Source organism: Lissotriton helveticus, chromosome 4_1, assembly GCF_964261635.1.
Source record: "Lissotriton helveticus chromosome 4_1, aLisHel1.1, whole genome shotgun sequence".
In the NCBI taxonomy this organism is placed as follows: domain Eukaryota; kingdom Metazoa; phylum Chordata; class Amphibia; order Caudata; family Salamandridae; genus Lissotriton; species Lissotriton helveticus.
The window spans coordinates 334,794,802-334,866,890 of record NC_136063.1 but is presented as its reverse complement, the minus strand read 5'-3'; positions in this window follow the sequence as shown (position 1 = coordinate 334,866,890).

Below are 72,089 nucleotides of genomic sequence, written 5' to 3'. Positions count from 1 at the left end.
CAACAATCCAAACCTGCCCGACTTTTTTAAAGACCCATTATTCAAATAGTGGCAAAATAAGGGCCTGTTCAAACTGGGGGATTTATACTCTCTCTCGGATATCGCTTCTTTTGAGAGTCTTACAGAAAGATATAAACTAGATTGGAATGATTTTTATAAATACCTACAAGTACGTGATTTTTTAAGGAGAAAGTGCGGCGGTCCAGCAGGATTTATTAACTATCCCATTATTGATCATCTAAGATTGAATCATCCGTCTATTGGAACTGTGTACAACTCTCTTAATGTATTAATGGTGGATGAGTCAACAAAGCGAGCTAGGAAGTGGGAAGAGGAAATACATATCTCAGAAGATTTATTTTTCCACTCAGTTGAGCTAGCACAAAACGTGCTCATTCCGGCACGGCTTCAAGCTCAGTATTATAAATACTGCTATTCGTTTCGTGCCAACCACGGGGGTGGGAGGGCTGGGAAGAGGTTTAAAATATTCAGAAATGTGTGCATGATGAACAATTATTGATTAAATGTTAACATTATTTTCATCAACGATAAGTAACTAATTTAGAGATATATGCAACCTACCCACGGTGATTACAATACATGTATGTTTTTTTTTTGGTTTTATAAGTTGTTTGCAAAGCGATTGGAAAAATGAAGTCTAATCTGTATCATTGTAATCTCGCACCAAATAAAAACATATAAATATATATATATATATATATGGAACGCAAAGCAGCACAAATCGCTATGTTGCGTTAATCTGCCCTAGGAAGGCATTCCATGGGCATTGCATGGATGTTCCCATGCAACTCCCATGGTTTTTGATATACTCCCAGATTTACAAGAACTTGTAAACCTGGGAGTGAGCCAAAATCATACACCTTCCCAAGGGGGCATAACAAGGATAAATATATCTATTTCTCCTTGTTTCTTCCTCTTTCTTCCTCTTCTTGTAGACCGCATAGAAAGAGGGATTTGCCTCCCAGTATGCAACTCAGGCTCCCTTCCACCATGGTTCAAAGGTTCCTGCATTGGCGCTAGGCAGTCAAAAGAGCATGAGTGCAGGGGAAAGGACAAGAATGAGTCGTATTACCTTAAATATGGTGCATTCATTCCCTTTTCCTGTCACACAGTTCGGCGCCGCTAGAATACTTGCTGCGTCGCGCTACATGGCGTAATCGTCTCATAAATGAGCCCCTTAGTATCTTGGCAACTTTCTTTATTAATATAGACTCCAACTGATATCGATTTGATCACCAAAGCATCATTAACATAAATGATTTTACCAATATAGATTCATCAATAAAAAATTTAGAACAAGTTCAAAAAGCTTCTTGTATTCTATTTTAAGAACAACAGACATAAATAAATACACTCTACAAAGAGAATTTAGAGTTGTATAAACGAAAAATGCATGGCGAAAGTCCTGCACACAACATAAAAGAAAAGGGATACATATGCAAGATATAAGAAACCCCTGCATGTCACCCAGTTAGCAGCCTGAAGCCGAGATTTTCCCATCTCAATAAGTATAATTGTCTAATAATCTTATCACGCATTACAGGCTTGATGCATCTGGACATGGTCTGTATTTGTGCTTTAAGTTGTACATTAGGTGTGTTAATTTAGTGTGAGTGCATTAGAATGTGAGTTGTGCTTTATTTCGAGCAAGCTGGCTGAGTGTATTGGGCGGGAAAAATTGTGATATGTTGTCTCATCTACACTGTTCCACTTGAAGGGGAGTTTTTCATTTTTCCTGCTGGATGTTAGCAGTGCCTGAAACTGCAAGATAAAGGTTTTTTTTGCAAGATGACCTTGCAACAGCCTTGAGCTTCTGAACCAATGCGGTTCAAATAGCAAAAACTAATAACACGGAGCCTGTAAATGCTTGAAATGAAAGCAATGACTGTAGCTCGATTTTTTTAACATCGGGTCCCAGCAAAAAGTAGACGAATTGCTAATACTAATAAGACAATAGCACATAAACCCTCCCCATTTAGTGAGTGGGATACAGAGAAACCGAAAACTGGGAGGCATGCTGGGCCTCATTTTTGAGGCCCAGCTCTTTTGCATACTTTTTTGACATTCCGGTGGCGCAATGTGCCACAGAATATTTATAAGGCCCAGTGGCGGCTCCTCCGATTTTAAGCAGTGTGAAGAAGAAGCATAAAATGATAATAACTTTGAGTTATTATCATTTTATGCTTCCTGCTGCTTTGCAGGTGGGCTGGGCTGCTCTGGTCTCAGAGCAGGACAGGGGCAGAGTGGTTTGCTCACAGCCTAAGAGATCTCTCGGGCCGCCCAAACCAGTCTTGCTCATTTTCCTCATTCTCCATGCAGGCAGCATTATAGCCTGCATGGAGAACAAGCCCAGGCTCCCATTCCCTGGTTGAGCGACCAATCAGGATGCTCAAAATGAATCACAACATTTTTGGGTGCCTACCAATCACAAAGTTGCATTGCAGCATTGTGATTGGTCAGTGGGGCCTGGCTGTACTTCAGCTGAGATGAAGAAGAGCAGGAGCGAAGACGCGGGACCCGTGGCAACAGTAAGTTTATTTATTTTCTTATTCAAATATGCGCGACCCCACCCACGCAACCGACCACCCGCCCGTCCCGCCATCCGCGAGCCATGCTGGCCGCTGCTGATAAGGCCACGTAAAGCAACTTTAAGTGGCTTTTCACGGCCTTATAAATATGTGCCCCTTTCATGCAGAAAACTGCATGAAAGCGGCATGCAGTGGGTGTTGCTGGGGCGTTCCCAGCAACATCAATGGCTTTTTGACCCTGCCTCAGATTTACGAGAAACTGTAATTGTGAGGCAGGGCCAAAAACGGATGCCTCCCCAAGGGAAGGGAAAAGGCAGGGACGCGAGGAGAAATATTTTTATTTCTCCCCGTTTTTCCTTTTTCTATTGGGCTGCATTCGGCAGCACACATAGAAAGAGGGAAAATACCTCTTGTGATTGTTTTTGTGCAGGAAGGTGTCCTTTCCTGCACAAACATAATCATCCCCCTAATGCCGGCACCCTTACACCATAGCGCAAAAGTGCCTACGTTGGCACATGGCAGCCCACTGTGTGCAGGCACAGTAGAAAAGGACAGGAATGAACCGTATCTGGTAGATCCCGCACATTCCTGCCCTTTTCTTTTGCCATAGGGCAGCACAGAAGGGACAGCTAATCGCGGACCTTCTGCTGTACAGCAGCCTTGAGTAGGGTGGAATACATCAGTTGGCAACAAACAGCATGGACTATTGAACAAGATATGTGTGAGATTTTGCTCACTTTGACCAAAACAGAAAAGTCCCATTTGCCTTTGAAAATGAAAGCCACCCGCATTGTTTTCCCTATCTGCGAACTTCATCTTCTTTAACGTATTGCTGTCTCTAAATGTGCTTCACCATAAGTTTTCTCACACAATTCAGCAAATGGGTTAAGGACAGAATTCCGTGATTCCATGAAACAAGAGATCGTTTCTATCTCAACCATTGTGTCTTGGTTTCAGGAACTTTTCTACAATCACCATGCGAGCTAATTTCCAATATTAGCCCTTATTTATTTATCAATTAAATTATCATATAATTTATAAAGCACATTTGTACCTAAGGACGCATTATAGAGCTGAGGCGCCTGCACAATGACCAAAGACAGCACCCTACTAACAAACAGTGGTGGAGCCAGTCAGAATTTTAACAAAATAGACACTGTTTAGCCGTCTAAAAGCAACATATTTATACATTTATCTCAGCCTTAAAGGTAGTTGTTCCAAAGCAGTGGGGCCTTCCATGCAAATCCCTCTGCCAGACAGCAAGAGGTATTTGATGTCTCGGGGGACCTCAGTCTCCAGGTGCCACCCCAGCGGCATCGGTGGGCAGTGAGCCAGTACCCCGAAGGCATCAGGGCTACTCTCCCATGAGCATGGACCTATCTCAATTCGCACTCATGGCAACCAACAGCAAAATTGGCCTTGTGGTTGGCTCTAGTTCCTGGTAGCCAGTGGGACGCAGCAGCATCTGGGCTTCTCATGTTCAACAGCACCTCTGTCTCTTGCAGATCGGAGGGGAGGCCAGGAAATTAGGTGATCTGTAAGGGGGTGGGTGGACATGGACCCACCAGGAAGCCACCACTCCCGGGGGTGATGGGAGGGCTTGTGAATGGCCAATGAAGATATGGTCAGGCGGGGCAACAGGCAAGGGTAATGAGGTAGGTTCCAGCCACTTACTGCACAGGGCCTAGGGTAGTGCTGTCTCCAGGGGGTGAGTGAGGCCTGTGTAGTGTCCAATACAGGTGGGCCCCGGAATCCAGTCGATGATGTCCACCGTACCCTGGCAGGGTCAGAGACACATGGCTGTATCTTCAGGCCTCCACGCGTAAGGAGCTGAAGACACTGGATAATATTGCAAACAGTGGCATCGCAGGTGGAGCTTAGACGGAGGCTGGGACATCCATTAGTGGCAGCAAGTTTGCATATGCCACTGTAGTTATGGTCAGGCCATGGGCACAAGTCATGACCTCCCAGTATGGGGTATCCAGTGTCTTAATAGAGCCGTTGGTGCCAGATGGGAAGCATGGCTGGAGGGGCCACTGAGTTCTGGGTGGTGCTGAAAATATCAGCAGGTTGCTGGTGAGGTCAGGCAAGCCGGCAGAGTGTACTTCGGGTAATGGCCTCCTATATTCCCAGTTGGTACCGGCACTGAGCCCCACAGATCTCATCTATTCTTGCAGCGAGGTTGACTAGGAGTGACATGGCACCCTCAACGGTGGTGAGAGCTGGATTGCCCCCAAGGTTCAAATCAGAGGGCATCAGGAGGCTACGCCAGGCTGGAGGTTGGCAAATAGCTCAGTCTCCCTGGCTCCCTGTTCTTTAGTAGAGGTTGTCTTTGCCTTAATAATATGTGCACTTGAATTGATTAACACAAATCTCAGAACAATTTTTCAGTACCGTTGTGGAAGTTTTTGGGGGAAAATTAAAGAGCCATTATTGCAAGGCCTAGCTTTCTTCCCAACAGGAAATGTATTCATTGCTGCCACGTGGATGACTGTTCCATTCAACAATCCCTTAGAAACACAGGTATTTAATGGGTTACTTTTTATCCCTTACCCTGACTGAATTCATTAACACCATCGTACAAAACCTATTCATGTCAACAGTTAGCCATGTTAAAACAACCCTCTCGTAATAACATTAATGTACTAGTTAACATGTGTTTTTAATATTGCTTTACATGACATAATAGATATCTAAGGGAAGCTTGTCAATGTGCTTTTTACTAACAATAATCCGCTTGCACTAAAATGGCTGCTGCTACACAGGATTTTCTACTGCGCATGCTTGGAGGGAAAACTTCTGCTTCTGCGCAATAGAACTAAGATGGCCGTTATGTATCCTAACGTGCAGGAAGCTTGCACTGCTGCCTTGTTAAGCTGTCTGTTTCGCATAATCACTAACGCAATAGTATAAAATAAAATAATGGGAATAGAGTAGAAAGAAATGGTATACAGTGTATTCATTTATTCTGTGTCTCTAAAACTGTTCTTTTCTATTTTTACAAGATAAACTGAATGGGCCTAAACGCTTTGCTGAACTCCATCTTTGGAGAGACTGCGCCTGTGCGACAAATGTCCTCAAGCCACAGAAGCTGTAGCCTTGAATCATGGCCAAGACGGACATGGAAGGCGGAGAAGAATGAATTTCATGCCTTGACACAGGAAGCTGAATTGATAAAATTGTTTATTAAAATAAAAACATTTGATATATTTCACTACCGGGAGGAATAAAAAGAGCATGGGTTGATAAAGTTATGGGAGGGGATGTCATGAATACATGATTGACAAGTTGCCTCTTGAAACATATTGTGTGATGGCTACTCCTCGTTCTTGTCCAATAAAAATTGTGGGATTTACACATTTGCAACATTTGGGGGTGGTACACTGACCTGAAAAATAGTATAACTAGGGTAGGTTTAGCTAGCTAGATTGTCCGACTTATCCGAATAGCTGACCTGTCTCTGACCCAATGCACTCAATAGATGGTCGGGAGCAGAGTATCTGGCGGAGCACTCTGTCCGAAGATTCGATAATCCAATCGGGGTTATTGGGAAGGGGATCGATGACCCAATCGGGGTTCGACTGTTAGCTGCAGAGAGGGTTTTCAACGCTGGCATTTTAAACTTTAACTTTGGTGCGAGTCTTAGCCTGTGGTGGTCCTGTCCTGATCCAATTTGGTCCATATCCTGTCCTGGTTCTGATTTCTGGCTTGCACCTGTTCTTTCCTGCTGGCAGCTGTACTTTGGGATTCTATATCTTTAACTCAGCTTATGACCAGGGTTGGTCATCACACCGGAATAGGAAACTATTAAGTGTAGGCTTGTCATTGTGCTGTTTTCCTTTTCTCTTACCCACCCTCTGTTCAAATGCTTAACGACAATTCTCTTCAAGTTATTTACAAATGTTTGTTTTTAAATCTGCATTAGTCTAAAACATAAGAAGAAATTAATTTGAGTTTTCATGTTTATAAATCTAAAAAGATTTTACTCAGATAAAGATTTTAAAGCCTTTTCCGAGTTGTGGTTACTTATGAAATGCTAAGTGTTATTATTTCTATCTATTTCTCTCTAACTCCCTTGATCCTTTAGGACTTTAGGTATCGGTGACTTGGATTGGTAAGATAAATGGTATAAAATCTAAATGATAAAAACCCCAATAGATTAGAGTGTGTAGGTTTACCTGTTTAATATATAGATATATGGGCCCAGGTGAGTATGTTGAGCAGGTCTCTATCACTGGTATTGTGTACTCATTGTCATTTCACTTAGTCTAACCTTTATGTCTTTAATTACGTAATAAGTCCAAAATGGACAAGTAATGGTCCGAAAGCAAGAATGAACAAAGTCACTTTGCTCTGATCTGCACAAAGTCATGATCCTATAATTTACAAATTTGCAAGCCCTTCAGGTGCTGTACAGCAACTGTCAGGGCATCAAAAAACAAAAGCAAACCCACATGATGTCATTACCTTCCACAGAAATTAACAGGACACTTTATCAATGGATTTAAGCATCTACTTTGTAGGCCCATCTGACATTCAACCAACAACCTGACAAGGACCTCTAGTGAGTTTCCAGTAAGTCTGAAATTGTCAAGAATCAGCAAGGTATCTGAGGTTTGAGGATGATCACAAGAAGACCTGTGGTGTGTGCTTTGTTGAAGGCTGTGGTGGACCGTCCTTTGGTGGCAGTAGCAGGTCAGCCTGGGTCAAGGGTGGGACTTCTTTGTCATGTAGGCAGCTTCAAAATGTACACATCATGAAGGTATTAGGAACCTCAAATACATAAAAGGTGATAAAGGAATGATGGCAATTTGTATATCCACTGGCAATCGCTCAGATAGTATTCCAACCCATTGCTCTTTTGCCCACCATGCCACCAGAGTTTGGACTCAGTCATATGCAAATGAGTTTGGATGCTGCTCCAATAGGAACAGTCCAGCCCAAACTGCCAGTCCAGGTCCTCCCTGAACCAGAACACAATTAACCTAAGACTGGTTTCACCCTGATTGGCACTCATCAATGCCATAGTGAGCATGAGCCCCACATCTGGGCATGTACCGCCCTAACTGGCAAGGGCTAAGAGGCTAAGAGATGTTAATCAAATTGGTCAAGTGGGGGCAAGAAAAGAGCTGATATCTTTTAGGGGGATCTAGGGGGTAAAGTTCACTCTGTGGAAGTACAGTGGGTGGTGAAACATTCTTTGCCATGCAGTCTTTACCAGACAGTGTTTTTATGTCAGCTTTCAAACCTTTCCGTTTGCAATCTTGAGGAGGCATAGTGAGTTCATTGAGCTAAATTCCCAGATCCACCCCTGGATTAATTGGTCCCAACACCTAGAGGTACCTTGGGAATCAGTCAACCCACTGGGGCAAAGGGGAATGGGATTTGAGAGGAGATATGAAGACTTCCTCTGCGATGTCTCTTGCTGGTCTGTTCGTGTCTTGTGTGAACGTTCTCTGCTTCAGAAGAGGCTCCTGGTCATGGAGTGTCAAGTTATCGGGTGAACTGTATGAAATTAGACAACATTTTGGAATGTACATGTGATTCAGTTCCTAACTCTACTCACGGCCACACTGGTAATTAGGCAATAACTGAGCTTACCACTCCATTTCCTCTTTCCTGTTAACCAGTATGTTGAATGCTGGTAACTAAGTGGGTATCCCTGGGAAGGAGCGAGAAACAAGGACTATCTGGTGACACTTAGATTTGCCTACCCCTCACTAATCACCACCCACTTTCCCATTCCAAATACTTGGGGTGCGTATTGTAACTTCAGAGAGTTCAGGTTCAGTAATCAGGAATTCTGGACATTCATTGAAACCTCAAAGGTCTTTGAGTCACTGGGTTGCAAGTCTTCAAAACAACTAAGAGTAGCCTTTCATGGCTACTTCACCAAACTTTGTAGTCACTGTATGCACTGTTCCTGCACAAGGCACTGTAAATAGAATGAAATCCCTAAAAATTACTCATGTCTACTTTTAAGTACGATACAGCCCCGAAGAATGAAATCATCAGGCCTTTTGAAGGCATGTGTACTAAGGTACAAATGACTCACCAAGCACTGCTAATTATACAACTTATTACATCTCATGACATCTTCCATGACATCATTGATAATATCAAAATTCAAAATGAAATTATTGTAGAGAAACCTGTGCATGGCGAGGGAGAGGGTTATAGTTGCCTTAGGGCATGAGTTATATTTATTTGAGATAACTGTAACTGGTGAATTTCTGTGGTTTTTAAAACTTAAAAAGCTACATTGTTACTGAACATTTAACCTTACTATAACTTCACTCTAACCTTTGTTTTTTTCACTGAAAATACATATATAAAATAGTGTTTTTGGTGGGTAGTGTTATAAGTTGATAAGGGTATTAGTATGGTTTAAGGGTGTGTAAGGGTATAGACTGGTATACATAGTTTTATGACTTATGGGCGGGTAGGGGTATAGGGTCGAAAATATATTTTTTAAGGTTTAGCTGTGGTTATGGGTATTAAGTGTATTTTTAGGGTTTATGGGTTGGTAAGGGTACAGAGTGATAGGGGTATTTTTAGGCTTTAGGTGTTGGTGAGGGTATAGGGTGGTAAGGGTATTTTTAGGGTTTATGGTAAATAAGGGTATAGGGTGGTAAGAGTATTGTGAGGGTTTCAGAGTGGGTAGGGGTATGGGTTATACTAGTATTCTAGGGTTTAGGGGTGGGTAAGGGTAGAGTCTGTAGGAGTATTTTTAGGGTTCAGGGATGGTTAAGAGTATTGGGCATTAAGGGTATTTTTAGGGGGTTTAGGAGTGGGTAAGGATAAAGTTTGGTAAGGGTATTATTATCAGGTTTAGGGGTGGGTAAGCGTAATTTTTGTGTATGAGGTATGAGTATAGGGTGGTAAGGGTATTTTTAGGGTTTGGGGTGGGTAGGAATATAGGGTTGCAAAGTTAATATAAAAAAGGGGGTTTGGGGGTTTATCCCAATTTAATAAAAAATAAATATATAATGATTTATAAAAGGTGTGGGGGATTGGGGGCCACATCAAAATAGAAAAAATGTAATAAATTCCTTGCTTGATAAAGGCCTGCATGGTAAATGCAAATGTGTGGTAAATGCATATGCATGGTAAAAGCATATGCATAGAAAAGGCATGCATGGTAAACGCTTATGTTTTAAAGTCCTGCATCCCAGTTTGAGACTTCTGTTCAATTGAGGTGATTTCTCTAAATGTATGTACTTTTTCTATTCTAAAGATTTGCCCACATTTTTCACTTATGCTTTTCAGAGTAAGGGGTTTCTCCATCTGACAATTTAACATAATTTTATGGAACGATTTAACACACTCGCATTTTCTTCTGAAAAAGGATGGCTTGGCTTTGAATATGCTTGTTTGTATTTTTTATGATCAATATGTAATGACTTAAAGCTTGCCTGAACTGGGTTTTGTCATTAAATGCCATCAGATTTGTTTTCTTATTCGGATCATTCGAAAGTTATTTGTTAATTATACTAATTTGTTTTTTGTCTCTTTACTTTAGGTATTACCAATTCATCAATTATCGAAGACATTGCTTCATTTTAAGGGCTCACTAGCATGGTAATTTCAAGTTCAGCTGAAACCTATTGTAATATTAAAAGGCAGGAGTCACAAGGATGTGCTGATACTTTTGAAGTTCTGATACATTGTTTTGGTCATTTTCATTTATGAATGTTTACTGTTCTGACGAGGAGGAGAGGGAAAAGAAATGAGTGGTGATCCAACTAATCCACAGGTATAGATGTCCCAGTTCTCAAGATGTCATCCTGGGTGATTATTGGGCAGTCTTCAAATGAGTGGGTGAGGAGCACTGTTAAAGGAGATAGATCAATGTTTAATAAAAAGGGAGATAGTTGTGGGAATGGTTTGGACTTTCCTATGTAGATTGAATTCCCATAGGAAGATGTTTTTGAAGTAGATTCTAAGGGGCATATGTACAAGCCCCTAACACCACCACAACATAACTTTTATCCACGTTCAGGAGGCAACAGGGGCTTAGCCTTATTTACAAGGCAACGTTAACCACTTAACGTGGCTTAACGCTGCCTTGTAAATAAGGCCCCCGTTCACGCTATAGTTAGTGTGAAATAGGTGGGCAGTGAATGTTGAGGTGGGTGTTTCACCGCAACACCCATTGATTGATGCTGTCCCCTATATACGAGGGCAGCGTACATAGGAGGCAGCATCAAAATTAAGTCCAGGGATAAACCTGGTCTTAAGTTGGCAAAACGAGGAGAAATGTATTATTTCTCCTCGTTTTTGCTTTTTCCATGTGTGCTGCCTTGTGCATCACACTTGGAAAAACTTGGAAAAAGCAAAATGCCATGGATTGCTTATGTATAGAAAGGTCTCCCCCATTAAGCAGCACACATGAAAGTGACAAAATGCATTTCAGGATTGTTTATGTGCAGGAAGGGACACCGCCCTACACATAAACAATCGGTGACCGTCCTGACTTCGTCAGAAGCGGTCGCTCACCTCGCTCCCTGGCTCCAGCTGGTATCGTAGCGCTTCATTTCAAACATTGTCTTGTACTTTAATATTGACTGCGCTCTGTCTTGATCATCTTAAAGCGCTGCATTGCCTAATTATAGCGTAACGCTAATTTACACAGCCCACATCGAATTAATCAGATTGTGTTTGCATATTGCATATTGTAGCGCTTGTGTGCCATCGTAGCGCTTTTACAGGCTCGCATTGTCTTTTGTTTTGCTGCCATCTTGTTGTTGTTGTGACTTCCAGCCCGCCCCTCCACCCGGCTCCCGCCTCCCAGCTGACCCTCCCTCCCACAGGAAAGGTTAGGACGATCTCGTTGTCCACAGCGCTGTGACAGTCCTGACTTCGTCAGAAGCGGTCGCTCACCTCGCTCCCCTCGCTCCCTGGCTCCAGCTGGTATCGTAGCGCTTCATTTCAAACATTGTCTTGTACTTTAATTTTGACTGCGCTCCGTCTTGATTATCTTAAAGCGCCGCATTGCCTAATTATAGCGTAACGCTAATTTACACAGCCCACATCGAGTTAATCAGATTGTGTTTGCATATTGCATATTGTAGCGCTTGTGTGCCATCGTAGCGCTTTTACAGGCTCGCATTGTGTTTCTCTGTCTTATCTGTGCCTGATTGTGCCTGCGCCTCTGCCCACCCCAATCTCGTCCTCTTTCCTTTCGTTTTGCTGCCATCTTGTTGTTGTTGTGACTTCCAGCTCGCCCCTCCACCCGGCTCCCACCTCCCAGCTGACCCTCCCTCCCACAGGAAAGGTTAGGACGATCTCGTTGCCCACAGCGCTGTGACCGTCCTGACTTCATCAGAAGCGGTCGCTCACCTCGCTCTCCTCGCTCCCTGGCTCCAGCTGGTATCGTAGCGCTTCATTTCAAACATTGTCTTGTACTTTAATTTTGACTGCGCTCCGTCTTGATCATCTTAAAGCGCCGCATTGCCTAATTATAGCGTAACGCTAATTTACACAGCCCACATCGAGTTAATCAGATTGTGTTTGCATATTACATATTGTAGCGCTTGTGTGCCATCGTAGCGCTTTTACAGGCTCGCATTGTGTTTCTCTGTCTTATCTGTGCCTGATTGTGCCTGCCCCTCTGCCCACCCCAATCTCGTCCTCTTTCCTTTTGTTTTGCTGCCATCTTGTTGTTGTTGTGACTTCCAGCCCGCCCCTCCACCCGGCTCCCGCCTCCCAGCTGACCCTCCCTCTCCCCTCCCCCTCCACTATCCACTTATGTCAGATGCTTTTGCGCGCAGCGGTCGCGCCCCATGCGCGCCGAAGGCGCGCCAAAGGTAAGCCCGTCTACGCCCGTCCGCGCCTGGACCGCGCCCAGCGCCATACCCCCTGGTCCTCTCAGTACCCATTCCACCCGCATTACGTATGACGCCGCTACCCTCTTTGCCCTCAACCCCGAATGCACACCACAATGCTGCGAAGCTGCCCCAGGACACACCCATGGACCATTCGCCTGCCACTCCTGCAAGTTCGCCTACATCAGGACCCCCACCAAATCCACTACCTCCAAACACAGCTCCGACTCTAACCACCTGAAGTGCAGTCTGCTGAACACCCGCTCGATCCACAGACACGCCACTGAACTCTGGGACTTACTCGACACTACATCGCCGGACGTCGCCTTCCTTACAGAAACCTGGATGAACGCCTCATCAGCGCCCGACATCGCCATAGCCATCCCGGATGCTTACAAGATCATCCGATAAGACCGCACCAACCAAACAGGAGGAGGCATCGCCATCGTCCACAAGAACACCATCCGAATCACGACCAGCTCCGACGACAACCTCGCGACCGCCGAACACCTTCACTTCCAGATCCACACCGACCCCAGGACCACACTTAGAGGCACCCTCATCTACAGACCACCAGGAACCCGTACACAATTCTGCGAAATCATCACTGACTTCATCAGCCCACACACCCTCCCCTCCGAGGACTACATTCTACTGGGAGACCTCAACTTCCACCTGGAAAAGAGAAACGACAACAACACCACCACCCTTCTGGACAACCTGGACAACCTCGGACTCAAACAACTCATTGACACCCCCACCCACCTTGCCGGACACACGCTCGACCCTATCTTCACCTCCAGCAAACACATCTCCTTCGATCACACCACAGCTCTCCATTGGACGGACCACAGATGCGTTCACTTCAGCTACAAAAAGACCACAACCCACAACCCCCCACAACCCATTCCTCGAAGAAACTGGAACAAAATCACTACCGACCAACTCTTCACATCGCTTAACCAATACCCTCCTGCCATATCATCGGACCCAAACCAAGCTGCCACCAAACTTACACAATGGATCACCCACAGCGCTGACGAATTAGCACCCTTGAAAAACCATCTAATCAAGCAAGGTAGCAAAAAGGCCCCCTGGTTCAACGATAACCTTAAGAAATCCAAGAAGTCATGTCGTACCCTCGAGAAAACCTGGAGAAAAAACCCAACCACTGACAACCAGATCGCCTTCAAGGACGCCACCCGCAAACATCACCAATTGATCCGATCCACCAAGAAATTAGCATTCAAGGATCGACTCGACAACAACGCCCACAACAGCAAGGAACTATTCAACATCGTCAAAGAGTTCACCACCCCCACCAACGACATCACTCCACCCCAAAACCTCTGCGACTCTTTATCATCCTTCTTCCACAACAAAATCGCAGACATACACAACAGCTTTGAAAACCAGTCCGAAGAACAGTCCACTCCACCCACCTCCGAACCAAAACAACACTCTAACAACCTTTACGCCTGGAACCCAATCACCACTGAAGACACCATCCGCCTGATGAACTCCATCCACTCAGGATCACCAACCGACCCATGCCCCCACCACATCTTCAACAAAGCAGACTCCATCATCGCACCCCATCTCCGCGATGTCATCAACTGTTCCTTCAACTCCGCTACCTTCCCGGAAAGCTGGAAACATGCCGAACTCAGCGCCCTTCTGAAGAAACCCACAGCAGACCCCTCTGAACTTAAGAACTACCGCCCCATCTCACTCCTCCCTTTCCCTGCCAAAGTCTTTGAGAAAGCCGTCAATAGTCAACTCACCGCCTTCCTTGAATCCAACAATTCCCTCGACCCCTCACAGTCCGGCTTCCGAGCCAAACACAGCACCGAAACCGCCCTCATCGCTGCTACAGATGACATCCGAACGCTACTGGACAACGGAGAAACAGTTGCCCTCATCCTACTTGACCTCTCCGCCGCCTTCGACACAGTCTGTCATAGCACCCTCATACAACGCCTCAGCAACGTCGGAATACAAGGAAAAGCTTTGGACTGGATCATCTCATTCCTCGCCGGAAGAACCCAAAGAGTCCGCCTCCCCCCATTCAAATCTGAGGCCACCGAAGTCATCTGCGGCGTACCACAAGGATCATCACTCAGTCCCACCCTCTTCAACGTTTACATGAGTCTCCTCGCATCCATCGCGCGACAACACAACCTCAACATCATCTCCTACGCAGACGACACCCAGCTGATCCTCTCCCTCACCAATGACCCAAACACCGCCAAAACCAATCTACACGAAGGAATGAAAGAAGTAGCCGAATGGATGAAGAACAGCCGCTTAAAACTTAACTCGGACAAAACGGATGTCCTCATCTTAGGATCATCCCCCTCTGCCTGGGGCGACTCATGGTGGCCACCGGCCCTGGGTACAGCACCCATACCGACAGATCACGCTCGTAACCTGGGCTTCATCCTAGACTCCTCCCTCTCGATGACCAGACAAGTCAACGCCGTCTCATCTTCATGCTTCAACATCCTACGCATGCTCAAAAAAATCTTCCATTGGATCCCCACCGAAACAAGAAAGACAGTCACCCACGCACTGGTCACTAGCCGACTGGATTATGGAAATACACAGCCAAACTACAGAAAAGACTCCAACGCATCCAGAACGCCTCAGCCAGACTCATACTGGACATCCCTCGTCAAGCTCATATTTCCGGTCACCTGAAAGATCTCCACTGGCTCCCCGTCAACAAGAGAATTACGTTCCGTCTCCTCACCCACGCACACAAGGCCCTCCAGGACTTAGGACCCGAATGCCTCAGCACACGACTGTCCTGCTACACACCCACCCGCCAACTACGATCATCCAATCAAGCCCTCGCCGCAATTCCGCGCATCCAGAGATCCACCATAGGAGGAAGATCCTTCTCCTACTTAGCGGCCAAGACCTGGAACTCTCTCCCCACTCACCTCCGCCTTACACAGAACCACCTCTCCTTCAGAAAGCAACTAAAAACCTGGCTATTCGATAAGTAATGCACCCTCCCTCCCTCAAGCGCCTTGAGACCCTCTGGGTGAGTAGTGCGCTATACAAATTCCTGAACTTGAACTTGAACTTGAACTCCCCTGCATGTAGACACCCTTGCACTAAGGTGCAAGGTTGCCTGCATTGGTGCTACACTGCTAAGTGTAGCGTCATCGCAGGGGGGACACGCAAGGAAAATACCATATCGTTGTAAATATAGTGCAGCCTTGAGTTTCTGAAGTGGCTGAGTGAGACCTTAAGCCATGACGACCAACGCCTCACTCCGCCATTTCTATTGCGCATATCCCCCTAATTGTTGTTATGAATTTTATCAGTTGTTTTACAAAAAAATTTTGTTTAATGGGAAGTCATGCATGGTGTAGAATTTGTTGTGTTTCATATCTGCAGGTGTCATTTCAGGAGACTGATAATCAAAGGTGGAGAATTGTTCACATTTTGACCACTTGCAATGTATTGAATTCTGTAAGTGTGTGCCACCCTAGCCTCCTGATTTTTTATTTTTTACGCATGACATAATATTACGAAGACTTGGAAACAAAAGGTCTATTTTCGTCCATGGAGAAGGGGAATGGGAGCACACTGCCTCACCTCCCAGCACAGTTCGACCCTTAGCATTGTGGTAAATGCAGTTCACAGTGATTTCTTACTTGAATTTAAGCTGTAGTGGTTCACCAAAGTTGGTGCAGGTGAGTGCTGTAAATCTCTAGACACATTTGTTTCTGGATATTATCCTTCATCAGTAGCGATAAAAAAACGAAAATTCCTTCTGGGGTTGCTGGAAAGGCTGCCACAGTCTCTAAGGTCTCAGTACCTCTCTGTGGTGCACAGGTGCATCTCTAAAAGCTCATCAGCTCAGCAGCTCAAGGGAGCCTTTTCAAACAGAAGGGGGATGGGAGCACACTGCCTCACCTCCCAGCACAGTTCGCCCCTTAGAATTGTGGTAAATGCAGTTCACAGTGATTTCTTATTTGAATTTTAGCTATAGTGGTTCACCAAAGGTGGTGCAGGTTAGTGCTGTAAATCTCTAGACACATGTGTTTCTGGATATTATCCTTCATCAGTAGAGATAAAAAACGAAAATTCCTTCTGGGGTTGCTGAAAAGGCTGCCCCAGTCTCTCAGGTCTCAGTGCCTCTCTCTGGCGCACAGGTACATCTCCAAAAGCTCGTCAGCTCAGAGGCTCAAGGGAGCCTTTTCAAACAGAAAGGGGATGGGAGCACACTGCCTCACCTCCCAGCACAGTTCGCCCCTTAGCATTGTGGTAAATACAGTTCACAGTGATTTATTACTTGAATTTTAGCTGTAGTGGTTCACCACCAAAGTTGGTGCAGGTTAGTGCTGTAAATCTCTAGACACATATGTTTCTGGATATTATCCTTCATCAGTAGAGATAAAAAACGAAAATTCAGCACTATCTGCGCCAACCTTGGCGAAATACTCAAAAATAACGGAGCGAGCTACAAGAGACTGCATTTACCAGAATGCCAGTGGCGAACCTTGACTGAGAGGTCAGCGGTGTGCTCCACACATCCTTTTGTCTATTTTTATCCATGAAGAATAATTGGTCCATGTTTCAGTTTGTTTAAATACGGGGTTAGATTATTGAGACTCAAGCCTGCAGGTTCTATGTGGTGTTTTGCAGCTGTAGTGGGAAAAGCTGGTATTTAAGGTTAGTCTGGGAGATAATCATAAGTGAAGATAAGTATAGCAAATATATATGCAGTGCTTAATTTGTGTCGGTGTTTTCGGTGCTTAGCACCAGCACTTATTTATCAGGGCCGGATCTACACCAGGCATCTGCACATCATATGGTATTGTGGCATATTTAAATATAATTGCATCACTGATGAAGCGCATACAGTGTTGTTCCTCTCCTGTGTCCTGGAGTGTTGTGGCTGTGAAAGACAATATTTAAAAGATTCATGATTATTCATTATCAGTCCAGATCGTCCAACCTTAATTTATTCAATATCAATAAATTCGATCCGACCTTGATGCGCATTGCAAATTTGCCTTAGGCCCTTTGTTCAATGTTCCCGGTGGGCCAGACACTGATTGGGCTGGGTTTTGTAGGGGCTGTGCGGCAGGCAACGTGCGTAGATTTTTTGAAAATGCCACGCCTGCACCCCCAAGTCATCAGGCACAGTTCAGGTCAGTCCCAGGATGTTGAGGGCGGGCAGCAGCAGGCCTATCAGTTAAAAAAGGCAGTGCCCGGCAGCCCACCACCAGTAACCGTAAGTACTAACTAAGCAGACATTGCCAAACAACGCCGCTTTTTTTTTCTTGAGGGTGATGGTGACGCATGGCGGTCACCGTGGTATCTCCAGCTCCACAATCTGAAGAATTGGTGTTGACCAGGACCCTGATCTAGCCGTACAAAATAGATTGTATTACGATTGGGCCGGGGTTAAGTTAAAGGCCTTGCCCTTCCCGGCCCCTGCCCTTCCAGTCTTTCAGTCCTGGCCCGAGGGCTAAAGAAGACCACGCGCCACCTGACCGTTTTGATTAAACAGGCGGCGGCCCCGTGGACTCTTCGTGCCACTGCCTGTCTTGAGTGACTCTACGGAAATACCTGGGGCTTAATGAAGTTTGGCAAAAGTTTTGGAAAACGCACCAAGTTTACAAGCTTACTGTAGGCTCGGCGCTCGACCATACTCTCCTTTCTGTTCAAAAGACTTTTATTCACCGCAAGAGACCCCTTAGAGTTTCTCTCTCCCCCCCCAGCTGCTAACAACCTGAATCTGGCACACATCCCTCACGTGGCCCTCAGAAGTTGAAAATAGCCTCTTAAATGGAGCCAAATGTTTCATTGCATGTAAGTCCAGCATTAAAGAGAAGATTTTAAAGTTTCAATGTATATAAATTCAGGACACAAGTCCTAAAAAAAGAAGTGGGGGGACGCTGTCACCGGAAGTGACGTCACAACAGGAAGTGATGTCACGAAAGGTGACTTGTACCATCGAGCTCATTGCCTCCCCTCGCTCACCCCTTAGATGCGATTGCATCGGAGAAGTCAGCCCGTGAGCAGTGTGCTGTGAGCTCCAAGCTCCTCGTCGCAGAGAGGCTAAAGAGTGAAGTCCAGATGTTTGGCAGGGGGGACAACGTCCACCCGGTAAAATAAGTGGGGGGACGCCGTCCACCTGCGTGGTACCCCGACTCGAGCCCTGTATAAATTCAAACATTTTGCGGATTGGTACACCAGACCCCACAGAAGAAGGGTGGGTACAGACCCCGGGGGATAGAGAGGAACGAGATGATAGGCATAGACGACACGGGGATAGGACTGGGACTCGAGCAACAATGTCCAGTGGCGCCGACACTGCCTCCTTTTCTTTATCTCTGGACACGCACCTATTTTTGCATCCTCTTCTTCAAAACACCGAATTTGGCTCATAAACTCAGTTTAACTTTGGCTGTGAACACACGAGGAAGAAATCAAGTGACAGTAACAGAGCTGGGGGGTCCGGGGATACCTACAAAGTGTGGGTGGTACAACTTTCTAGCTCTAGGGAGAGGTGTGGCGCCACGGCCAGGGCAACTGACGCTGGAATCTGGGGATTACGGTTCGATCCCCGGCTCTGGCGACAGGTTAGCCCAGCACCATGTGACTCTGGGCAATTATTATTATTAGGGATATTTGTAAAGCGCATGGTTACGCAGAAAGCGTGTCCCCGCGCTGGAACTGGGGCTTAGAGACAGAAGGGGGGGAAGCCTAGTTAACTTTGAAAGAGGTGCGTTTTAAGTTTCTTACGGAAACTTGATTCTGAGGGGTCCAAGCGAATGTAGAGAGGTAGGTCATTCCAACTTTTTGCCACCAAGTAGCGGAAGGACCTCCCTCCCATGGGAGTCCTGCTGACCCTGGGGACTTTTAACAGGCCTCCGTGAGAGGAGCGCAAGGCCCGTGATGGTGCATACCTGGTGATAAGGTCATGGAGTGGGGCTGGCGCCTTTCCAGCAAGAATGCGATGGCAAGTGCATAGGGCCTTGAATGCAATTCTGCTTTTTACTGGCAGCCAGTAGAGGGACTGAAGGGCAGCTTTGGAGTTGGATCTTTTGGGGAGATTAAGGATAAGGCGGCTGCCGCATTCTGTAACACCTGAAGGCGGTTTGTTGCCTTACAGGTTGCTCCCAGATACAGTAGGTTTCCGTAGTCCAACCATGATGTGACGAGTGCATGCACCAGCGCTCTACGGGCGGACGTAGGCAGGAGAACAAGGACCTTCCGCAGGCTTTTCAGAACGCTGAAGCAGACACCCGCCACCCGGTCTATCTGGGGTCCAAAGGAAAGGTCCGCGTCAAGCCAGATTCCTAGGTTTTTGACTTCCTGTCGGGGCGTTGGAGCTTCTCCTAGGCATGGTGGCCACCACGCCGATGACCAAGCAGACGGATTCTTCCCTACCACGAGCAACTCGGTCTTGCTGCCGTTAAGTTTGAGGCAATTGGTGGACATCCAGGTTGCTAGTTCTTGCATGCAGATTCTGAAGCTGTCCATAGCAAGGGCGGGTGCACGCGAGAGGGAGATCACCAGCTGCGTGTCGTCGGCGTAGGACACAATTTGCAGCCCATGCCCTACAGCAATGGAGGCCACTGGGGAGACATAGAGATTAAAAAGAGTAGGGCTCAGGGACGATCCCTGGGGAACTCCCTGGCCCAAATCTATGTCCCTAGAATAGTGGTCGCCCTGGCAGACCTGAAAGCTCCTCCCAGTCAGGTAGGATTGGATCCATTGGAGTGCAGCTCCTGATATTCCTCCATTATTCAGACACTGTAGCAGGGTGGTGTGGGCTACAGTGTTGAATGCTGCACTCAGATCCAATAGGATGAGGGCCATAGTATGACCCTCATTCGCCCCCTGGCGTAGGGACTCCACCGCTGTCAGGAGCGCGGATTCTGTGGAGTGACGGGACGGAAGCCAAATTTGGTGTCATGAAGTAAGGCAGCCTTATCCACGAAATCCATTAGTTGCTGATTGACCGTTTGTTCTGCCACTTTGGCCAGGTAGGGTAGAAGGGAAATAGGTCTGAGATTATCTAGTTTGTCAAAACTGACGTTCGGTTTCTTTCTAAGGGGTAAGACCACCGCCTTTTTCCAGTCGTCGGGCACGGTCTTGGTGCTGAAAGATATGTCTAGTAGGTGTCTTATGTAGGGTTCCAGTACCACTAAACTATCTGTTAGGCGTTTGGGTGTAGTGGGGTCGCGTGGAGAACCCGCCTTCACAGATCTGCAGATTTTTAGAAGTTCATCTGAGGGCGGGGTGATAAAGTTGGTCAGTCTTTGTCTATCCCCCCATGTCGTGGGGCTTTCAACAAATTCTAGCCCGTTAATGGGTTGAGTTGGGAAAGCCGAATACATTTTTGGTATTTTTTCAGAGAAGAAATCTGCGATCTGATCGCAGGATTCAGGCGAGCAGTCAGATGGGGTAATTGCAGATTTTCCGCTTGAGAGAGTTTTGTAGATCAGAAAAAGCTCCTTCATAGAGTTACCAGCTTCGCTGATTCTCGCTGATAGTAGGTTGACTTGGACTTTCTGATTAGACCATGGTAGAGGCGCCTCACACTCAGGTAGGTGTCCCTGGTTTCTTTAGAGGGTGCCCCCCGCCAGTGTCTTTCTGCTCTTTTCAGTGCAGCTTTCCTGACTCGCAGTTCGTCTTTGAACCAGGGGGCTGTTTTTTTAACACGGCTGCCTGTTTTGGCTTTTGAGAGGGGAGCGGTGGAGTCAAGAGCCTCATTAATGCGCTTGCAAAGATTGGTGTTAGCCGTGTTAGCATCATTCCCTCCGGGATTTCCCCCTTTAGTTAGTACCTCGCAAAATTTGGATTGGGAGAATGTGGAAAAGTAAATTTTGCCATGTTCTGTGTCCCTACGTGTTCCCCATCCTATGTTGTATGTGCATGATTAATATGCATATGTATTCCCCATGATCGATTAAAGACGCAATTACAGTTGTGTCCATCTCTAGTATGCCAGTTCCCAGTTCTCGTGAAAGCTACGAATATCAGGCCTACGTAAAGCTACGTTGCCACGTTTCTCAGTGTGCACGTTATTACATTGTAAAGTCTCCGTTTCTAGGCCTAAAAAGGGCCCGGACTCAGATTCAGCTCCTGTCTTCTGAACCCTCGCTGAGGAGCGATACAGCCCCCACCTGTATCCCTGACCCTTCACTTACTTCCTGTCTCACAGTGCCCGGCTCGTCCTGGCTCTGCCTGCCAGTCTGCCAAGAGTATGTTATGATTCCAGTTATCAGTCCAGCTCTCCTTCTCTGCATTCCTAAGCTACTGAATCGCATCAATAGTTTCAGTCATCGTCTAGCCTTTACGTCTCCATGTAAGAGAAATACTGTATTTATGGTCATTTAATATTCCTCAACACACACTACATGTAGAATAATTCATGCACCAGTCTTAGAATCTGTTAGCCTTTGCCCTGATAACTTTTGGATTCTATCAACATGTTCTCTAAACATCAGATACTAGATAGTGTTTAGGTACATGTCGCTCTGACTCTCCAGACTTTCGTCTCTCCTTCTAGCTCAGAAGTCATAGCCCCCAGCTTCTCCCTAGTAACACGTCATCATCAGTTTGCGCGCACCACTAGGTTAGAGGTCCCGGCTCCTTCGGTAGCCCCCTCCATGTTTCCGCCCCATTTATGACATATTCTGTTACGTCTACATCACATGTCTATGTATACGCCTCCTGTTACACCCACTTTCATCCTTATCTTTCGCGACTGTTGCTAACTCCACCCACTGTCACACCTACTGTATGTACTGTAATGCAATTGTTTTAGTATATATACTTGTGTATTGTTATTAAAAGCCAGCGCGCTCATTCCAGCTCCTGCCCGACAGCTGTCGGGGCCCCCTGTTGGCTAGCCATCCCAGATCTTCCCCGTGCAGGTTGTCCTGTTCCTGTCCTTTATGCTGTATTAAACCTGCAAACTCCTACTACCTCGAATCTTGACTCTTATTTATTGAGCTATCTGTTATTGTTATGTCCAGTCAAAAAAAGAGGTATTATTTATTTATTTACCACATAATGGCGCCCGAACAGGGACTTGCCCTTTCCCCACGCGCCGGAGAAGCCACGCAAGCCCCCTGATCCTCTGCAGTCGTGACGGAACCATCCTGCGCAGTGGCAGATATTTCTGCTTCAAGTATCCCTCAGGCCCACGGAGGAGACGGAGGTTGCGGTCCAGCATCCAGACGAGGCGGTGGAGGAACGCGGCGAGTCCCGACCAGAGCCCAAGCCGAGAGTCCAAGGTCCGAGGTATCCGGAGGCCCACCCGTAACTGAAGTCCGAAGTTCGTCCGTCCGGCGTCGTAGCAGTCCAGTCCAGTCCGAGGCCTTCCGTTCTTGCTGCCCGGTGAGTACCGTTGCTGGGGTAGTATCTAGACAGGGTCAATTGTATTGTCTCTGGTCCGTGGGTTTGGGGTACACAGATCCAACACGAAGTGTCCACTTAGGTGGATGCGGGTCCTGACGTGTCTCTTTATGAGACCGGTAAGTTTCGTACTGTTTTAGCAGTGCATCTAGTTTCTGTTCTAGTCTGTTCTGTTCTCGAGAAATTCTGTATTCTGTCCTCAGTATTCCAGGTAGTATTTTGTCCGAACTGTTATTTTAAATGTCATTCATGTATTTCAATGTCGTGGTATGAAAGTGGTGTAATTATTGTGTTTATTGTGTATTGTATTGTGTCTAGGCTCCAGCCCAGTCATGCCTTTGTTTTCCAAATTACGTCAGTTAAGAACTAGGAAAGGTCTGTTAGAAGAAGCAGTTCCTGTCCCGCCTAGGGACAGTCCAGGTCATTTTATGTATCAGAAGCATGGCATAAGCGCCATATTATATCTAGATTTATGGGTGGAGTACACCAAGAACTTAGAGGAAAAGTATAGATGGCCCGTATCAGGTACGTGGGATGCCGAGTGCATCATGCGAGTAGAAGAAGTATTATGGAAAAAGAAAGCCAGACAGTCACAGAAAGATGCCATCGAGTTATGGCGCAAAGAATCTCATAAAAGAACCGAAAAAGAAATCAGAAAGTCAGAATTAAGTAGAGAATCCTCAGAAAGAGCCCAAGAAAGGGAACTAATCGAGATAGGTGAACGAGTTAAAACCGAACAGTCAGACAGACAGAGAAATGCCCTTATTAAGGGTATGTACCCTCTTCTTGCCGAGGGCTTGCCAAAAGCAACCCCGGAAGCATCCAGTAATCTTCCGCCATCTTTAGTCCCGACCAAGCTACGTCACAAACCGACCGCAGCTGATATTTTTCTCTCGTCCTATTTGGACGACACAGTCCCAGAATATGCAAATCCTGTTCCACCAGCTCCTGTGAATAATGTAATTCCTGCTCCTCCAGTCACCGGGGCACCTCTTGCAGTACCTGCTACGGTACCCCCGGTCCAGCCCGTAGTACAAATTCCCGCCACATCAGTCACTCTGCCAGCTCGAAGAGTATCAGTCGACGATTCCAGTTTAGGGGCCGCGGGAGGAGGTCCTCCTGGTACCCCGCCGCCAAGTAGACGTCTAGGGGCAGTCGAGTTACATGAACGTGCGTTACAGCGTACGCCCAAATATAAGTCTATTGCAGAGATCAGACGAGCTCTTACTGAATGCGGTTATGATCCAGTTCCAGGCGAGGATAGTATGGTTCTATATTCCATACGTATACGGCAGGTGTCCGAGTATTTGGTCACCCTACCGAATATGAAAGAAGATCTAGACAGAATGTATCGTTTCATTCGTACAGGACAAGATCCAGAAAGTATTGGTGAAGTCATGTCTCTCAGAAAAGCTGAGATCCAGTTGATGTTATTAAAGTTTCTGATCAATTGTTTAATACGGGAACAAGATTCCCCGACTAAAGATCCGGTCGAAATGAAAGTCCTGACAAGGTGGAGTGATAATATAGCCGAGGGTAAGCACAAGACCCTCAATAGTATAGAGAGTATGTACAAGAAAATACGTAAAGAAATAATAAGGTTACACGAACAACGCAGAGAAGCACAAGTAAGCGAGAAAGAAAATGACTCTTCTACTGAAGAGGTAGACGACGAGAATACCGCCAGAATAGCGTATGTAGGTAAATCTAGATTTCCAGACCGACATTTACGCCTAGAACACAAGAAAGTCTTCCATCTCCCAGCACCGGAACAAGGCTCTCTAGAACAAGTATTTCAAGCTACCGATCAAATTCTGAAATCACGAATCGGTTATAGTGAATTAAGTACCATGCATGAACAAGAACTAGCCCGATCAGCAGTCCGATGGATTACTGATTCTACCACTTTTCCAGACGAAATAGTGGCACAAATGTTTCTGAAACTGCCCCCAGCCGAGCAGCGACTGGTGGGTATGTATATGATCCAACACCTCATTACACTGTATGAGGGTCAACATTCTGATCCAGGTCCGTTACATGATATCCTGAACGAGTTACTCCAGTATAGATGGAAAGGTTTAGGTACCGATTTAATTAGTGTCATTCTAGAACAGCGCCATCAATATAGAACGTTCCTAAATCCGCATTTTGTTCATGTCTCACCTCCAGAAAGTAAACCGTGTTACATAGACAGACAGAATCCGTTACGAGAAGTACACCCAGTTAGGACAGCGGGTGGTGAAATGCAACGAGTATTTGTTTACACCCCAGTTACCAAGATGGAACTCTTAGAAATGAAGAAATTAATTCCCTGTCACGACAAAGATCCAGCAGGGTTCCACCGAGAATTAAAAGACATGCTCCGTATGGGAGAATACACGTATCCAGATATTATTAAAATGCTAAAAGTTCTGTTGCCTGCGGGCATATACGAAAAACTCAAGGAAAAAGATTGGGAGGTGGGAGAGAAAAAGATAGATTGGACAGCTCTAGAAGCTGAAGAAAATACACGTGTACCAGGTACCGGTCTAGGAGGTAAATGTAAAGAATTACCTGAACTATTAATACAAGTTTTGCCAAGATTATTAGCCACTAAAAAGGAAGACTGGGATGCAATCTCAGCCTGTAAACAGAAACAAGACGAAGACACTAGTGATTTTTATTCTAGATTTGAGAAATGCTTTATAATAAACAGTGGTCTCAAGACGAGTAGTGAGTCATACCCTCATCTTTTTGTTACTAAATTAGTCGAGAATTCAAGTCCACAAGTTAAAAATCGAGTTTTGAAAGTCGAAAGTACCTGGCAAGCTAGTACCCCGTCCCAAATGCTCCAGATGCTCCAGTATCACCAGAATAGAATCAGAGAAGAGCAAGAACACGAGAGAAGACGTATGAAGGACACGAAAATGAAAGTACTAGTTGCACAATCTGTTCCTCAAGACAGTCAGAAGAGGGGTCCGAATCAAGCCAGTCATCATGCAGCTCCCGTTAAAGGGACATGCAATTATTGTAAACAGCCAGGTCATTTTATAAACGAGTGTGCAGTTCTGAAACATAACACAACATAGCCACTGGTAAAACTAAAGAAAGACCACGTCCGCCTAGACAAGAACAAGTTTCACAGACTTCTCAGCCACAGAATGCACAACAGACAGTTCCAGCACCACAGCCTATCGCTGCAACACAGCATGTTACACAGCAGATGTACCAGTATGCACAAACAGAGTATCCAGAGTACCAGCAGTATTCATGAAACAGCCTAGAGAGGGAGGTAGGCTTGCCTCTCATCGAGATACCTGTAGATCAAGAGGGTCCCTATGTTCATAGTCAAGTATTAGGGAAAGACAGAAAGTTTCTGATCGATACAGGGGCAAGTAGGACGACTATAAGTCACGACGAGGTTCCAGGGGCTCCGCTCTCAGGCTCAAGAAATGTTTCCCTTGGATTTTCAGGAAAGCCTATTGTAAACGAGATATCAAAACCAGTTACTCTAGAAGTAGGTCCATTGTCCCGAACTACTGATCTGTTACTTACTAAGTCATGTCCAGAAAATTTGTTAGGCATTAAGACACTGAAAGAATTAGGTGCAGTTATTTGCTGCTCCCCAGAGGGAATACGTTTGTTTTTACGTGACTTCAAGGGTCACTATGTTTTACGAGATTTTGATCCGAGATTGTCTAATGTTCCGCAGCATCTATGGGCGCAAGGTCCAACTGATGTTGGCTTCATGCAAATCACACCCCATCGTGTGACTCTCAAGCAAGGTATAGTCTTGCCACGAATCAGACAGTACAGATTGTCACCTGAGGCTGTAGCAGCCTTATCCAAAATTATTGATGAGCTCATGGCTCAAGGAGTAGTTGTAGAAACTGACTCCAATGTATGTAATTCTCCGATCATTCCAGTCATGAAACGTACTGATCCAAATGCACCCCCGGTATATCGATTAGTGATTGACCTTCGAGAACTCAATAAATGTATCATTCCCCAGTACCCAGTTGTTCCAGATATTTCTTCCCTATTGACAGCCATTGATTCTGAAGCCACATTTTTTACAGTCATAGACCTCAAGAACGCATTTTTCAGTGTCCCCATTCATCCAGATAGCCAGTACCTTTTCGGTTTTTGTTTAAATGGAAGGAGCTATAAATTCACACGAGCTCCTCAAGGTTTCACAGAAAGTCCTAGTATTTACAGTCAAGCACTTAAAAGACAACTAGACAATATTCACATGCCAGCTGACACTGCCCTGCTCCAGTATGTCGATGATCTACTGATCACAGCCCGTTCTGAACGTGCTTGCGAGCGAGCATCACTTACAGTCCTGTATTTCCTAGCCGAGATGGGGCACAAGGTGTCTCCTTCGAAGCTTCAATTCTGTGTCCAGCAAGTGATCTACTTAGGCCACTTACTGTCCAAGTGGGGTAGGCAGTTGACACCTGACCGTATCCAGTTAATAGCGAGTCTTCCACAGCCTAAGACACAGAAGGAGGTACGTGCTTTTATCGGCCTTACTTCTTATTGCAGACAATGGATTCCTCAGTATGCATTTCTAGCCAAGCCACTGATACAGTTAACGACACAGGAGGCAGCCGTATCGACTGTCCTCCCTTGGACATCTGAACATACACTTAGTTTTAATGAGCTAAAGAAAGCTTTATGCCAAGCACCTGTTCTAGCTACACCGAACTACAGTAAGCCTTTTACACTTTTTGTCACAGAACGTAATGGTACAGCATTATCTGTTCTTACACAAGATCAAGCAGGACAATACAAGCCCTGTGCTTATTTTTCGAGCACACTAGATCCAGTAGCCCAGGCTCTGCCTGCGTGCCTCAAGTCAGTTGCAGCCACAGCACTAGCTATCAGACAAAGTGATTCCATAGTATTAGGACATTCCTTGACAGTACAAGTTCCACACTCCGTGGAAGTTCTTTTAAACCGAACACAGACTCAACACTTGACAATTGCACGTTTAACAGGTTATGAATTGACACTGTTCCAACCACACATAGAAATCCGACGCTGCAATGTTCTAAATCCTGCTACACTGTTACCGTCAGTTACTTCAAGTCCTGCCACACATGACTGTGTGGAAGTAGTTAACACCATGACCAAGCCAAGACAAGACCTGACAGATATTCCATTACCAGATCCCGACCTGACACTTTATGTGGATGGTTCATGTATGAGAACAAGTACAGGAGAACTAGTAGCCGCGTATGCAGTGACCACTGACACTAAAGTTATTGAAACACACCGTATTGACACCCTGTCCGCTCAAGCAGCAGAGCTAGTTGCTCTGACACAAGCCTGCATACACGCCAAGAACCTGAAAGTTAATATTTACACAGATTCACGCTACGCATTCGGAGTTGTACACGACTTCGGAGTGCTCTGGCAGGAGAGAGGTTTTATGACTTCTCATGGAACCAAGATTCAGCATGGTCTCCTTATTCAGGCTCTATTAGATGCAATACATTTACCGACATCTATCGCTATCATGAAGTGCAAAGCACATACGAAAGTCACTGACATTATTTCCCAAGGTAATGATCTAGCGGATCGAACAGCCAAGCTTACAGCACAGACACCAGACATACCAGTTAACAAGACACCGACATCCACTCTAGAACGGACTACATGTATGACAGTTAAGGACCCTACTCAAGATGTCATAGATATCCAGTCACATGCTACTCCCGATGAAATCGAGAAATGGTCCGAACAAGGAGGGGTCCAGACAGATCAAGGATGGTTGACGAAGGGAAAAGCCACATGGTTTCTCCCCGACTCAATGGTTCAAGTCATTATCAATACCGCACATAGTCCTGCACATTTAGGAGAAAAAGCCATGTTAGACAGTATCCAGAACATTTGGTTTAACAAGCATTTACGAGCTGCAGCCAAGCAGAAAGTCCGTACCTGTATGATATGTTGTCAATTTAATCCAGGTAAAAGTGTCCCGGTGGAACAAGGTGGATTCCAGCCCCCTGACCACCCTTTTGAAGTCCTCCAGATGGATTATATTCAGATGGAGCGATGTCGAGGTTTCAAGTATGTCCTTGTAGTTGTATGTGCCTTGTCCAGGTGGACAGAAGCATATCCAGTTCCAGATTATACAGCCGCGACCACTGCCAAGCAGTTGGTTCGTGAATTCTTCCCCCGTTATGGACTCCCTAGGGTCGTGTATTCTGATAACGGCCAGCCATTCTCATCCGAACTTATGAAGCACGTTTCCCTTTTGTTAGGGTACCAGTGGAAGTTTCATTGTGTACGCCATCCTGAAGCAGCCGGTCTCGTAGAGAGACATAATCAAACCTTGAAAATACGTATTGCTAAAATCTGTCAAGAGAAAGGTGTGGACTGGCTAGTAGCTCTGCCAGTCGCCCTATTTTATATGCGCATGGTCGCACATTCCAGATCAGGTCTGTCCCCGTATGAGGTCGTATTCGGCCGCCCCCCAAATATGTGGGGTACACCCAGACCCCGAAGTATTACCGATGTTTCCAGTAATATGCTGACAGATTACCTAGCTTCCTTGATGTCTGCCCTCCACTCTTGTCGTTCACAGGTTGCCGCCGCATTCCCAGACAATACCGAGGTGAAACCGCATGAAATCGTTCCAGGAAGCTTGGTTCTCGTCCGCAACTTTGATCGTTCGAGTCCGCTGGAGCCTCGCTGGAAGGAACCGAAGCAAGTCCTTCTGACCACCCGTACGGCCGTGAAGTTGGAGGGCCGTAAGGGGTGGGTCCATCTGTCTCACGTCAAGGAATTTCATGGACTAAAACCTAAAACTTTTGCCAAGGATTGCATTTTACCTAAAGACTGCCAAGATATTATTCTTAAGGACTGTCCCGCAAATGACATTGATACCAAGCCTCCCCTGTTAGAGGAAACTCCGCAGCAGGAGTATAAAAAGATGCTTCGGTCTAGTAAAATAAGTCAGCCAGTTTAATTGTCTAAGTCCTCCCCTAGGTGAAACGGTTAGACAGGTATCTGACATGTATGAAATAGACCCCCATAGTGAGAGAGTTAGTCAAAACTCAATCCGATGTATCGTTTTTCTAAGTTTTATATTGTTTCTCAGCCTGATGGTTACCTGCACGAGTTATGCATTTCATTTATGTTTTCCAATTTCTCATGTAAATAAGTCTTCTAATGCTACAGTAGAGCACACGTTTAGTGATCTACCTCCTCACGAACTATCCTATCGTCTTGCTATGCGCAACAATTCATTTATCCGTATGTTACATTATTCACACCAGACCAGCAATGCCACTAATTGTTGGGTGTGTGGTCGACTCCCCCCTTTCCAGACACCGAAGGGAGTTCTGCCACTGTTTCCTTATCCGTTTTCACATAATGGTTCATGTGGAGCATGGTCCACGTTAACGTCATCTTCAACTGATATGTCCTTTCTGAACAGTACATGTTTTCCAGACAAGCAAGGTCTTCCCCACAGAACAGGGTTAGATCTAGAAAATGAAGTTTATAATTTGGGTAATTATTCTTCGAATTTTATGGTCCTGAATGTTCAGTCTGATCCTACTCCAGACTTACCTGCAATTTCAGTACTACCAGTCAAAGGCGAATTATGTGTCAGAAATAATGGTTCCGTACATGTAGGACATAGTGATTGTACTACTATTATCAAGTATAGTGACAGTGGGAAATCTATTTTCAAAGCTTCACGTCATTCATATTTTGTTTGTGGTCAGACCGCATATGTTCGTCTGCCCCTCGATTGGGAGGGAACCTGTTACATTGCCTTCCTACTGCCACCTGTTTTCCTAGCCCCGTCCGATTATCACAGAAGCACACATCTAGTACACATTAGACATAGAAGGAAGATCGAGTCCCCGATTGTCGATCAAACTGAAACTGCTCTAGAACAGTATACAGATTTCAATAGAGGATTCTTCTTCTTTATAGGCCCTATCCAGAATAGTAAGTTAATACGTAGATTAACCAGAACCCTTGAAGCGGTAGTGAATGAGACTGCCTCTGCCCTAGGTAACTTAACCGAAGAGCAATCTACTATGAGATTTGTCGTGCTCCAAAATCGTCTCGTTCTTGACGTCATACTGGCCGATAGAGGAGGAGCATGTAGAGTCATCGGATCTAGTTGCTGCATTTTCATTCCAAATAACGCGCCGTCTGTTTATTCAGCTATAACCAGACTTCATAAAATTGCCCATCAGTTACACCAGAATCCAGGCACCTGGACATGGTCCGGTTGGTTCTGGAGTATAATTTCTGCCTGGGGATGGAAAGTATTGTCCTTTCTAGGTATTGCAGTAGCGATCATATTCAGTTGCTGCCTCTGTATACAATGTGGCCCTGCGATTTGCGGCATTTGTGCTACCTCTTGTATTCCTAGTCCCAAGTCCCGTCCTAAATCCCGTTCCAAGACAATTCGAGACGAGCAAATGATACTGTATGAAATGATAGATGGTATCATGAATATTGATGTTTCCTGATGGAAACGTAGTGACAAGGAGGGAATGTGGAAAAGTAAATTTTGCCATGTTCTGTGTCCCTACGTGTTCCCCATCCTATGTTGTATGTGCATGATTAATATGCATATGTATTCCCCATGATCGATTAAAGACGCAATTACAGTTGTGTCCATCTCTAGTATGCCAGTTCCCAGTTCTCGTGAAAGCTACGAATATCAGGCCTACGTAAAGCTACGTTGCCACGTTTCTCAGTGTGCACGTTATTACATTGTAAAGTCTCAGTTTCTAGGCCTAAAAAGGGCCCGGACTCAGATTCAGCTCCTGTCTTCTGAACCCTCGCTGAGGAGCGATACAGCCCCCACCTGTATCCCTGACCCTTCACTTACTTCCTGTCTCACAGTGCCCGGCTCGTCCTGGCTCTGCCTGCCAGTCTGCCAAGAGTATGTTATGATTCCAGTTATCAGTCCAGCTCTCCTTCTCTGCATTCCTAAGCTACTGAATCGCATCAATAGTTTCAGTCATCGTCTAGCCTTTACGTCTCCATGTAAGAGAAATACTGTATTTATGGTCATTTAATATTCCTCAACACACACTACATGTAGAATAATTCATGCACCAGTCTTAGAATCTGTTAGCCTTTGCCCTGATAACTTTTGGATTCTATCAACATGTTCTCTAAACATCAGATACTAGATAGTGTTTAGGTACATGTCGCTCTGACTCTCCAGACTTTCGTCTCTCCTTCTAGCTCAGAAGTCATAGCCCCCAGCTTCTCCCTAGTAACACGTCATCATCAGTTTGCGCGCACCACTAGGTTAGAGGTCCCGGCTCCTTCGGTAGCCCCCTCCATGTTTCCGCCCCATTTATGACATATTCTGTTACGTCTACATCACATGTCTATGTATACGCCTCCTGTTACACCCACTTTCATCCTTATCTTTCGCGACTGTTGCTAACTCCACCCACTGTCACACCTACTGTATGTACTGTAATGCAATTGTTTTAGTATATATACTTGTGTATTGTTATTAAAAGCCAGCGCGCTCATTCCAGCTCCTGCCCGACAGCTGTCGGGGCCCCCTGTTGGCTAGCCATCCCAGATCTTCCCCGTGCAGGTTGTCCTGTTCCTGTCCTTTATGCTGTATTAAACCTGCAAACTCCTACTACCTCGAATCTTGACTCTTATTTATTGAGCTATCTGTTATTGTTATGTCCAGTCAAAAAAAGAGGTATTATTTATTTATTTACCACAAGAAGGTGGCCCATCTCCTCCTAAGGTGGTAAAGTGCCGGTGGTGGCGGAGTTTTCCTTCCAGGAATACGTATGGAGAAAGGTACTAAATGGTGGTCGGACCAGGGGATCGGGATAGGGGTTGAAGCTTCTATATCATTCCAATTAACAAATATAGGGTCGAGCAGATGTCCTAGTTGGTGAGTAGGACCCTTAACAATTTGGCTCAGTTGAAGGGCTCCTAATGCCTGACAGAAGTTCTTGCTGACGCTATTAGAGGGATCATTGAGATGTAGGTTGAGGTCTCCGAGTACCAGAAATTTTTCTTTGCATAGTACCGTCTCTATGATACCCTCGACCAGGCTCTCTTCGAACCTGGCCAAAGGTCCCGGGGGTCTGTAAATTAGCACGCCCTTTAGTGTGCAACCATTATTCACTTTGATGGTGAAGCTCCCTGCTTCACTATCTAGGATGAGGGAGTGATCTAGTTGGCAGCGTAGATTTTCTTGGGCTATGATTGCAATTCCGCCTCCTCTTCCTTTGGGTCTATCCTGTCTGTACATAGTATAACCCTCTGGGAGTGCCTCAAGGGCATCCAGAGTGGAACCTTCGTCAAGCCAGGTCTCAGTTAAAAACATAAGGTCCCACCATTTCTCTGTGAGTAGATCATGTAGATCTAACTTATGTTTCCGTAACGAGCGCACGTTGAGTAATCCGCATTGCAAGATATGGTCTGTAGTGGCTATGTTCGCGTCAGGATCAGGGTCATAGGAGAAGTGACAGTTTTTGCAACCTATGTTGTCCTCCACTCGTAAGGTATGTGTGCAGGATGTGGCCATATTGTGGCGGAATTTTATCAGTTCCTGTTTGCTCCAACGGATGTGAGTCTCCTGCGGAGCATAAGGTATGGCCCTGGACCGCGTACGATCGCGGACGGGCGCAGACGGGCTTGCCTTAGGCGCTCCCGCTGCGCTCGTCCGCTGCGCTTCCGGGGGAAGCTCATTTATGTGGTATGAGGGGGGCGTGGCCTAAGGTTGGTGGGCGTGGCCACAGTGATTCGACTGAATGTCGTCAGCCGTGGAAAGTTTCCCTGACAGCGTTCAGATCGGCTGTGCTGGGGAAACAGTAGGCGAGTGGCAGGTAGGATTTTGTAGTTTTGTAAAAACACAGTATCACACAATGAGTTAAAAAGTCTTAAAACAACAAGCAGTCTCAGCGTATGTCTCCCGTCTTTTCGCCTCAGGAGCTTACCAGTTCTCTGGTCGCGCTATCGTTTCAGCGCGCCTAAGTACTGCGTGAGGGGGCGTGGCCTAAGGTTGGTGGGCGTGGCCGCAGTGATTCGACTGAATGTCGTCAGCCGTGGAAAGTTTCCCTGACAGCGTTCAGATCGGCTGTGCTGGGGAAACAGTAGGCGAGTGGCAGGTAGGATTTTGTAGTTTTGTAAAAACACAGTATCACACAATGAGTTAAAAAGTCTTAAAACAACAAGCAGTCTCAGCGTATGTCTCCCGGCTTTTCGCCTCAGGAGCTTACCAGTTCTCTGGTCGCGCTATCGTTTCAGCGCGCCTAAGTACTGCGTGAGGGGGCGTGGCCTAAGGTTGGTGGGCGTGGCTGCAGTGATTCGACTGAATGTCGTCAGCCGTGGAAAGTTTCCCTGACAGCGTTCAGATCGGCTGTGCTGGGGAAACAGTAGGCGAGTGGCAGGTAGGATTTTGTAGTTTTGTAAAAACACAGTATCACACAATGAGTTAAAAAGTCTTAAAACAACAAGCAGTCTCAGCGTATGTCTCCCGGCTTTTCGCCTCAGGAGCTTACCAGTTCTCTGGTCGCGCTATCGTGTCAGCGCGCCTAAGTACTGCGTGAGGGGGCGTGGCCTAAGGTTGGTGGGCGTGGCCGCAGTGATTCGACTGAATGTCGTCAGCCGTGGAAAGTTTCCCTGACAGCGTTCAGATCGGCTGTGCTGGGGAAACAGTAGGCGAGTGGCAGGTAGGATTTTGTCGTTTTGTAAAAACACAGTATCACACAATGAGTTAAAAAGTCTTAAAACAACAAGCAGTCTCAGCGTATGTCTCCCGGCTTTTCGCCTCAGGAGCTTACCAGTTCTCTGGTCGCGCTATCGTTTCAGCGCGCCTACGTACTGCGTGAGGGGGCGTGGCCTAAGGTTGGTGGGCGTGGCCGCAGTGATACGACTGAATGTCGTCAGCCGTGGAAAGTTTCCCTGACAGCGTTCAGATCGGCTGTGCTGGGGAAACAGTAGGCGAGTGGCAGGTAGGATTTTGTAGTTTTGTAAAAACACAGTATCACACAAGAGTTAAAAAGTCTTAAAACAACAAGCAGTCTCAGCGTATGTCTCCCGGCTTTTCGCCTCAGGAGCTTACCAGTTCTCTGGGTGCGCTATCGTTTCAGCGCGCCTAAGTACTGCGTGAGGGGGCGTGGCCTAAGGTTGGTGGGCGTGGCCGCAGTGATTCGACTGAATGTCGGCAGCCGTGGAAAGTTTCCCTGACAGCGTTCAGATCGGCTGTGCTGGGGAAACAGTAGGCGAGTGGCAGGTAGGATTTTGTAGTTTTGTAAAAACACAGTATCACACAAGAGTTAAAAAGTCTTAAAACAACAAGCAGTCTCAGCGTATGTCTCCCGGCTTTTCGCCTCAGGAGCTTACCAGTTCTCCCAATAGCTTGCTTAATCTTTTCGACGGCCCCCAGAGCCTGGAGACCCTTACGGGTGATTGTTCGAGCTTTATAAATGTGGATTATTATTATTATTATTATTGAAGAAACATACAGTGCTAGAGTTTCCACCCTTCTCAGAGAAAAATATTTTACTGGTAAAAATCTGGCTATGAGAAACTCTGGACACATCTCAACTGCTGGACATCTGTATTAGTCTGTGCAATGCTTATTTAGGAATAGTTGGGCAACGGCCACTTGTGCATTCACAAAAGTGTTCTTTGAAAGAGTTATGTTCACGAAACATGATTTTGGGCAGTGGTGGGAAAGCGGGCAGGGGAACAGGTGTTCACACTCACGGGCCTCACTGGAAACAACTGAATCCCAGAATAAGGGGCAACTTCTGCCAGGGAATGGCTCATGTTATATCTTGCCCGTTAAGTGTGATGCACCTGTAGGAATGTTAGGTGCATCACGGAGAACACTGGGAACACTTGGGAAGGGACACGGATGCTTCGTTTGCAGTGATGGAGGTCTCTGGTGGGTATTAATAAAGACACGCACTTGTAATGCTACCATGGTGTTGGCTCGCTTTATTAGATTGTCAAAGGAGACAAAGCAAGTACCTGCTGGGGAGTCTATGCAGAGCTCCTTGCCCTCCTGAAGGATTATGTGAGGCAAGTCTGCCTACTCCCAGGCTCAGATATTGCATATGACAACTAAATAGGGACCAGAGAAATTCCATTAAACAAATGAATCCAAATCCTCGCGAGATCTCGTGTCTAGTTCTGGGCTTTCATTTAACAATTCACTGCATTATAAGAGTTATACTTTAGGTTGGTTCATTCAAACCAATTGGACTAACACATGAGAAAGAAATAATGTATGAGAGAAAAAAATGGAACTTGAAAATTGTGCCTGGCCTGCACATAGAATTATCTGGTAACCTTAGATGAGAGATGGCAGAGCAAATGAAAAGGGGGAGCTCTTGGCCCCCCCGCCCGCATGGCGGCGCGGCGACCGCCTCCCTCTCCAGGCTTCTCGGTGGTGGGGCGTGCCCTTCTGGGCGCACCTCACCGCCGATTGGGTGGCGCCCTCCCTGACCCGGATGTCATTATAGGACTTCCGGGTCATGGGGGCGGGCCGCAGGAGGGGCCGGGTGGGGGGCGTAGCCGCCCCCCCCTCGAACCCCTGAGGAATAAAGAGGCAGGGAGCGCCCGGGAGACCCTCTTGTTCCGTGGACGCTCCCCCACAGGCTGTCGTGCCCCGCGCTCGGGGGCCTCTTGTTTTTTAATTCCTTTTGATTTTCTATTGCAGGTTCGTTCGTGTGCGGCCCGAGCCCGGTGTACTGCGCTGGTGGTTGTCCAGGGATCGTCGGGAATTTTTTGGAGCATCTGAAGCCACGTGGAGCGCCGCGTAATACAACTTGCCGGCTGGGGAGGCGCAGAACGAGGTATTTCTCGGCGAGCGCTGGTGCGGGGTGGAGGGACACGCGCAGCCGAAGTGTTTGCTGCATTTTGTGCCCGTGAACTCCGCTTTAAGTGCTACGGAGATTCATATGGGAAAGACCCGGCTCGCTGAACCCCCCGCCTTCTCCGCTCCTCCGCAGGCGATTTAACCGATTGTTCCCTTTTTCCCCGCCTTTTTGCAGCTACTGAATTATCCGGGTGTTCGAGTAAGCTCAAGTAGGTCGCGAAGCAGGGTCGACCAGGGCAGGACCTGGATGGGAGACCAGAGGGAAAGGGGGCATGTAAATGCTGAATTAAGCAATTGAACTGTTCATAAATTTTGGGGGCTGATTCATGTGGATGCATATTGGTTTTGATTAACAATTTTGGGTGTTGTTTTTTAAATTAGGAGCCTGTTGAAATAGAAAGCAGTGGGGCTTTCAATTGTTTGGGCATACAGGCAGAGACAGTCCTGAGGGTGAGAAAACAGGGTAGTCGAGCTTCCAGGGATTACAACCCTCCTTTTCAGAGAAGTGTTTTAGCAACTGCTCCCGCCACATACTCCGAGGTATTAATACATTTTCTATTACAGGCATTTAAAGAGAACATTACTTCATTTCGACTGGTCAGCGCGAAGGCGTGGACGTAGGGCGCGGTTGCAGACACGATATCGGCGGAGAGTACACAGGATTGGTCGGTAAGAGGGGAACGGGGGGCTAGCATTTCATCGCTCCTGGTGGCCGCCGGGTGGGTCTACACTAGGTTTACTCACCCCAAACATAGCCGGATAAGCCGGTGGTGTTGCGGTTGCCGTTGCATGGTGCTGACAGCCCCCTAGACACCCTCCATCTAGTGAAGGTACAAGGCGCACGTACGCTCAAGTGTGACATTACGAGTGTAGGCAGTGGTTTGTGGCTTAGAACATGCCAGGGCCAAGGGGCGGTAAAGGAGGGTCCAAGATGGAGGTTATGATGCGGGCCATGATGCGGGAAATGGGCAACATGAACAAGCGATTGGGTAAAATTGATGAATTAGAAGCCCGCATCAACGAGAAGTTTGATGATGCTCCTGGCCCATCGGGTAGGCCTGTTCGCCAGAGGGTGGCCCCCTTGCCAAGGGGGGATTTTGCTACCCCGCCTAGGAGGTCTAAGGCTAAGAAGCCCAGGTACACCCGGTACCTATTACACCAGTACCTGCGGTCCCGGCCCCTCTTACCTCCCTGCCCGTGGTCCCAGCTCCTGCGGCACCGGCTCCAGCCATCCCGCCGGCGCTCCCACCTGTGGGGCCTGCCCCTTCAGCCGTGGTACCAATCCCAGTCACGGGCCTGCCGCCACCGGCCGCACCCTTGCCCATTGCTCCTGTGCCACCGGCCATGCCCCCAGTGGTGCCTGCAGGCCCAGCAGGTAACCCAGACTCAGTTCCTTCAGAATTGGTATCTCGGATAGCGGACTTGCTGCCATGGTTGCGGAAGGGGGGTGTGTGCTTTGACTCATCTGATCATGTAGCAGAAGCGGAAAAGTTGGTAGAGAAGATTAAGGCTGCAAGTGCGGGTCCATTATCTTCTTCCCTTACAGGTTCCAATCCCGCCCAGGCGAATGGTGATAGTGTTGTACCGGCCCAAGTGCCCGTGAATGGTAAGGAAGTGTCCCTGCCTCTCTTGGGGGACGGCCTAGTGCCAACGAGAAGTGAAAACTTGGGGCAACATGTGTCCAAGGAAGTGAAGGAGATGATTTGGGCGGGAAAATATGTATACATTTCGTCTTTAATGCTAGACAATAGGGAAATGGAACAGGCCAAGGTATTGAAGGAGTGGATGCATCCAAGTGAATGGAGGGCACAATGCTCCAGGTTTAGAGTAGAGGAGACTTTGAAGAATTGGATCAGGGCCTTTGCTGTCCTTTCGGCCATCACGGCAGAACGCCCCCCAAATGTTCAGGCTGCAATGGCTTGCTACCTGAGCAGGATTGTGGGGTGGAGCGATCAATACACTGGGGATGCGTGGAAGGAGTATGATGTTAATTTCAGGAAGGCCAAGGAATTTGACGCATCACTGGCGTGGGACAAGGTGGACTCTATGTCTTGGCATAAACAGTTCTCAGGTGACACATCCCCATCTCAGGCCATCAGTGCAGTCAGGGTGTTCTCCGCAAGGCCTCAACAGCCCTTTCGGTCAACCCAGGGGAATGAGGTCCCGGGGAAGAATAAGGGGGGGGGTCAGAAAGGAGAGGGGTATGCTGGGATTTTAATAAGCGCACATGCACAAGACCCCAGGGCACCTGTAGATTTAGGCATGCGTGTGCAGTCTGTGGACACCCGTCACACCCCGAGACAACCTGCAGGTCCAAGCAAGGCAACCATGGTCATAGGGGAAGGGGGAAGCCAGAGTAACTCAGATGAGCCGGGCCCCCCCACACCAATAGATGTGTTAGCATTGATCCCATGGTTAAATAGATACCCTGACCACACAGCGGCCACCCTACTTCAGGAGGGGTTTTCACAAGGTTTTAGGATCCCGGCAGTAGGTTACACAGGTAGCGGTAATTGCAGGAACCAATTGTCAGTGAAACAAAATCCAACGGTAGTGTCCGCTAAGATTACCAAGGAACTGTCCTTAGGCAGGATAGCTGGCCCCTTCCAGGAGGTACCTGTCCCCAATTTTGTGTGTTCACCTCTTGGAGTAGTACCCAAAAAAGAGAAAGGTGAATTTAGACTGATCCACAACCTATCTGCGCCGAGAGGGGCATCCTTGAACGATGCGATTGACGAATGGATTTGTAGTGTAAAATATGCCTCTTTTGATCAGGCGGTTGCCCTATTGCGTGCCCTGGGACCAGGGCCATTGATGGCTAAATCTGACATAGAATCCGCTTTCCGTCTCCTCCCGGTGCACCCGAGGGACCACCACCTTTTAGGTTTCACGTTCGAGGGCAAGTTTTACATGGACAAATGTATGCCCATGGGCTGTTCCATATCATGTGCCTATTTTGAGACATTTAGCTAATTTCTAGAATGGGTCATGAGACAGGCGACGGGCCACCAACAGGTTATGCATTACTTGGATGATTTCCAGTTCCTAGGTGCGGCAGACTCTCATGAGTGTGCTTGGGCACTGCAGGAATTTTGCGTGCTCATGCGGGCTTTTGGGGTTCCGCTGGCGCCCGGGAAGACGGTTGGCCCGGCTACTTGCTTGGAATTCCTGGGCATCGAAATTGACTCAGTACAGGGATGCTTCAGGTTGCCTAAGGACAAAGTGTCTAGGTTCAGGGCAGCTCTGCGTCAATGCCTATGTAAAAGCAAGGTTTCCTTGCAGCAGCTGCAGGAAGTGGTGGGGCAACTGAATTTTGCACTGCGGGTCATCCCAATGGTGCGCCCATTCTCGCGCTCTATTGCCCAGGCTATGAAAGGACTACGGGAGAAGCACCACCGCACTAGGCTGTCAGCTGAGGTTCGCCAGGATATGCATATATGGATGGCATTTCTGGAGGACTTTAATGGCAGGGTAGTGTGGTCAGGTCCTCCCGCTACATCAGCAGAATTGGGTTTATGGACAGACGCTGCTGGTAGTGTGGGCTTTGGCGCCATTCTAGGGACCAAGTGGGTCGCCCAACGGTGGCCGGAGGAATGGAAAAGATGGGGCTTGACCGCCAACATTGGCTTCCTGGAACTTGTTCCAGTGTGGGTGGCATTGAAGGTCTGGCCAGAACATCTATGTAATCAAAAGTAAAAAATAAAATAAAAAAAACAACAATCAGTGGTGTTCTGGTCGGATAACATGACAGTGGTCGAATGCATAAACCAACAGGGGGCACGCTGTCCGTTCATCTTGCGCCTGATTAAAGAGATCGTGCTTCAGTGCTTAAAATGGAATGTACTCTTCAGGGCCAAACATGTCCCAGGCGTCCTCAACAATGCAGCTGACTCCCTTTCTCGCTTTAAAATGCAGGTTTTCAGGGAACATCTTCCTGCAGCAGATCCCTCGCCAGCACAATTCCCGGCAGTACTCTGGCAGATTGGTGCCCCAGATTACAGGACCTCGTGGTTGCTAGCCTAGCCCCCAGGACCAAGACAGCTTACGAAGGGGCGTTTTTGTCTTACCGCGCTTTCTTAGGGCAGGATTGGGAGGTTAGGTGGGCACAGGAGGACAGCTTTGCGGACTATTTGGAATGGATGCACAGGGAAGGGAGATCAGTGGCAGCCGCAAGCAGACATAGGGCGACGGTCTCCTTCTTTGCGCAGGCTAAGGGCATGCGAGACCCCACCAATAATTTTATGGTGCGCAAGGCCATGAGGGGATGGCGCCGGTTACAGGGCCACTCTGCGGATATGAGAAAGCCCATAGGATTGGCGCGGCTGGCAGCTTTATTACTGGCATTACATGAGGTTTGTAGCTCAGAATGGGAGATACACCTGTTCAAAGCCGCTTTTTCCCTTGCTTTCTATGGGGCTCTAAGAATTGGCGTGGCAGGGTCAAAAGGGGATAAGTTGGGCGGCCTACAACTAACTAGTGTTAGGATTAGAGAAGGTACCATGTGGGTGACAATTCAGAGGTCAAAAACTGATCAGGAATCTCGGGGTCACACCATAGTGCTCCACCGGGCCGTGAACAACCCCTGTTGCCCGGTTTCTCATGTGGAGGTTTTCCACAGGCAACGGGAGGGCATGGCGGGTGGTGCACTGTTGTGTCATGCCGATGGGACACCATTGACTAGATACCAGTTTAGGCGGGTCCTGGAACTGACGGTTAGACAGGCAGGATTGGATCCCAAGGAATTTGGCACGCACTCCTTTAGGATAGGGGCGGCAACTGAAGCAGCGCTAGGGGGTCTCTCGGCTGAGAGTGTGAAGAAAATTGGGAGATGGTCATCTGATTGTTATAAACGATATGTACGGATCGACATGTTATGACAGGATGATTCTCACGCTTGGTATGTTTTCTGGTTCTTGCAGTTTCTCAAACCTGTGACGCAGGGGAGGAACTCACCGCCAGGAGTGAAGGAGCTACACCGTCGCAGCACAGGCAGCATGCTGGACGCGGGAAAATGAAGATTTGGATTGTGGGCCACTCTTATGTAAGGTGGCTGCAACATGTTTAGGGCGGCACTGAAGGGGTTAGACATCTCATTCTTCGGGAGAGGGGGTCTGTGCCTTTATCAGTTTAGGAACTTCTTTCAGGGACTCCTAGCTCAGCAGCCCGACTTCCCGTCAGTAGTGATACTTCAGCTAGGGGAGAATGACCTGGCCAAACTGGGGAGGCGCACCCTCATTGAGGAGATCATCTCCACTGCGGGGTGGGTGTCCAGGACTTGCCCGGGTTGCACAGTAGTATGGTCTCAACTTATCCCTCGGTGGCAGTGGCGAGGGGGGGACTCGGTCAGGGCGTTGAATCACTCGGTAAAGAGGATCAACACACAGTTGGACAAACTATTCCGAGCCCCCCGGTTGCAGACGATGCCACATGGGTGTATCTGGGGCGCACAATTCTACCTGGGGGATGGGGTACACTTGACTGAAGCAGGGAACGTCCTGTGGTCTAATAATGTCTGGGCCTGGTTGGAGGGTTTTGCTAGATGAGCACTTTCTAGGGTGGGTCAAGACAGGGGGAGGCCAGATCATCGGTTAACAATGCTGGCCTGTGGCGGTAAGGTCATGACCGGTGAGCAGCTAATTTTAAGGTCTGAGGGGGCGGGCATCCTCCCATGGAGGTTCCCGCCCAGGGGGAGGGGCCATTGGCCCCTCCTAGAACTTCAGGGGCAAGGTAACTGGTGCTTCAAAGGGCCGCGGGTTGGAGTAGTCATGCTTTCCTTAGGCTGGTAGCCACCCCGCGCGCGCATACTTATGACGTCACCGGATGGCGCAGAGTAAGGGCCCTCCTTTAGTGGGTAAATGGAGTTCACGGCGTGGACCGGGTAATTACCGGGCCCGGCTGCGCATGCGCACATCTCTAGGTAAGGCGCAGCTCGTAGGACCTGACACCGGTTAGCGATCTTGCCATATGGCCAGAAATGTAATATACAAAAATCTAGATGAGGATGTTAGATTCGGTTAGGAAACAAGCTGTATTAGAGTCTCTGTTAAGGTTAGGCTCTCACATTTGTTGACAACATTGTATCTAATGTCTTGATGATTTTTGTATAAAACGTTTATCATGCAATTAAAATTTTATGATCTTATATCTTAATAAATACGGCCGGGGGGTTTCGCGACCCCCCGCCTTCCAAAAGTTAACCATGTTTCATGAGCCTGTATCCTGGGTTTGGTGTGGTGAGTTGAGGGAGGGGGGCGGCAGCCAGTCGCCGACCATGTGAAAAGGGGGGGCTCTTGGCCCCCCTGCCCGCATGGCGGCGCGGCGACCGCCTCCCTCTCCAGGCTTCTCGGTGGTGGGGCGTGCCCTTCTGGGCGCGCCTCACCGCCGATTGGGTGGCGCCCTCCCTGACCCGGATGTCATTATAGGACTTCCGGGTCAGGGGGGGCGTGCCGCAGGAGGGGCCGGGTGGGGGGCGTAGCCGCCCCCCCCTCGTACCCCTGAGGAATAAAGAGGAAGGGAGCCCCCAGGAGACCCTCTTGTTCCCTGGACGCTCCCCCACAGGCTGTCGTGCCCCGCGCTCGGGGGCCTCTGGTTTTTTCCCTCCCACCATCCCTGGAACAAAACGGGTCAATGCTGTACTAGTTTGGTTTAGGTGTAAATTTGTAGGTTGTGGTTTTCAATTTTCCAGGCATAACGAACTGGATGTGCTTGTATATTTCGCTGATGATGCTTTCTTTAGGAAATGTTTCCCCTTTTTACGGATATGTGTTGAAATATGTTTGTTGTTCCAATTGTGTCTAGGCCTTTTTTCCTTTTGTAGATACGTTGATGTGTGATGTGATTTAGCTGAGAGTAGGTGTCCATTAGAATTTTTCCCATAGGTCGTCGTATTTATTAGGTGTGGGGCATGCGGTAAGGTCATGACCGGTGAGCAGCTAATTTTAAGGTCTGAGGGGGCGGGCATCATCCCATGGATGTTCCCGCCCAGGGGAAGGGGCCATTGGCCCCTCCTAGAACTTCAGGGGCAAGGTAACTGGTGCTTCAAAGGGCCGCGGGTTGGAGTAGTCACGCTTTCCTTAGGCTGGTAGCCACCCCGCGCGCGCATACTTATGACGTCACCGGATGGCGCAGAGTAAGGGCCCTCCTTTAGTGGGTAAATGGAGTTCAAGGCGTGGACCGGGTAATTACCGGGCCCGGCTGCGCATGCGCACATCTCTAGGTAAGGCGCAGCTCGTAGGACCTGACACCGGTTAGCGACCTTGCCATATGGCCAGAAATGTAATATACAAAAATCTAGATGAGGATGTTAGATTCGGTTAGGAAACAAGCTGTATTAGAGTCTCTGTTAAGGTTAGGCTCTCACATTTGTTGACAACATTGTATCTAATGTCTTGATGATTTTTGTATAAAACGTTTATCATGCAATTAAAATTTTATGATCTTATATCTTAATAAATACGTCCGGGGGGTTTCGCGACCCCCCGCGTTCCAAAAGTTAACCATGTTTCATGAGCCTGTATCCTGGGTTTGGTGTGGTGAGTTGAGGGAGGGGGGCGGCAGCCAGTCGCCGACCATGGAGAATAGGGAACAAGACTGTCAATATTTTTTTTCTTTGGGAGCTCGACCCGAAGGTATCAGAGTGCTTTACATCACACTACACTACACAAACACACATTCACTTTGTTAGGCACGGGCACATTAAGTGATTTGCTCAGAATCACAGGATGTTGAGCATACCAGACTCCCGGCCGAAACTCTAACCCAGTGCCCCAGCCTTGAGGTCGCCTGTGTGTAGACCCCCAGCGGAATTTAGGCTGATCCACTGCTCCACGCACTGATAAAAAGGTCAAAGCCAAAAGCACAGTTGCTTTGAGAAGTAGAAATGCGATTTGCTGGGGAATTAATGTATTTAACTTGGTGCTGACTGCATCAAGGTGGATGCCCTGACCTGTGCCCAGCAAGGATGTTTAAGTGCGGCAGGCACCTGCAGGTTTCTCGAGGCATTCTAGCTGGCAATCCGGTGCCAAACAGGTGCAGGAAGGTGCCACACAGGAGCTCCCCTGAAGAAAATGTTGCTTAGAGAAGCACAGTCATAAGCTGGCTAGGGCAATTAACGTAATGTAATTACCATTAAGGTAACCAGGGCCCGCCCCCCTGGCAGTGCCGCATTGCACGATACTTCATCGTCCTGTGCTTGAAAAGCGAAAGCTGCACCTGGGGTTCTGGCAGCAACCGGATTCTCGGACAGTCAGTGCAGTGCAATAGTCAACAGCACTCACTAACACTGCTTTGAGTGAAAACAACAGTTTGGCAGTGTAGGTAGTATGGTGCTCCCTTCAAGGTCAGCCTGCCTATCCTTTGGCAACTCAAATCACAGGTGGAAAGAAGTGGGGGAGCTCTTTATGTGGGATTATCAGCACTGAATACCAGACGACCCTACAGGGCAGCCCACACAGAGGAATGTGTTAACTAAGGGGAAACTGGCAGCCTTTCAGCTGGGAACGGTGCAGGGGCATTCACTCAATAAAGACCTGGGGCCTCATTTATGAGGCCGTGCGTGCCTTTTACACCGCCGGTGCGTCACTTTTTGTGACGCACCAGTGGCGTAAACAATGCGACTTGTTGCGCCATATCTACAAAGTGACGCATCTAGGTAGATGCGTCACTTTGTAAACCCCTGCGCTACATTATACCTGCGTCAGGTATAATGTATGCAAAGGGGGCGTTCACACGCAAAAAGCCTCGTAATAGTGACGCAGTGAAATCTATGAGATTTCACTGCGTCACTTTTAGGACGCTGTTGCGTCAAAATCTTGCGCCTGCCTCACAGCAGGCGTAAGACTGACGCAAGTCTTTTAACATGGGGCTTTCCCCATGTGAAAGGACGCATTGCTGGAGTTGCGTCACTTTTGTGACACACCCCAGCAATGCGTGACTTTTGCGCTTACAGATACGTCAGAAATACTGACGTATCTGTAACTCCTTGCGACATGATGCGTCATATTATAAATATGACGCATCAATCATGTCGCATGGAGAGCGCAGTGAAAAGTGACGCATCGCTGTTTTCATGCAGCGATGCGTCACTTTTCATAAATAAGGCCCCTAGGGAGGCTCAGTGCTCCTCAGCACCCTCTACAGTTATTGATCTGCAGCAGAGACAGAGGCCCTTTAGGGAAGAAGTGCATCGCCACTTTGTTATGAATGCGCAGGACGGAGAAAACTCATGACTGCAAGACTCCAAACACCTTTCTGTCTCCAGGATAACTGACAGCAGTTAGACTTGGACTGGCCTATCTGGCAATAGGATGGCTCAGAAGGGTGGTACAGAAGGCCAATCTGGCTGTTTTTCGTGCCTCTAAGTGCCGGGTTTGTCTTTGAGGTTTGTTGCTCAAAGGTTAGTGCATTAATGGTGTAAGAGCTGAATCAGATGACGAGCAGGGCAATTGCTGTGACTGCAGTTCTAGGGAGTTGGCTGGGGAGAAGTCACACATAAAATACCCTGTACCCTATTATTACCTTAGAGCAGTCATCTTCAAATGTCTTAATGCTGCGCCCCCATGTAAGTGAAAATTCCTCGGCCCCTTTACCCCAGTATTGTCCTTTCCCCAAATCGTCACATAGAGCACTGGAATATTTCAAGTGTCCATTTTCAATGCATTAGTCATTTTAGTTAATTTATTCCAAAATTGTGCCTAAATGCATTTTGATTTAATCTTTTTCAAAATTTCACATGGCAGGGGAACCTCCTATCAAAACCTTATTATGAGGAAGCAGGGCCAGACTGGCTACCGGGCAGTTGTGTGTGCTGCCGAGCTGGGGGCTAATTTCTCTGTGGTGGGGGCTTATTTCGTTGATGGGGACCTGCGTGCGCTTTGAAATAAAAAAAGCAAAACGAATTTCGTTTTGCACACACAGGTCTCCATCAACGAAATCATTCCCCTGCTCGGCAGCACACACAACTGCCCGGTAGCCAGTCCGGCCCTGTGAGGAAGGCTCCCTTGCTGAAATTCAGATCGGGTATTGCATCTGACTTTTGGCAGTGCCGGCTGAGGATGTGTGTGGAGCCAATAGAGTAAGTGGGTGGGGCCAGTGGAGGATGTGGGTGGAGCCGGGGAAAGGAGGTGTGGTCTCCGACAAACATTTATGCACCTGGACTTCATATTTTACACTGTGCATATGTACCTTCAAATTTAGAGGTAGGTCGAATGTAGTGAACACAATATATTGTATGCAATAGAGAGATTCGCCACCTTATTAGTGAAGGATGGGTACTCGAGTGATTTTTTTTAATGAAAACTTGCAGGAGGTCTTATTGGTTTGAATCTTTTTGTTATTTCACAGTATGGACTGTAGTAGAGGTATCAGTGAGAAGTGGAGAGAATGACTTCGGAAATAAGAACTCACTTTTCTCAAGAGTGGCTGAAGTAATGTGACCGTGTTGTAAGTCTAAAGAGAGGATTTTCACTTCAAGGTCAGAACTGGTGATTTGAGACAGTGTTCAACTATGTCTGGTAAGTGAAATGTGTTCCTGCTAGGGTGGACAGAAGTGTCTAGGTTTTGAAGGGGTACAAAAGGGGGTGGTGATGGACGGAGCATCAGAATCAATCAAACACTGACACCCAGTCAAAAGATCTGGGTTTGATCCATCACCGTTCTTTAGCCCACTCTACCACCCCAGTTCAGACATGGCTATATGCAAATCAGTCTGACCCTGTGCCTCATGAGAACAGTCCAGCCCGAACTGCCAAGCCATGCCTTCCCTGGACCGGAAACAAGCTTCCGAGGACCGGTTTCTGGCATTCCAGCCGTCTTCAGCCCGGCTTGCTTGAATCCAGTGGCAAAGTGAGCAAGGGACTCACGTCTGAGCATACCCTGCCACTCTTATGGCGGCCAAAGCGGTACAAAAGGTGGTGGTGATGGACGGAGCATCAGAACCAATCAAACACTCACACCCAGTCAAAAGATTTGGGTTTGATCCATCACCATTCTTTAGCCCACTCTGCCACCCCAGTTCAGACATGGCTATATGCAAATCAGTCAGACCCTGTGCCTCATGGGAACAGTCCAGCCCGAACTGCCAAGCCATGCCTTGCCTGGACTGGTAACAAGCTTCCGAGGACCGTTTTCTGGCATTCCAGCCGTCTTCAGCCCAGCTTGCTTGAATCTTGAATTTTGAAGGGGGCATGGGGCATGTTGGGTTGTCAGGTTGGTATTGCTCAAGTCTTATCTATCAGCAATTGAGAAATCATTGGAGAATGCAAGAAAAGTGTGGATATCCTAGAGTGTTGATATTCAGGTATGGAGGGGTATCTTTCCCAGTGATATGTCCTACTGAGTCAGTCCGACAGGAAAGAAGCAGGCAGTTTCTCCTTATTGTTTCTGGGTATCTCCTTGGGTGAGAGAGTAGATGCGTATTGGTTATGTGCTTGGTTGTGATCAGTTAGACTGTGTATGAATGGTATGTGTGCATTGCTTTACTAGTGTAGTTCTTTTTTCAGGTCTTGCCTAGGCAGCATTTAAATTTCCCTTCGCCAGCTCCACACAGAGTACAACCTAATTCGCAATTGATATAATAATTATTTTGTCACATTTCAAAGCTACTAATTGTATATATGGACATAGCTATTTGATTGTACTTGTGGTACTTTCTCGCATGCAATGCATTATGGGTATTGTGGATTTGCCATATCTTCTGCAGGGTGCAGTACCATATGTGATCAAAAGTGGTCCCATGGGACTTCTTTTGGCCACATACTGTACTGCACACTGCTAATGGCTGGGTAAAAAACATTGCCATTTATAATGCTAATAACTCCAACTTTGCAGTGTGCAGTACCCGATGTGGCCAAAAGAGGTCTTATGGGACTTCTTTTAGCCACATAGGGTACTGCACTCTGCAATATGGCTAGGTAAAAAAAATTGCCATTTATAATGCCAATAACTAAAAATCCAAGAAATGCGAGACTGATTGCATTTCCAATGCAATAGGTCTTGCATTTGTTAAAGTTAGAGCTTTTGAAATATGAAAATGACAGTGTTTTTTACTTTTGCTTTTTAATACCATTGGCAATAGTGCTATACAAATATAATAACTCCCCTGCAAATAAAAAAAAAGTAAAAAACATTATTTTCAACACCAACAGCTCTAACTTTAAAAATGCGAGACCTATTGCATTGCAAATGCTTGTTTTAATAAAGTTTAGAAGCATTTGAAAATGTAATTTCCAAAGTTTCAAAGTGGTGTTCGAGGCTTGGAGCATGCCTTTTCCATTGATAAAAACAGGGATGAACACTTTTGCCGTGAGTGAGACTGCGACTAATGCAGTCAGGTCTTTGCTTGCAAAATGTTGGAGTTTTGACTGGACCCCCTTGGGATTGTGAGAAAACTTTCATCTCCATAGAAGTCTAATGGGTAAACAATAGTACCTCCGATTTTCGATTTACCTTTATGTGCACAGATAGCGATTTGCATTGTCTCCTGATAGTCCAATAAAGTTGTGTATTTGAAATTCATTGCAGCATTGTTGTACAAATGTTTGAGGTAGCTGATTTTAAATAAGGGAGGACCCCTGTTTTGTCGGAAACTCAGAGGCAGGCAAAACGGTCTAGAGGTAAAGGCGCATGCTGATTGGATGGGTAAAATGGATTAAACCATAAGTAGAATCTTCACCTGAACCAGAGAGTGACAGATGTTCTGTTCTGTTTACTCTTGGGGTGTGCATTTTCATGGATTTTCCTGTGCAGGTTCTAAGGTCATCTCGTATCACTATTGTTAATAAAAGAAAGTTTGTTAAATCTTGCATGTGCGGGCTTAGCTCCTCACTTGTGTAACTCACAGCTCTTGATGTTCCCTTCTGCTGCTTTGTCATTAAAGCACGGCAGACCTGAAAGACTGAGTCAATTCACAATAGCAAAGTGGCTATAAATTTGGTGGTAAATGATATTTAAATTACACAATTTAAAATGGCTCCCTTTCAGCCTAGCTCTGCTTTGAGAAGTAGTTAAATGCTCGGAATCAATCGCCTCAGTAACAGAGATTGCCTCGAACTCCTGATGAAACTGCTTTAATTTCTTTTTTAAAGGTCATGTAAACATGTGTGCTTAGTGAATTAGATGCAAATTCAATTCCCTCCGCACAATGCTTCTTAGTTAAGTTCCCTCCCAGTCCTCAGTTGCAAGTCAGTGTGACAGCACAGTATTGACTTTTGAGCTATGGCCAAAGTCATGATTAAACAAAGAAACCCATTGGCGCTCGCGCGGCCAAGGACAGCGGCGCGGATGACTGGGACATTTCTCGTCCACGTGGAATTTAGCTCGCAAATGGGCTGAAAATGTTCAATGCTTGGAATTTCTCTTCATTTTCATTTCATTTTTCCATATCATTTTTAATATTAAAAAATTGCTTGAATGAGGTTAAACCGCCATTTCCGCTTTCCTACATTAGTTGTTCCAGCCAAACACAAAATTTACATTCATTACCAAACCAAACCAATAGATTCCAACAAAATAAAACCTTAAATTCACATAAAAAAGTCAAAGATCTCTCATGCGGCAGATGGTAAAAGGGCAGCGGCCTGGCTTTGCAGCACCAAACCTTCATATGTTCTTATAGGGTTACACCTCTTCCTCTCCAGTGGTTTCCACACAAATCTTCACTTTTATTTGGTTGCTTGTATGTTTACAGGGAAACCTCTGTGGTACAAGGATAGCTAACAGGTTGGGATACAATTAAATCTACAAATGGATTTTGCACGGTCCTTGAAGGACGTTCAGACAAGGGGTCCCCGTTCTTGCCATGGTGCTTCAGGTCCTCTCACAGCCGTCGCACATGTGAGGTAGAAGGCGTGTCCCAGGCAGTTTTTGCTACTACTAGTAGACATTCGTGGCCTATTTATCAAAACAGTTGCATCGCTGCATGTACACAGCGGTGCAACAGTTTTCACTGCGCCCTCCTTGCGACGCAATGGATGCGCCTGCATTCACTGTACGGCGCTCCATGTTGCAAGGAGTGACAGATGCATCACGAATCCTGACATATTTGTCTGCGCAAAAGTCACGCATTGCTGGAGCTGAGTCGCAAGCATGACGCAACTCCAGAAATGCACGAGGGAGGCCCACACACACACAGCACTGTGTCCCCCTTACGCCTGCTATTAGGCAGGCGTAAGGTTTTGACGCAATGGTGTCCTAGAAGTGCTGCAGTGAAATCTGATAGATTTCACTGCGTCACTCCTATGAGGCTTTGTTGCGTGGGGACACCCACCCTGCATACTTTATACATGACGCAGATATAATGTGGCGCAGGGCTTTACAAGGTGACACATCTGCCAGATGTGTCACCTTGTATATATGGCGCAACATGGCGCATTATTATTTACGCTGCAGCAGCTGCGTCACAAATGTGTCAAGGGGCTCATAAAAAAAAGCCCCTTGATATTTCTCTTGGCCATGAAGCTTCACTCATCAAACGTTTTCTTTTGCTTAATGATGGCTACAAAACACCTTTTCGACTACAAAAAGATCACACAATAAAACAATTCAAAGGATTTGCAATAAATGGCCACTGAGAAAAAGTGTGGGTACTGCACATGTATAAATATATATGTACATAAAAAATAGATAGTTGATGTATTGAAAATGAATACAGCTCACTATTTGCTACAGACAGAAGGATCATCACGTAATAGTGCATTTACTGTGCCAGTGGAGCCACAAATATGTCCCAGCAGGTCAATTAAATATATTCACATTTTGAAATACAGAGAATGATTATTTTGTGACATGCTTTTTTATTGTAACTAAGACTACAAGGAAATATTGTCACATCTGCTTCGTAGATTATCTATTACCGACAAGCTCATGAATGCTTTCTTCCGTAGGAAATATTTTTGCAAAGAAATACTGACAGCTCATTTCCAAAATTTAATGAATGCCTTCTAATGTATGAATGAGCACGTGCAGCAAAGTAAAACATTTGATGTGCCCCTTTTCGATTCGATTGGAACACCAGGAAATTCATTTTCAGTAAAATGAGCATGGAAAGCCTCATGGTACAGAAATAGAAGGGCACAGATTTGTGTTCCAAAGATGTCTAGACATATAGAAAATATTACCTAAGCAATGTTTTGTTTTTATGATTTTTCCAGAGAACTACTGTATCATTTATGACTAAGTATATAGCTGTGAACTGACAAAAAATCTATTGAATGCTCAGTGGCACAAATCATTTTAGAGGGTGCATCCCCACTGGTTTACCATCAGTATGATTATGTCCAGCTGAAAGGGAAGACCTAAAATTATTCCCAGACCTTTAGGACAGACCAGATTCCGCACATTCTGACAAAAAATGTAATACTTCTTTTATATCTCCTGTTGAAGGCACCAACCCATCCATCGTTTCCATGAAGCTGAATACCGCTTGCGGGTGGATGCAGCCTAAGTTTGGTGTATTAACTCAGGAGCCGCCGTTGAAAGGCCCTCAATTTGCTCATGTCACCTGAGAGCTTCCAGACCATGAGGGACAGCTGGTTCTGCAATACCAGCAGATGTGGAGCTCTCACTGGGTCCTGGAGAAGCATTGGGAATATCGAGAGCTGAAATGGTAAATCCACCGATAACTCCAATAGTGTTAGAAACCAAGACTGAGTCTTTCACAAGGGTGTGACCAACACTACTGGCGCTACCTGCCGGCGATTGTGCGCCGCCACTCTCGGGATCAGAGCACAGGTAGAAAGGCATAATTCCTCTGCGGCCCCCAATGTTGAAGGAACGCATCCGTTCCCTTCACCATCAGGTACGGCCTCCAACTGAAGAAGATGGGAAGGTGAGTATTGAAGCAAGAGACAAATAGGTCTATCAGACACTGGCCTCGCATATCCATGTTCTCTGCAAACAAGGAGAGGTGAATCCTTCAATCGCTGTAATCTCTCAGGAGCCTGGAGTTCCAATCCGCTACCTGAATGAATGTGCCCGGCAGATACTCCGCCACCACACTGATATTGTGATCCAGGCAAAAATACCAAAACTCCTTTACAATGTTGGCTAACATACGGGATTTCGACCCACCAAGTCGATTGATGTATCGTACTTTGGACACATTGTTCATCCGAAGAAGGATACAGCAATTACTCTTCAGTGGGGCAATCAACTTTATGGCGAATGAGCCCGCCAGCAATTCTAGGCAATTGATGTGCAACTTTAACTCATCGGCGGACCAACGCTCGCCGGTGGCAGAGTCCCCACATCAAGGGCTCCAACCCCACATGGCGGGCATTGCCCTCTATTATGACATCCGGAGAGGCACGAAAAATAGCTCTTCTGTTCCATGCCGTCATGTGTTCCAACCACCACAGAAGCTCCTCTCGAGCGTCTGGGACAGTGGAATCAGATGGTTGTAAGAAAACCTTTTTTGTATATAGTAGATCTTTAGTCGTTGCAGAGCCCTGTACTGGAGGGGACCTGGAAAGATGGCTTGGATAGATGAAGCCAGGAGGCCCACAACCCTTGCTAATACTCTTAACAAGATCATCTGTTTGGACAGAGTTGAAGTTATCTCCCTCTTGATAGATCTGATCTTTGTCATGGGCAGAAAAAGCTGAGCTGAGACTGAATTTATCTGAAACCCTTGGAAATCTATCTGTAGATTCAGAATAATCATGGACTTTTTGATTTTTATTACAAAACCGAACTCCTGTAGCAAGGAAATCGTCCCTTCCAAATGGGTGAGAAGAAGGTCCCGATCCTGAGCCAGGATCAGCATATCGCAGAGATAAACTTTCAACCTCACTCCCATTTCTCGCAAGCGTGTTACCACTGGTTTTAGCAATTTGGTGAACACCCAGGGTGCTGAGGACAGGCCAAAGAGAAGTGCGCAATAATGGTACCATTGCCCTTTCCAGGAGAATTGAAAGAATTTCTGATGAGAAGGGCAGATGGGAACCATGAGATAGGCATCCTTCAGATCTACTCTGACCATCCAATCCTGTTCCAACAGAAGATCTCTCAATGGATGGATCCCTTCCATCTTGAAATGCCTGTATACCACGTAGGGTTTGAACTCTCTGAGATTTACCACCAATATCTGGCGTCCTTCCTTCTTTTCTACCAGGAAAACGTTGCTGCACAAACCTGCGTGAAGGAAGTGTCCTAAGGCAATGGCTTGCTTGGTCTAAAGTTCTTGCAAGTCTGGATCTATAAAAGCTTGGTCTTGTAGGGAAAAAGGAGCGGATGGGGAGGGGTCATCTGACACGGGGAGTCTAAGAGTTCTATCTGATAGCCCTGGACTGTGTGGAGAATCCACGCATCTGTGGTCAGGCGTGACCAATTAGTTAGAAAATAAAACGATCTGCCAGAGGGGAATCATTGGAAACAACTGGGCACTTACCAGGTGACTGGGCATCGAAATGTTTGTAGCCTCTGTTAACACCTCTGTGGAAACGTCCTCGGAACCCACGGAATCTCGATGGGTAGAAGCGCGCTTGGTCAAGCTCTTGGGTGTACCCTCTACGTCGAGGGGCGAAACCTCGCTGAGGACTGGGATTGACTTAGCGGCCGGTCGAGCATCCTCTGCCACTCCCGGCCCTACCAGAGACCTGATGAAAGACTCTCTTAAGAGAAGACTAGGATTTATCCAGAGAGGCGAAAGTACTGGCAAACTTGGCAATGTCCTTGACGAACCGTTTGCCAAACAGTTTCCCTTCAGCCAACATGCCCGGTTCAGCCGTCGCCAACTCTATGAGCTGTGGATCAAAGCGCAACAGGACGGACTTACGTCACTCAGAAGTGAGGACGCAGTTGGCATTACCAAGGAGACAAATACCTCTCTGGTTCCACCCAGCCAAGACCTCAGGGTGAATGGCTGCACAGGTTTCTTGAGCCTGCCGTGCCAATTCAAGGATGTTTGCAAGAGGACCAGCGATATCCAAAACTTTGTCATGGCACGCCCGGAGGGCATGATCTGTACACTTCTTGGGATATTTTTTATATTTTTTCAGAAAAGTGGTCATAGAAGAATCTATGTCAGGGGTAACCGCCACTTTATGTACTAAGTCCGGTTGGGGACATTCTGATTTCAAACGTGCTCTTACATCTTTGTCAAAACTTTTCATAAGGTGAGTTTACATATACTCCACCACCGCCGGGGGGAGGAACCCAGTCTGCGGAGCGGGGGGTGGATTATGTCAGAGGGATCAAACGAAAAGGGGGAGGGAAGGGTTGGCAAGGCAGAATGTTTGTGCCTCTTGCCGCGTTTACAAGGCTTGTATTCCTGAGAGGAATCGGTATCTGTGCCTGCGTCAGTCATAGTGTCATGTACAGTGCTGTGGGGGGGGGGGGGCAGGAAAGGGAGTCCGGACCTCATCTGTGGCCTGTTTTTTGGATTAGTATAGAGAGGAGAAAACTTTGACGTGAGGCCAGGGAAGAACCACTGGTTCGGTGGGGTAGGAGGGGGGATGGGGCAGGGCTACCAGAGGGGATGGTAGTACCTGGCTGTTACTAGTTGTTCTAAAAGTTGGTTTATAGGTGAGAGGGCAGAGGACAGGAACTTGTCCAGCTTAGCATCCAATCTTTTTTCAATAATCTCCTCCATGGATTTATCATAGTAGTACCCTGCATCCTCAGGGTCATCACACGCAATCACCTCCTCTTGGTAGACTTCACAGTCCGACATATCAGCTCGTTTATATAAGAGAAATCTCAGGTCCCCAGAGGGAAGCTTAATTATGCAGCCCAATAAGTTTACAAGACCAAGGGCGTCAGGTAGGAGCAAAAGGTGGAGCAGAGGGGGCCCAACGGTACCAAAAGTGCTCCTGGCTGATAGGACTAATGGAGGGTGTGGCCCCTGACTGCCTAATCGGGCTCAGGTTCTCCAAAAATTCTTATTTGCCACTCTTGGGCCTGAAAGAGTTAAAATTAAATGTGCCTGCAAATGCAGTGAAAAGCGCTATCAAAATCGGGCCCTGCAAACGTGTGGAGATCCCAATTCAGCCCGGTAGAAAGGCGTCACACCAGCTTGTAAGATCGGGGCCTCACCCGTGCACTGGCGTGTGCAGGCTCCTGAGACGCACGCACAGATCCCAGTCAGGTCTTAGCGTGCGCCTCGCTCCTTTGCGGGGGGCCAGTCCCCGATAGCGTGCATCAAAGTAAGGCCGCCCGACTCAGCGCAGGAGTCAGAAGAGGCGGGAGGGAAATTTCGTGGAGTGAAAAATACTAACAGTGCAACACTCACTGTGAAATAAATGTAATTAACACAACGAATAGACGCACGCGCGGCACAGCAGAAAGGCAAATAAAGCATCATGATACAATTTGTGTGCAATATAAACATTAAAAGCAATACAAAGTCTAAATACCAGTAAAAGGCAACTCGAATCAGAGACAAAATATTGAAGCACTTATCTTGATTGCAGAGCAGCAAAGAAACAGGAAGCCAAGATGGTGCCTTATTATTTTCTAGAATGTAATGTGTGACTATTGATTGTTACAGGAGGCGTGGTTCAAAGCCTCATAGGAAGTGAATTTTTTACTAAGGTTACTGTGTTTTCATTGGCTGCTGTGAGTCAGTAAACAAATTAAGACAACACAATCTGAAGCCTCCGGTCCTGCTATAGAATTCCTATTTTCCACAATAGAGTGCATGTGTGCCGAAGCCGAGAGGAAACAGACTCTGCCATCTTGCTGTTCCATGCTAGCCACGTATTTGGGTCTGGCTACAAACAATTGGAAGTGGGTCAGGCATTTTGTTCCACATACATAGGCATTCTTAAATAAGCAAAGAATACACTGGTTGTTTGTCAAATGTATATAGTATGTAATGTTCTGCTGGGCATGTGTTTTAAGTTAATCATTTACACTGCAAATATCATCTTCTGACTCCATTTCAAGGTAATCTTTCTTTGAGGGTACAGCTTAACTCTGCGAATGCAGTCATTTTAGCAAAGGGGTTTTACAACATCAATAATGTTTTGGTTGGATCATTATTGTATTTAGTTTTTTGGATAGTTGAGAGCAACACACACAAAGTCACTCGATTAATGCTGCAAAATTTCCTGAACAAAAAGTCAGTTCTATTGGATTTGCCAAAGCTTGTTCTTGAATGCTGCTGTTTGCTACATGCCATGAAATGCCACGAAACTCAAACTTAAAAGTATCTTTTTCAAATAATAGAACATTTACATCATGGGGACTCACAAACTTTCTGTCGGTGGCCAAAATTACAGTTTGGGTTGTGGCTGGAGGTCGCACCGCTAGGGGTGGGGTCAGTGGGGACGGGGTCAGTAGGGGGACGGGGCTACAGTAAAAATAATCAAACCTGTTTCAAAACAATGCAACAATGCTGTATTTCAAAAGCAGATGTAACTACTAAGAGCACATTTTGATCATACATTTTCATTAGCAGACAATAGCAATCTTAAGAGGCATTGCAAAGCTTCATACACACTTTGATCCCAATTCCATCACAGTATCTCTCTCTCTCACAGTCAGTCTCTCTCTCTCAGTCAGTCAGTATCTCTCTCAGACAGTCTCAGTCAGTCAGTCTCTCTCTCTCTGTCAGTCTATCTAAGTCAGTCTCTCTCTCAGTCAGTCTCTCTCGCTCTCTGTCATTCAGTCTCTCTCTCTGTCAGTCAGTCTCTCTGTCAGTCAGGCTCTCTCATTCAGTCAGTCTCTCTCAGTCAGTCTCAGTCAATCAGTCTCTCTCTGTCAGTCAGTCAGTCTCTCTCTGTGAGTCCGTCTCCCTCTCAGTCAGCCTCTCAGTCAGTCTCTCTCTCTCTGTCAGTCTCTCTCTCTCAGTCAGTCACTCTCTCTGTCAGTCTCTCTCTCTCTGTCAGTCAGCCTCTCTCTGTCAGTCAGTCTCTCTCTCTGTCAGTCTCTCTCTCTCAGTAGGTCAGTCTCTCGCTAAGTCTCTCTCTCTCTCTCACTCTCTATCTCTCTCTCTCTCTCTCAATCAGTCAGTCTCTCTCCCTCAGTCAGTCAGTCAGTCTCTCTCTCTCTCTCTCTCTCTCTCTCTCTCTCTCTGTCAGTCAGTCTCTCTCAGTCAGTCGGTGAGTCTCTCTCTCTCTGTCAGTCAATCTCTCTCTCTCATAGTCAGTCAGTCTCTCTCTCAGTCAGTCAGTTTCTCTCTCTCTGTCAGTCTCTCTCTCAGTCAGTCAGTCTCCTAGTCAGTCAGTATCTCAGCCTCTCAGTCAGTCTCTCTCTCTACTCTCTTTCCACTCTCACTCCACTCTCTCTCCACTCTCTCCCCCTATCTCTCGCTCTCCACTCTCTCTTTCCACTGTCTCTCTCTCTCCACCCTCTCTCTCCACTATCTCTTTCCACTCTCTTGCTCTTTCTACTTTCTCTCTCTCTCTGGGGGGCCATGGCTACATTACCTGCAAGGTCTAGGTCTGCAGGCCACCAAGGAAGGTCTACCGCGCATTTAGTTATATTTGATATTATCGAGGGGGGTATCATTAAAGATATTTGTCAAAAACAATAAGTGCTTATACTTTGATCAACATACTGACTGAAGATCAAAGTATATACAGGAGATATCACTCAACAACACACTGTCTCTCAGTAAATCATCAAAGAAATCAGTGAGGAAGCAGAATGCGCAATTATCATCCCTCCACTAAAGCACACACATGTATGCAAAATCACAAATACATGCATATATGATGTCCACCTACATGAGGTTCTTGGACTAACGAGGCTGCAATCCTACATCCTCAAACTCCCTCTGTGGAAGTATCGAAAGGCTGAGTATACTGGTTTCATAAGTGTCTCTAAATTATCAGGAACTTTTGTTTATGATATAACAAGCCCCTCACTTGATCAAGATATTGGACTTGCATTGATAAACGTTCAAATTGAGCAAGTAATGCTGTGTCTTCTAGGTAAGAAACCCCTTTTCAATAACAATAATCACGTTAGGAAGTGCTTCTGCTGGAAATAGGTCTTAATATTACACAATTAGTGCCTGGATATCCTATCAGGTGATAAGCCGCAGTTTATAAATCCTGATTGATTGATTAGTTCAAATCCTGATTGATGATAATTGGGTTATGGACTTCATATGGATTGAGGAAAAGATTACCTATTCTGTGGTTTAAGCTCACAGCAGATGTGAGCAGCAATCATTCAACTCATTGTGCATTTTTATAGTTTCAGACAAGATGCTGACATTATCAAAAACAAATGACTTTATTCTACACTTTACAAATATAATTTAAACATCAATAAAAAAGGATACTTTTACATTGTTTAATACACAAACTCCTACGAGGAACTCCAGTATTAGAGAATCAAAACCAGTTAATTAAGGAAGACAGTATCTTATTATTTTTGCTATTACAAAACTACACATTTGAGTCTCGTCTACCCAGTCTTCCAACCTGACTTCATCCTCCTTTGCAATGGTTCTTCGTACAGGGATACATTTAATGTTCACTCGTCATTCTATGATATTTTGGGATTGTTCCCCGTTCCTCCTTCTAGCATTTAAGGCTCTTGGAGCTTGATAACACATGAAAAGCACAATTTCTATTTCCAGTCATGCTCATCATCTTTGGTCTTACCTACGTGGTCCCACCGACCTATGGCCCATCTTGCATTCAAAATGTCATCACTAATTTCATTGATGATATTTACAAAAATGTTGTGTAAATTTGGTGCATAAACATATGATGTCTTGATTGCAGCTAGTCCCATGCACACAGAGCAATGTTAGTCACTGAGCAATGCATTTCATGCCACATCTACAGAGTGTTGTACGGATGATACATCTAGAGTAATGCTTTCTACATAGATTGGTGTCACCTAGATGTCAATGAGGCAATTTAAGCGGTTCACTGATAGAATACTGACACCAAATATCTCCTTACTTAAATATTGTGACCAAAATATCGATTTAAAATATATCGGCATCCTATATTTGTAAATAGGTAAGTACAAAAGTATCAGAAAAAAAATATGGAAAAAAATATGGATGTCATTAATATAGCTGTATTAAATATAGTTTTTTAAATATATATAGAATACATAATAAATATTAAAAATATTGAATAGTAATATTAATGTAAATAAAAGAAAATATATTTAAAATATATTTTAACAAATATAACAAATGAAGTTAATTTGAAAAGGTTAAACACTAACATATAATCATTAATATATATTTATATATATCTACTTAAAAAACGAATATTAAACTAATAATTGTAATTTATTTGATCATTTCAAACTGTTTAAATAATATATTAAAAAATTATATATATATGTATATATATATATATGTAGGTAGTTATAGTTAGGACCTAGCTACCATAGGAAATCCGCAACATTCTATTGGGAATAACTTTGGCGCTGGTTGAGGAACTTGCGTGTAATTTTCCAAAATTCTGGCCAGCTCCGCTCCGCTCCTTCCCTGCTAGTTTCGGGGGGATTCGTGAAGTGGGGGCCGAGAAAAAAGGGGGGTTCCAAAACGTGTTTTCCCCATGTTAATTTCCATAGGACGAATTGACAAGGCTACAGCCCGAACCGCTGAATGGAATTACGCCAAACTTTGCAAAATTGTAGGGACTGGTACGTAGAAGTGCCTTTGCTATATTTGGTGAAAATTTCTCCAGTGGTTTTTCGAACATTAACTTCAAAAACACATATATATCTATAGGCGAACTCCGTGCGCTCTCCGGTACGCGTACCGGGGAACGCACCCGGCGCCCTGCGGGAGTGCTCGAGCGGAAAACTGATTGGCTGTTGGATGTCTGTCAACATTCTAAACAGTCCGGAGAGTCCGCCATCTTGTGTCTTGGTAGAATCGAGACACAAGAGGTGAAAATAAAAGGTTTTCTGAGGGGGGCCTAGAAGGACCCTGAAGGGCAAAAAAAACTGGGTGCGTTCCCATGTGTGCTCACCGGTAGGCGCACCCTGAGCGCACCACGGGAAAAAACAGTGTAAAAAAATAGAGTAAAAAAATAATTTAGAGTGCTTAGAGGTAGAGTAGCTCTGAAAAGAGCTGTTGTGTTATGTGGTTTTTTTTGTACCAACAAGTAGGTACCAATGCAGAGTCTCAAATTCAAGAGGAAGCCTCTATTCCCCTCATCTGTAAAATGTACACCATCTCTCCTATAGATGCCTTGCATGTTGTAACACAAGTTGTTGTGGTATATGGAACCCATACCATAGTCTCTGAGGAAAGCAGAAACAGTTTAATTCACATGTTTCCTTGCTTTCTCAATCTGTGGACAAAATTAGTTGGACCAGTTCCATGTTTGCCTTTGGCATATATTAGAAAATACCAAGGCAGTTTTTGGAAAAAGTGACATCAATTGCCCAAAGATGTCCTTTAAAAGCATTTCCAGACCTACCCCAGTCAAAGTGCCCAGGTCATTGCCACCACAGTGCACAATTATAAGGTCAGGGTGTGGTAGATGCATAAAGGATTTTATCAATGGTATCAATTGGTGACTTCTTAATCCTCTCTGTCCAATCCACACAATGTCCACATTTGGTAAATCAAGGTTGTAAATACCTCTGTTACTTGCAAATGTTTCACTCCAGTAGACAAAGCTATGACCCACAAACCAGACTTTTGGCATCTTGAAGGTAGATCTGCTTCTATTCAGATGAGTTTTGGAAATGAAATGGCAGTTTGAAAGTAGGAATTATGAAAACAAGTGGTTGAGATTCAGTGCACTTGCTACTGGCAAAAAACAGACCACATATACATAAGCAAGACATAACATTCCTTTTTCATTTCAAAGGCACACCCTGGATCTTGATTGCACAGCTTAGAGCCTATTTCTGAAGTAAGAGGCCTAACAGACATGCTGCCTAAGATTTCCAACTAGTACATATGGTAAAGCCTAAATGACTCTAAAAATACATGTATTTGCATATTTTTAAAGACATCAACTAAGCAAATTATTCATCCAGATCCATTTAAAATCAAGCTTGACTCACAGTGTGATCTTAGGCACATGAGACACATGTCATGACACACACACAAAGAGAGAAATGACACACATAAAAAGAGAGATTATGCACATGCAAAGTGACATGAGACACAGACACAGAGTACCTTTTAACCTAAGAGAGACAAACTGTTAGAGGGCACAGGTGACATTATTGAAAAATGTGAAAATGTAATTCCTTATTTCACACAGACACTCAGTGTGATCCTTGACAAAAATTTTAAAGCCAGACATTTTACCAGAAAACATTTTCCATAGTAAATCGTTTTTGACACAAAGCACAGCACATGTAATGTAAATCAGGCCTATGTTGTAAACTAGTGTTTATATTGTTTACTTATTGTAATTGCTATGTAAGATGTTTGTAGTGGTCTATAATATGTTATTTTTTCTTTACCACAGATTATAATCATCTATAGAAAGATAAAAGAATATGCCATCAAAGGAAAGACGTAAAAAAAAATACAAACAGGATTTAAGGTCCAAGAAAACAGAAATACAAGACTCATCCAAAACAAAATCTTCAGTGAAAAAAAATAATGCTCCAGGTAAGCAAACTAAGGATTTTTTTCAGGCAGTTATTGAAATGTCAAAAAAAAGATGTTGTTTCAAAGAAGGATAAGACACCTCTAATTAGAAAGAAGAAATTGTGCCCCTCAAAAAATGTTAGACCTGTAGAAGGAGATGATATTGTCTATAGCAATAGAAGCAGAAATCAATTTATTGAAATTCATAGATGAATGTTTTATAACAGAATAGTTTCCAATTTATTAAAAAATGTAAAGAGGTATCAACAAAAAGACCGCTTTTTACAAGAAAAAAAAGCATAGTTAAGATTGTGGATGAAGCATTTAAAGTGAAAAATAAATTATATAGTTTAGTAATGAATAGAATTCGTACACTAGATAAGGTAATCAATGTGTTCAAATCAAAATGTAAGTGGAAAAGAGTAATTAATCGGACACATTTTTGTGATGTTTTTTCTGGAGAATGGAAGCATAGTTCAAGTTGTGAGCCATTTTTTAATGAAGAAAGTTACTTTCAGGATAATGATTTGGTGCATGCAGTTGACACCAGTGGTCGAGCATATGAGGTGAAGGACGGTTGTCCGGTTGAAAAAGAAAAGATTGTGCCTAGAAATACAGAAGAGGTGTTAGCTGATGAAGTTTTAGGGAGATGTCCTAAGGCTCCAGTGTATACTTGGAATTGTAGTAGTATTTGTAGTGTGCGACAGGATTCAATTGATTTGTTTCGCAGTTTCTTACGGACATATACTAAGAAAAGTCTAAAACAAAAAATTAACATTTTGCAAGAGTTAGATCCTTGTAGAGTAAGAGAAAAAACAGGTTTGCAAGGGCATTCACTGGCTTGTCTTTCAAGAAAATTATGTCAGAGTGTTTTTCACCATTTTAGGATGTTAGCAGTGCATCATAATAAAGTGAGGAAATTAGTGAGAAGGTTGTATTATGCAAAAAGTCCAGCACTTAAACTAAAACAGTTAAACAGTGCTCTTTTGCATGGAACTGAATTAGATGTGAAGAACATTTGTGAAGAAATTGAGTTTTGTTACTTTGGTGAAAAAGAGGACAGTGCAGGAATTGATACAGTAATAGAAGGTAATGTAGAAGAGAATGTAGAGATTTCAAGTACATAAACATTTTAACATGAAATTACAAAGTTTAAGGTCAATTCAAGTTAAAGGCCTAATTTTACTTGTGTGTGTTGTCGACGAACTCATTATAAGAATCAGACTAGATTAGTTGATTTATATGTAAAAAGCGAAAAGGTAAATAATAATGAGTGGAAGGATTTTGCAACTTATTTGTTGGTAGAAAATTGTTTTGATTTGGGTTCTGATCAACGTATATGTAAATATTGTTATAATAAATTAAATGAAAACAGAATGCCTGCTCGAGCTGTTCATAATAATCTGGAGTTAGTAGACATTCCTTCTGAATTGATGGATTTAAATACCTATGAGTCTATTCTGATTCAATGTGTGCATCCTTTTCAGGCTATTGTTCGCATGGAGCCTAAGACAGGGAAATTGCCTCCTTCAGATTTACAGAGAGGATTAAAGGGAAGAGTTGTTTCCTTGCCTCTAGATTTTAAGAAAAATATTGATACAATTGGTGTAGAAAAAGTAGAGGAGGAACCTCTGGTTATTCTAGTTAATGGTGTTCCGACAAAGAGTAAGAAAATCTGGCAAGAATTAGTGGATGTTAGGAAAGTCAAAAAGGCAACGTTGTATTTGGTAAATAACAATCACTACTACAAACATGTATATGTAACAGAAGAGGAAACAACTGTAGAAGAGGACAGTGATTTCTCAGCTGGGCAAATTGAAAAAGTTGATGTCTCTAGAAGTGAAGAAATGTACGAACATTATAGTGTTCATCAATTGCATTCCAAAGAAGTAATGGGGAATGCTATTGACTTGTTTCAAATGAAAGAAGCAAAAGGAAGTCCCATTAGTGTATTGGAAGAAAGTTTGGAAGCTCGTTGTTTTCCACAGTTATTTCCAACAGGTGAAGGTGGACGATATGACGACCGACCTGTTCAAATTCCTGCATCTGAATACCGGACTTCAAGATTATATGCAGAAGATCCAAGGTTTCGTCAATGCATTCCATATTTGTTCCATCTACTGTTTGAGAGTGACTTGTCTGGACTTTTTTATGCAGTGAACCATATATTGAAAAGTGAAGCACATCTACAAAATGTTTCGGCCAGGGACTTTATGGATAAAGTGAAACTGCAAGACAGTGTTTTGGAATCTCAGGTAATTAAACTCATGGCATGTCAGTGTGGTACTAACGAGTATTGGTACCGTCGTCATGGGGAATTGAAATGTATGCTAAGAAACTTAGGAACTCCTACATGGTTCCTCACTCTTAGCTGTGCTGAGTATGCTTTGGAAGACTTACTTGAATTTCTACGAGAGGCAAATAAAAACATTGAAAATATTGAATACAAGACACCTGGAGAACTGTGTTCTTTGGATCCAGTTAATGTATGCAGGTATTTCAATCATAGGTTTGAAGCTATGATGTCTTTTATTACAAACAAAAAAAATCCTCCGCTTGGAGAGGTGTTGGATTTCTTTTGGAGAAAGGAGTATCAAGCAAGAGGTGCTCCTCACATACATATGCTGCTATGGATTAAAGATGCACCAAAATTTGGAACAAGTTCAAGTTCAAGTTCAGGAATTTGTGTAGCGCGCTACTCACCCAGAGGGTCTCAAGGCGCTTGAGGGAGGGTAGGTGCATTACTTATCGAAAAGCCAGGTTTTTAGGTGCTTTCTGAAGGAGAGGTGGTTCTGTGTAAGGCGGAGGTGAGTGGGGAGAGAATTCCAGGTTTTGGCAGCTAAGTAGGAGAAGGATCTTCCTCCCGTGGTGGACCTATGGATGCGTGGAATTGTGGCGAGGGCTTGATTGGATGATCGTAGTTGGTGGGTGGGTGTGTAGAAGGACAGTCATGTGTTGAGGCATTCGGGTCCTAGGTCGTAGAGGGCCTTGTGTGCGTAGGTGAGGAGACGAAACGTTATTCTCTTGTTGACGGGGAGCCAGTGGAGGTCTTTCAGGTGATCGGAAATGTGAGCTTGACGGGGGATGTCCAGAATGAGTCTGGCTGAGGGTGTTTTGGATGCGTTGGAGTTTTTTCTGTAGTTTGGCTGTGGTTCCGGCGTAGAGGGTATTTCCAAAATCGGCTTGTGACCAGTGCGTGGGTGACTGTCTTTCTTGTTTCGGTGGGGATCCAACGGAAGATTTTTTTGAGCATGCGTAGGATGTTGAAGCATGAATATGAGACGGCGTTGACTTGTCTGGTCATCGAGAGGGAGGAGTCTAGGATGAAGCCCAGGTTACGTGCGTGATCTGTAGGTATGGGTGCTGTACCCAAGGCCGGTGGCCACCATGAGTCGTCCCAGGCAGAGGGGGATGATCCTAGGATGAGGACTTCCATTTTGTCCGAATTTAGTTTTAAACGGCTGTTCTTCATCCATTCGGCTACTTCTTTCATTCCTTCGTGTAGATTGGTTTTGGCGGTGTTTGGGTCTTTGGTGAGGGAGAGGATCAGCTGGGTGTCGTCTGCGTAGGAGATGATGTTGAGGTTGTGTTGTCGCACGATGGATGCGAGGGGACTCATGTAAACGTTGAAGAGGGTGGGACTGAGTGATGATCCTTGTGGTACGCCGCAGATGACTTCGGTGGCCTCTGATTTGAATGGGGGGAGGCGGACTCTCTGGGTTCTTCCGGCGAGGAACGAGATGATCCAGTCCAAAGCTTTTCCTTGTATTCCGACGTTGCTGAGGCGTTGTATGAGGGTGCTATGACAGACTGTGTCGAAGGCGGCGGAGAGGTCAAGTAGGATGAGGGCAACTGTTTCTCCGTTGTCCAGTAGCGTTCGGATGTCGTCTGTAGCAGCGATGAGGGCGGTTTCGGTGCTGTGTTTGGCTCGGAAGCCGGACTGTGAGGGGTCGAGGGAGTTGTTGGATTCAAGGAAGGCGGCGAGCTGACTATTGACGGCTTTCTCAATGACTTTGGCAGGGAATGGGAGGAGCGAGATGGGGCGGTAGTTCTTAAGTTCGGGTTCTGCTGTGGGTTTCTTCAGAAGGGCGCTGAGTTCGGCATGTTTCCAGCTTTCCGGGAAGGTGGCGGAGTTGAAGGAACAGTTGATGACATCGCGGAGATGGGGTGCGATGATGGAGTCTGCTTTGTTGAAGATGTGGTGGGGACATGGGTCGGTTGGTGAACCTGAGTGGATGGAGTTCATCAGGCGGATGGTGTCTTCAGTAGTGATTGGGTTCCAGGCGTAAAGGTTGTGAGAGTGCTGTTTTGGTTCGGAGGTGGGTGGAGTGGTCTGTTCTTCGTCCTGGTTTTCAAAGCTGTTATGTATGTCGGCGATTTTGTTGTGGAAGAAAGAGGATAAAGAGTCGCAGAGGTCTTGGGAGGGAGTGATGTCGTTGGTGCCGGCGGTGGGGTTGGTAAATTCGTTGATGATGTTGAATAGTTCCTTGCTGTTGTGGGCGTTGTTGTCGAGTTGATCCTTGAATGCTGATTTCTTGGTGGAACGGATCAATTGGTGGTGTTTGCGGGTGGCGTCCTTGAAGGTGGTCAGGTTGTCAGTGGTTGGGTTTTTTCTCCAGGTTTTCTCGAGGGTACGACATAACTTCTTGGATTTCCTAAGGTCATCGTTGAACCAGGGGGCTTTTTTGTTACCTTGTTTGATCTGGTGGTTTTTCAGGGGTGCTAATTCGTTAGCGCTGTGGGTGATCCATTGTGTAAATTTGGTGGCAGCTTGGTTTGGGTCCGATGATATGGTAGGAGGGTTTTGGTTAAGTGATGTGAAGAGTTGGTCGGTGGTGATTTTGTTCCAGTTTCTTCGAGGAATAGGTTGTGGGGGGTTGTGGGTCGTGGTCTTTTTGTAGCTGAAGTGAACGCAGCTGTGGTCCGTCCAATGGAGAGCTGTGGTGTGATCGAAGGAGATGTGTTTGCTGGAGGTGAAGATAGGGTCCAGCGTGTGTCCGGCTAAGTGGGTGGGGGTGTCAACAAGTTGGTTGAGTCCGAGATTGGCCAGGTTGTCCAGAAGGGTGGTGGTGTTGCTGTTGTTTTTCTTTTCCAGGTGGAAGTTGAGGTCTCCTAGTAGAATGTAGTTCTCGGGTGTGAGGGCATGTGGGCTGATGAAGTCAGTGATGTCTTCGTTGAATTGTGTGCGGGTTCCTGGTGGTCTGTAGATGAGGGTGCCTCTAAGTGTGGTCCTGGGGTCGGTGTGGATCTGGAAGTGAAGGTGTTTGGCGGTCGGGAGGTTATCGTCGGAGCTGGTCGTGATTCGGATGGTGTTCTTATGGACGATGGCGATGCCTCCTCCTGTTTGGTTGGTGCGGTCTTTTCGGATGATCTTGTAAGTGTCCGGGGTACCTATGGCGATGTCGGGCGCTGATGAGGTGTTCATCCACGTTTCTGCAAGGAAGGCGAGGTCCGGCGATGTAGTGTCGAGTAGGTCCCAGAGTTCAGTGGCGTGTCTGTGGACCGAGCGGGTGTTCAGCAGGATGCACTTCAGGTGGTTAGAGTCAGAGCTGTGTTTGGAGGAAGTGGATTTGGTGTGGGTCCTGATGCAGGTGAACATGCAGGAGTGGCAGGCGAATGGTCCATGGTGTGTCCGGGGGCAGCTTCGCAGCATTGTGGTGTGCGTCCGGGGTTAAGGGCCAAGAGGGTATCGGCGTCATACGTTATGCGGGTGGTGTGGCTTTTGCAAGGACCAGGGGGTCTGGCTCTGGGCGCGGTCCAGGCGCGGACGTGCGCAGACGGGCTTACCTTTGGCGCACCTTCGGCGCGCATGGGGCGCGACCGCTGCGCGTGAACGCTGCGCGCACAAGCATCTGACATAAGTGGGAAGTGGGGGGAGGGGCGAGGGACGGTCAGCTGGGAGGCGGGAGTGGGGTGGAGGGGCGGGCTGGAAGGCACAACAACAAGATGGCAGCAAAACGAAAGGAAACAGGACGAGATTGGGGTGGGCAGAGGCGCAGGCACAATCAGGCACAGATAAGCAGAGAATACAATGCGAACCTGCAAAAGCGCTACGATGGCTCACAAGCGCTACAGTATGCAACACACTTTGATTAGCACAATGTGGGCTGTTCAAAAATAGCGTTACGCTGAAATTAGGCAATTCGGTAATATTAGGTGATCAAGACGGAGCGCAGTCACTAATGGGAGCAATGTTAAAGCACAAGACAATGATTGCAGTGAGAGCGCTACGATACCAGCTGGAGCCAGGGAGCGAGGGGAGCGACCGAGGGGAGCGACCGCTTCTGATGGGATTCAGATGAGAAAGTGATGAGTTTCATTGAGCAGTATTCTACATGTGCTGTTCCGAAAAGTACAGAAGAAAACAATTTAAGACATCAAGTTTTACGCTTTCAAACCCATCGTTGTGGAAAATACTGTCGTCGGAAATACAAATCCAAGGACAAGTTCTACACAAAATGTTGTTTTGCATTTCCACGTCCAGTAACATCGAAAGGAAGAGTGAACAATTTTATGTCTTCTCTGCGACATACTGTGACAAGAAAATCACCTAAAAATACATACAACCTAAGAAGAAATGAGGAGTCCAAATACATAATACTACCCAGTCATTTTGTCCATGTGGAATGCTAACATGGATATTCAATATGTTGCTGAAAACTCTATTGCTGTGGCTCGATATGTGACGTCTTACATTACAAAATCAGAAAAGACGGAACTGAAGGAAATGTGGCAGGAAATTTCACATGAAAAGAGTCTAAGCAAGAAATTATACAGTTACAGTCTGAAGATGTTGTCGCATCGAGAAATTGGAGCATATGAATGTTCTGATCGGTTATCATCAGCAAGTCTATATGCCAAATCTAGAATCATCATTTGGGTGAGTCTAGGTCTTGCTGCAACACGAAACCGAGTTTTGAAATCTGTACAAGAAATTGAGTATTTGGCGGAGAAAGAACCAGACAGTAGAGATGTTTTGAAGACAAACATGTTGGATACATACTATCCAAATAGAAGTAGTCATCTTGAGAACGTTTGCCTCTATGAAATTCTGCAAACCTATACTTTTAAGAGGAACGTCACAGAAGATATCAATAAAGGTGTATATGCTGTAATTGGATGTGAAGGCTGTCTGGTGAAACAAAGAAAAGGTCATTTGATTAATCATCGAAAACTGAGTTGTGAATATCCAGACAAAAGGTAATTTTATTACTTAGCTCTTTTGCAACTCTTTAATCCTTGGCATACAGAAGAGGAACTACTTGGAGATTTTCTTACTTATGAAGATTTGTTCAATGCAACCAAGGATACCATAGAATGTCCTGTTTTTTCAAATTATCTGCAAATGTTGAATGAGGAAATACAGCAAGAAGCTACAATTGCAGCAGAGATTGCTAGAGACAGTTCTCAAGACAGTCAGAGTTCTGCTTCATTGAGTCAGGATCCACTAGGAGGACCAATTATACAAAATGAAGCTGCCACTGCCATGGATGAAGTTGAAAGAGCCATGGAACAAGCTCAGGAGGATGTAGTTAACTTAGAAGATTCGGAAAAAGAACTAAACGTTGAGCAGAGACAAATATATGATGAAGTCACAGAACAGATTGAGCATGGTTTATCTCATGAGAAAAAAGAGTGCTCATGTACATCATTTATACCTGTCCGACTGTACGTGAGTGGAGAAGCAGGAACTGGAAAAAGTTTTCTGATTAAAGCAATTGCAACGTATCTGCAGAAAAGTCATCGCTGTCTTGTGTTGTTACCGCTCCAACTGGTTTTGCAGCACATAACATTAAAGGGATTACTTTACATCGCCTATTGATGCTGCCAGTAGAGCATGATAATAAATTACAATACCACAAGCTATCTGGAGAAGCTTGTTGTGAAGTTTCCCGAGTCTTGAAGAAAATGAAACTTCTTATCATTGATGAGGTAAGCATGGTATCAAATGTAATGCTTGCTTTTGTGCATTTAAGAATGCAAGAAATTCTTAAAACAGAGTGCGATGTGTTATTTGGAGGCAAACACATCATTGTTTTTGGAGATCTACTGCAGCTAACTCCAGTGGAAGGACAACCAGTGTTTAAAATGCTTACGCATGAAGATACCAGGAAGTGCTTAGGAAGCATTGGAAATGTTAACATATGGTTACATTTCAAATATGCAGAACTGCTTCAAAATATGCGACAGGCAAAGGATGAAGATTATAAAAATATTCTACAAGATGTAAGAATTGGAAAACTAACTGAACATGGCAAAGAAGATTTACATGGACGATTAATTTCAAATTTGTTTCCAAATGAAAATATTCTCCCAGAGAATATTTTTAAGAAAATTCCTAAAAACAAATCTGTCATATGCTTGATGCCAACTCTGCAAGAATGTTCAATCTTCAACAACAAAATGTTAAAGTTGGAAAATCAAGAGATTGTGAAACTGGAAGCTATTGATAAAATAGAACATGAAGGACCAATTATTTAGAGAAGACAATATCTAAAACTATCTAAAACTGCTGGTTTGGAAAAGACTCTGTATGCATCTTTAAATTGTCGTATAATTTTACGACGTAATTTACATGTGGAAAGAGGTTTAGTAAATGGAGCAATGGGTCATGTTGTTGATTTTGTGAATTACCGAAATAGAGATGGAATTGAATTTATAAAAATTAAATTTGATGGTATTGAAGAAGTACAACAAATCAGTCGTTGTTCTGCCCGATTTCTGCTTGTGAAAGATTTATATGTCCGCAGAAAACAGTTTCCTGTTTCTTTGGCATATGCAGTGACTATTCATAAATCTCAAGGTTTAAGTGTAGATAGTGCTTTGGCGAGTATTGGAAGTTCTGTGTTCAAGGAGGGTATGGCATATGTTGCTTTATCTCGAGTCAGAACTTTATCTGGATTGTACTTGATTGATTTTGATGAGACAAAGATTAATGCAGATCTAAATTGTGTAAAAGAACATAATAGGTTAAGAAGAGAGTATGCTCCAAATTTACCTCAATATCCTCTATTTGAAAAGCGTGTGGTAGGCCGAAAAAGAAGAAATGAGAAAAATTGTAGTGAAGTTGTAGCAAAAAGAAAAAAAGTAGATGAACCAGTAATTGTAACCAGAAAGGAAAAGGATTCATTTAAAGATGTTGTTGGATTTCAGTTTGAAAACAGTTCTGGTGTCAACTGCTATGCTAATGTAGTGGTTAATGTTGTTTTTTTCTCCAAGCTGTACAAGAACAGGTTGCTGAAAATCGAGATCAAAGATTTTGTTGTTTGTTGAATTCTGTGTTTGAGAAATGTAGCAGTGATAGAACAAAAATACAAAGTGTATCTGAAATTCGAAATGTTTTAGACATATGTTCTGGTCTAAATCAATTTTCACAGAATATTCAGTAAGATTGTCAGGCATTTCTAATGTATATGCTTGTTGTATTGCAAATGAAGGTGTAGATGTAGAAAATCTTTTTGGCCTTTCTTATAAATGGCAACATGACTGCGACAATTGTTCCTTTTCAAGTAGTACTACAATAGACACTGAAAGATTTATATATTTGACTTTACCAGACTGCAAATCAGTGTCTTTTAATAATCTAGTTAGAGAAGCAAATCAAAACATGGTCTGTACTCGATGTAAATCTGCAATGCTATCAACATTATTTATACAAAGATATGGACAGTATGTAATTTTAATGTTCCAACGATGTAGACCTGATGGAACTAAATTGACAACTTTAATAAAAAATGTTGTGGCTTCTCAATTATCAATTTCAGGAAGAACCTTTGCAACTGCAGCAATTATTTACCATGATGGTCCTTCAACAACATCAGGACATTACACAGCTTATTTAAAATGTCAAAAAGGCTGGAGTAATTGTAATGATTCTCAATTGACTTTCAAACAACGTTTGCCTTCTGACTTACAAAGTTCTTACCTAGTGTTCTTACAACCGAAATTTTAGGGAAGGTAATTGGCCTATGAAGATTGGAGCAGTTAATAAAATTTAGTTTTTT